Source organism: Glycine max, chromosome 4 (assembly GCF_000004515.6).
Source record: "Glycine max cultivar Williams 82 chromosome 4, Glycine_max_v4.0, whole genome shotgun sequence".
NCBI classification, from domain to species: Eukaryota; Viridiplantae; Streptophyta; class Magnoliopsida; order Fabales; family Fabaceae; genus Glycine; species Glycine max.
In genome coordinates, this window is record NC_016091.4 from 13,312,189 (window position 1) to 13,384,277 (window position 72,089).

At 35.5% G+C, this 72,089-nt stretch overlaps 2 protein-coding genes, 1 long non-coding RNA gene and 1 pseudogene across 5 annotated transcripts; 2 read left to right on the plus strand and 2 right to left on the minus strand.

Annotated features, from left to right (window-relative positions):
* Window positions 1-12,842: 12,842 nt before the first annotated feature.
* On the minus strand, window positions 12,843-17,245 carry LOC100804004 (uncharacterized). The gene is made up of 4 exons (XM_003523829.1): window positions 16,953-17,245; window positions 13,741-13,924; window positions 13,073-13,234; window positions 12,843-12,950 (listed from the first exon to the last, which is right to left on the minus strand). The coding sequence occupies exons 1-4, from the start codon at window positions 17,243-17,245 to the stop codon at window positions 12,843-12,845; spliced, it is 747 nt and encodes a 248-aa protein (XP_003523877.1).
* Window positions 17,246-19,652: 2,407 nt separating this feature from the next.
* Window positions 19,653-20,306, plus strand: LOC100804527 (probable NAD(P)H dehydrogenase (quinone) FQR1-like 1; annotated as a pseudogene).
* A 4,731-nt stretch (window positions 20,307-25,037) lies between these two features.
* On the plus strand, window positions 25,038-29,229 carry LOC102660559 (uncharacterized). 3 transcript variants are annotated; one of them, XR_001387894.2, is made up of 5 exons: window positions 25,042-25,672; window positions 26,435-27,009; window positions 27,086-27,306; window positions 27,387-27,521; window positions 28,009-29,229. It is a non-coding gene; the product is annotated as an uncharacterized lncRNA (long non-coding RNA). The 3 variants fall into 3 exon arrangements; XR_005890985.1 differs by having other exon boundaries at window positions 26,635-27,009; XR_001387895.3 differs by lacking the exons at window positions 26,435-27,009; window positions 27,086-27,306; window positions 27,387-27,521 and having other exon boundaries at window positions 25,038-25,672.
* Window positions 29,230-31,872: 2,643 nt separating this feature from the next.
* Window positions 31,873-32,627, minus strand: LOC100527443 (plant invertase/pectin methylesterase inhibitor superfamily protein). Its single transcript, NM_001249234.3, has one exon. The coding sequence runs from the start codon at window positions 32,589-32,591 to the stop codon at window positions 31,905-31,907; it is 687 nt and encodes a 228-aa protein (NP_001236163.1). The 5' UTR covers window positions 32,592-32,627; the 3' UTR covers window positions 31,873-31,904.
* Window positions 32,628-72,089: the final 39,462 nt, after the last annotated feature.

The following is a 72,089-nucleotide window of genomic DNA, read 5'->3' on the forward strand; positions in this document are numbered from 1 at the left end:
CACAAACAAATGAAACCAAAACACCAATTGTATTAGAAGCACTCTCAACCATATTATCTTTATGATTAAATCAATCATATCTCAAGGTACTCCAACAAGTTGGTTGTCCAATCAGCTAGTGAGCAATGCTTCATCTTTCTTTTATTAGATAACAACCAAGCCTTTACCTTAATTTGGTCCCATAACACTTCTTCATCAAATTGAGCTTCATTGAAAATAAAATTATTCCTTAGTAGCCAAATGCTCCAAACAATAGACATCCATAAAACCTGACATCTAGTATTGACATCCTTCCTCATAAAATGGAGATCATGTTGAAGAAGATGAACTTTTGCATCATCATAATTCACTATTTGGATGCCTATCAAGACATTTATAACATCTGAGCCAAATTGATGTAGCTAGAGTGCAAAAAAACATCAAGTGATCATTCAAGTATTCTCCTCCCCATATTTGCAAAAAACACAAGAGAAGCCTGAGTCAAGCAAGTTTACATTCCTTTTCCTTAAGTTAGACTTAGTAGGATGTTTGTCTTTCATCACTCTCTAAGGTTTTAAATATTGATCATTGTTGCATTGTGGTTTCACTGTGTTTGTTGATATTACAACAAATCATGGACAAATGTGATCGATACAGTCTCAATTGTGATCGTGTTGTGGTCACAAAGAGTTAAAAATCTTGATGTTGTGTCCCAAATCACGATTGCAAACCCTTTTAAAAACCTTGGCACTCTTTAAGCTAAAAAATCTCACGTTTGACAGCACTGGAGTTTGCAACAGCTTACAAAAAAACCTCATCCTTTTTCTCCTCCCCCTTTGTATATCGATCAAGCTTTAGTAAGCACTCCTAATCGAGAAAATCCCAATAGCACAAATAGTCCAGATTAGAAAGTCCTTGTCATTTTTTTTAGAGAAATCGAATTAATATAAACTAGAAAGTGTCAATGATTGGTCTCTCCCATTGAAATCACTCCTTCCTCCAAGCCAACTCCCACGTCCATCTTCACTCTTCTCAATTACCCAAACCAACCATCTTATGAAGATTTGGTAAGCACTCTTAATGATTAATGCATAATCAAGATAAAGTATCAGGCCATGCGGGAGGAGTTGAAGAAGAGATAATTGGTCAAGTACTTCCCTAATTCTACCTACTTGAAAGCTAAGAGGGAGATCATAGGCTTCCTGTAAGGTAATGGGAACCATTTGCTAAAAAGGTGCATCTAGATGACCTACAGTAATAGTATATGCATATATTTGTTAGTGGTTTATGGCTTGACATTCGTTTGTTGCTTGATGCTAGCTTCTGCAAGTGGTACCATGATTTTGAGGACTACCAAGGAGTAAGGAAGTCATGTATCATAACAAAGGACCTATATCTCTAAGAGAGGTTTTGAAACATGATAATAATGATGTGATAAAGGGCACAATGGGTGTGCAAGATTGAAATATTTTGTAGGACATAATAAGCTTACATGGCCTTTATATATTGAATTTTTTTAACATACCCTCGCGCTTTTGAGGGTTTTGAAACGCATCAAACGTGGTTCAATGTCATTCGTTTTTTATTACATATCATCTATTAGTGGGTAAATTTCTATAATCGTTAAGTGGTCCCTGTTGGTTGAATAAAAAAATCCGTATAATAACTAAAAAATAGTTTTCAAATTAAAAATAGCAATTGCACTTTTAATGACCTTTCTTGTAGTTCATAGAGATCACTTTCCTTTTCGAACCCTTAATCTTTGTCTAATGCATCTTCTATTTTTAATCCATAATCCAGTTGGTGCATTTTGATTAAAAAATTTCTCAAAGACGAATGTTGATTCAGTTAAGCGATTCCCTTGGTGGAGAAAGGTGACATTTGTATGCATAGTTTGCATATGGTTTTGCTATCTCTGACTTTTTGCTTTCATTATTGCATAAGGTTTTTTGTCTGACAGGTATATTTCATTTTCCCATGCCTCTATGGTGTTCCTTATTTTGATATTGGTTTTTATTTTACATGTGTGTTGATGTAGTGGTTCATTGTATTGTTAATTTTTGCAATAAATGGTTTTGTGAAGGGAATTTTACTTTGTTTAATTTTGAACAATTATCATAGCGTGGTCCATAGGAGGAAAATTGATCAAAGATAGTAAATATTGTTTTTTTTATAGAGCCGTGTTCAAAATTGATTAGTTGTAGTAAATATTGTTTGATTGAAGAAAGAAGTGTTCAATATGTTTGTGAAGCTAAGGCAAACTTTTATAAGGGTCCCAAGGATTTATACTGACGAAATCCCCTTTGTTGTCTTACTATTGAAAGTGTGCAAATCATTTCTTAGGAATGCATTAAAGAAGAAAGGACTTTTGAGTTAATGCTTTATAGCATTGTACAAAATCGTTGCATAATAAGGGGATGGATGCCGGACAAGTTACATTGTTGAAGTTTTATAATAGAAAACTATTTATGGATGTCATGTTGTATATAATATGTTTTAGGACACCAACTATGTTTTTGGATAAGAAAAAAACTATTTATGTGTAATGCAGATGGATATCTTTATTGATGATTCAATGGCTACACTACTACAAAAGCTGTTATTTATGACGCGCCATCTATGACGGTTATCGAGAACCGATTTAGAATATGACACGGTGGCAATTTTGTAAATATAAGAACAAAAATTTGTTTTTACTTTGTACATTCTAAGGTGGTTATAAATAATCGTCTTATAATGGGTGTCAGTGGCAATATTGTAATTAGTATAAATTAAGACAACGCCAGTTCTTACCCTGTGACCGTCTTTGATAGCATAATAACTCTTTTTTAGTTTTTCAAATTAAAACCCTAATGCCAGAAACGAAGTGGACGCGTCCTGTGCCGTGAAGAGGAAGTCGAAGAGGTAGCCACTCCATACCCTTCGTCCTCGCCTTCTTCCTCTTCCTCGCGTGGATCTCACTCAGCCTCCAGCGTGCGTCCTACTCCTACGTGCCCCCTCACTCCTCCCACACAGACATCAGGGCCAACCTCGTCAGGTTCGGCGTTTCCGAGGTCGCAAAGGACAAGCGTGGTTGGATCTTTGATCCTATAGCTCTGGCCCTCGCTTCCGGCATCTCAGGTACCATTATTGTTGGATGCAATTGGAATACGACTTCTTTTTTCATTTGGAAGTGTTTACAACGTGTTTGTTTGTGGTTCGTCTCTCTCATTCAAATTCTTTTTCTCTGTAGTTCGAATTTCTCACTCAGATTCTTTTTTTCTCTGGTTTGCCTCTCTTTCCTATTGTTTGATTAGGGTTTGATTTAGGTCTAATTCACAATGTTCCTCTTGTTATAGAAAATGTAAGCGATTGAGTTTTTGAATTTGTTGGCTTATGTGCAGGGCCAGCCTTGAACACCTGTGTGTTAGACTTTTGTTCTGTGTTAGATTTCACCCCTCTATGTGTTGAGTTAATTTGGGGGTTTTTATAGATTTCTGCAACAATGATTATTCATGCTCATCATGATCTAAAATAATATTTGCTCGAATGGAATTGTGAATATTTGTGTCTTCTCCCCTGTGTTGATGCATTTTACATGGCTTTATAAATTATAAACAATATCATTTATTTTTTGTTAGATATCTGAATCTGATACACATCACAATATTGTGAACTTTATGACTTGATTAAATTTTATGAATAAACTCGTTACAAATTTGTAGAAAAAATTATTTTTGCATAACCAGAGTTGTTGATGCTTAAGTTCAACACTTGTAAGCAGGGCCTTTGCCACCAACAAGCTTTTGCTGTTTAAGTTTTTCCCCTAATATCCAAGCACTTTTGCTTTACTTGCTTGCTTTGCTCTTTAATTTGTTTTCTATTTTCAGTTTCATGCTCCATGTAGGTGAATTGTTCTGTTTTATTTTATGTGGAGTTTTTTTCTATTTACTTGGTGCATGGTTTTTTAGTTATGTCAACACTTGCATTGCTTTTCAGTTTCATGCAACCATGGCATGATTTACATTGCAAAATTGAAGGCCGTGCTGCATATGATATACTCACTAGTTTTGAGCAGCGCTGGAGAAAAGCCACCAAATGGTCTGAGATGGGTCGGAAACTCAAGAGAGTATCTAACTGGAACGATGATTCTTTGATCAAGATAGAACGCATTTCTTGGATTCTTAGTCCTTCGGAATTAACTCCAGTTGATGATCCTAAACTATGGGTTTCAAAGGAAGACGATCCTGAAAATTGGCATGTTCAAGTTACTAGTTCACTATCTTTAAAGTGTGTCTTCTGTTTGCTTCTTTTTCTTTCAACAGAGAATTTGTTTATTTATACTTTGTATATGTTTTTCGCAGGTTTTTCGATCCATAGATTATGGTTCTTTGAAAGGATTCCCTAAGGATGTAGTTGTTGCCAAGACTCAGGTAACTTATCCAACATTGAGTTGCTCTATAGTTGGATAAATGTCATAGAGGCAGAACCTTTGGATTTCCCTGTCTCACTAATTTTGTATTAAAAGGATTTGTATTGCTTGAGTAATTTGCATCAGCTTACACTTGTTTAAATACATGTGCTAGAGAAACAGAAACCTAAAGAATTGAAGATAAGATGTGAAATTACAATCATAACAAATAAAAATCTTATTTTAATTCAAATGATCTAACTTATTTAAAGTAGATGGTCTGTCACTGAGTTGTTACTGATCTCCACCTATTATATATCTCCATTTTCTTTCCTTTTCAGTTGGCACCTAGTGGTTTACTTATGCAAAATTGAATATATTTGGCAGCGAGCAACAATTTGTCTACAACGGCTTGTCATGAAGGGAAGCCTTATATTGAAGATAATGAAGTGATGAAAGGGAGAGATGGAGACGGGTGGGAGGAAGAGAAAAAAAGAAGAGACAGGTAGGAATGTAAGTGGTGAAAATGCTACTTCTGCCTGCATACTATTTTCATTACATGATTTTATTGATAATTAATTTCCTTATATTATAGGTATATTTTCGTAGGACTTAAATTGATATATTTCATTAAGCTAAAACAACTACACTAAATGCTTCTGATCAAAGTGAAATAACCTTACACCCATTTGATAATTAGTCATATTTTTTCTATTCATTAAACTTAAATTGTCACTTAAAAAAGATTAAGTTTAGTTTCCAAGCATGGATTGCAACTGGATACTATGTGTGTGTACAAGTTGAGGGTCTCTCATGATAATAATTGTGTTTTTCTACTGTGTTTGTTTTTATGTAGAACAAGAAAAAGAAAAAACATGTTGTTATATGACTATGAACGTGGAAAATCTGTGTAAGTGAGTGAGTGACAGTGAGAGTGAGGGCTTGAAGATGATGAGTTGTGTGCATTAGGAGGCAAGTGAAAGTGAAAAAGGCAGAAAAGGGAATCATAGCTATGTTATTGCTATGCTATCTCTATTGTCTGAAAAGTTGCAATCTTTTCCTTGTCCTTATGTTGTGACAGTGATTTATTTCTGACAAACAAAAATTCAAAAGCTCTTTCTTTCTTTCTTTTCCTCGCATGTCCAGTGTTTCATCAACCAAAGCAATACATCCAAAACTCAAAATAATAATATTGCTTAAAATTGTATATTAATTTAATTTTTAATTATAAAATATGGTTTTGAAATTTTAATCCATAATAACTATTTTAAAAACTAAGATTATAGTAAAAAAAAACTAGGTATTAAGTAAAACTTCTATTGGGTGTAAATGTTAATCTTTTGAATTATGTATATATATATATATATATATATATATATATATATATATGTTATAAAATTTTGGTAAAACATATACTTCCGGAGTTGCAGTTTCGATTATATTATATTTATTAAGAAAAATAATTAATTTCATTAATAAGATAAAATTAGTTAAGATTTATTTATATTTGAGAAAAAAATATTTTTTGCTTAAAATCACATAAACTTCTTAAATAAGCACTTATATAAAAAAAATGTTTTTTTTAATTTAAAGAAATTTACCGATAATTTAGTCTTTCAAATTCTCAATTTGGTTACTGTGTATAAAAGAAAACTTATTAAATTGATATCTATATGTGCAAAACTTATTAAATTTGGTCTTTCTCATGCATTCACCATTAATTACCATATATATTTAAATTTAGTCTCTACATATGAAACATATTTTTAATTTAATCTTTATACTTATAACATATTCTTAATTTAGTTTTTATATCGAGAGTCAATATTTTATTGGATCATACTTTGCTTGGCCAGGTTACAAAGAAGCAGGCACTACTAAAAAAAAGGCTTTCTACATCGCTTAATTAACATTGGTTATTGCAAAAACCGATGTTAACGAAAGCGCGGTGACATTTTTGTAAATAATTGGAGTTGCTTAACATGGGTTTTATAAAAACCGATGTTAACTACTTAATGTTAACATCGGTTATTTAAATAACCGATGTTAACATGATGTTAAGATGAATATGTTAACATCGGTTTTGTCGAAACCGATGTTAACTTCATAATGTTAACATCGGTTTTGACAAAACCGATGTTAAGGAGTTGAAGTGAACATCGGTTTTTTGAGAAACCGATGTTACCTTGTTGATGTTAACATCGGTTTTTAGAAAACCGATGTTAACATATTCATCTTAACATCGGTTATCCTTAAAAAACCAATGTTGTTATGTTAATAAGTTAAAACGTGTTGAAATTTCACAACTCGCGCGCTCGAAAACCCTGTTGCACTTTCTCTTCTCTTTCTCCTCCCACCTCAAATCTGCTGAAAATCGCTCAGTCGACACCCACATTGCCCCACATTGATTTCAATACTGTCGGAAACCGCTCGCTGGAACCCACAGAACCCCCTATCGAAGAAAAGTCGAAGAAAAGCCTACACTGTTGTTGGAACTGTGGGTCAAAGAAAACCCTACACTGCTCTTGGAATAGTCGTGGGTGCTCAAAGGTCAAAGCTTTCTACGCTGCCAGTTAACAAGGTATGAGCTCTACGTTAGTTTGTTGCTCTTCTTAGTAAGTTCTTAATCAGTGTGGTGGGATTGTCCGAAGGTTCTTATCAAATTATTGGGTCATTTTGTCCACTTGGCTAACCATATAAAAGTATCAATAAGAATTGTAATGTGGGGTTTCATTTTGTTGTGGCAGTTGATTGTGCTTTACGTCGTTTTCAAGCTTGACGAGAGTTACACGCTGAGCAAAGTTTCCATCCATGCCGGTGATGGTTTTCACAACTTGAAGGTAAATTTTTATTTTATTGGTTTGGGTTTGATTGGGATGATTATGGTTAATTATTTGGTGTTGACTTTGGGAACATTTTTAGGAGATTAAGACCGTGGAACTCATGAAGCCAACTGGGTGGGTTTATCTATCCTTGTCTGGAGCCGATCCTAGGTAAGTACAATGTTCTTTCTGTTTTGCAATCTGAGAATTTGTTTATTGACTGTTCTGCTATCGTATGATTTTGGTCTCTTTTGCTTAATTATGCTGTGTCTGTAGCTGATTGTGGATTGTGTTTGTTTTTAATGGGAGAAACTACAGTAACAATAGTTTATTGTAGGGAATGTCAAGAAACAAATCCTGCTACTTTATGAATTTTCGTTTCATGATATGAAGTATGACTGTAAGAGAGCTATGTGGGAGAATGTGAGAAATGTTGTGTGGAAATAACATATTCTCTTCACTCTAACTTGTTGAACTTGGAACTTACTGCGGCTGTGAGATATTATGCGTTGGGTTGGTTTAAGTTTGTATCTAGTTTTTCTTGTTTGGAGGCCTGGATTTTTGTTTTCAACCAAATTTTGTCTGCATGTTTTGGTAGATTTCTAGCATAGACTGAAAATGAATTAGTATACTTTTCTTCATTTTTTTTCTATAAAAATATAGTGATGTTCATATTAATTGAATGATTTGCTTTCATTGGAAAAGATTGTGATATCTTTTTCTTCCAGTGTCTAAAATTAAGTGGTTATAGGTATTATAGAATACCCCTATCATCCCTAATACTTTTTGTAATTTGTAACAACACAATGCTTGAAAAAACTTTTTGGTTTTCTATTGGCATGAAACTATTACTAGACTTTAGAGTGGAAGGTGTGATTGCTCTTATTTGTCCCTTCTTTAGGGTCACTTATTCTAGCAAAGTGTGGAATGTCTGCCTACAACCCATTGTTCTTAAAGGCCTGCAATGTCATCATTGTTCTTCTCTATAAGCTTGTTTTCACATCAATGTGTCTTTCATATGGCTCTGAATAGGAATAGCACTAATCTCTTCCATGAAAGCCACTGCTACTCCATCCTCATAGTCAAATAGGTGCCTCCTCCACTTCAGATCCCAGCTCCAAGTATTCTGAGAAAAGTGACTCATCCTGGAAATAAGATCATTCTGCTGCTTGCTAAGAAAAAGCTGATTATATTTCTGCTGAAGGTTGCAGTCCTCCCCCAGCCAATTATCTTTCCAAAACCTAATTTTGTCCCCACATCCAACCTTCCATCCCATATCTGATACTCATAATTTCTCAGTGATTTTTGCTATCACATTATATTACTTATAATATTTATACGTTTTGTCGTTTGTCTCTCTTACCATGTGTTTTAATAAGTATTTCGGGTGTGAGTATTATTTTCCCATTCTATATCTAGTCAAAATTCTGGGCAAGAAAATAAATAATAACCAAAGTAAAAGGGAAGCATATGAGTTTTGATTAAGATGGACTTGGCAAACAATTAGACATAGACATAGATCCCCGCCTACTAAGATTCACAGTGAGGGATTTTGCCTTGCTAGTATACAACTTCTTTACATTGGCACTTTGGTCTTGCATTAACCTAGCCAAACTTCTCTTAGCATTGGATTTGAAAGGACAATTGGAGGCCAAGAACCCATCCACCAAGTGCAAGTAAGCCTCCAAGACATGACAACACGCCATGTCAGCATCGGGCTTAACAAAAATGAAAAAAATTAAATGCCCGTAGAACACGGATTTAGTCATGTGTATTTTGCTTAATTTGGTTAAGTACTAATTTATTCTACCAAAATATGAAAAGTCAGATAATTCTAAATTAATCAAGGGAACAATAATAATGAATAAATATTTTCCAACCTTAGAGACAACATCGGACACCCCCACTTTTGCGCTGTACGTGTCTCCCTCTCATACGCTTTCAACCTTTATAGACTTCCACGAAATGTTTCACTTTTCTCCATTCCCCTCTCATCACCATAATCAATGGCTATCATTGCTTCTCAGCTTTTCCCTGGCCCCACTACTGTTTTTCTCTCCTATTTAATTCTTGTATAGTTAGTTCAGGTAACAGTAACACGAATGTCTATGTCACACCCAATCTCTATACACCACTTACTTGATTTTTTCAATTGCAAACTTAATAGATTTTTTCAATTTGAACTATAGAATCTAGATTTCTAGACTCTAGTAGGATTGCTGGAGAAATAAGAAATTAATATGCTTCCTACTGCAGTAAGTTTCTTCCCAAATTTCTTTATATAGTCTATTTTTTTATATAAAATAAACAAGTAAATGAAAGAAAGAGTTATAGTAATTTTTCAAAAATTTATTTTGGTATTAATTTTTATAATTTTTTCTTAATTTTATATATCTATCATCATTCATTTCAATTATATTTGTTGTTCATGCGTAGCCTATGTATAAGACTGTTGTGTAGCCTATTTACAGACAAAAAACCTGTGGGGCAAGGTATTGTATTTGTTGTTTAGAATTCTGGATTGATCAGACTGATACACAGCCTGATTCCTATATCTAGTAGCCTATGTATAACTTGAATGTATGTTTAGTACCTCTGGTACTTTTATCTAATAAAATCTACCTTTGTTGTCCAAAAAAAAAAACCTCCAAGATGTTGTATTGCTTCATTCTTTTTACTAGGTGATGTAGTTATTAATGTGACCTTAGCAATACATAATTAAAGCTTGATTTGAACCTGACTTATTATTGAGTTATGTCTACTACAATTGTATAAATCACTTTACGCTTGTCCAAAAGTACTTACAAATGTATGTCCTTGTCTGTTTTTAGGTGGTACTGTTAATGAGAAACCTGTGCATGATTTTAACTAGCTGAGATTTTTAGCATCATGTAAGTATTGATGGTCTGACCTTTAGATTGCTATAAATATGTAGCATGTCATGCTGAGTAATTGTCTGCCTTGTATAAGCACCATTAGAGTTCATTTTTGGTAAAGTGTTATCTTGGTTTTTGGTCTGTAAATATGTAGTATGTCATGCTGAGTAATTGCCTGACCTTTATTTTTTTAAATTTGCTCAACACTAAATTATGATGCCATACTATTTTCAGATTCCATTAGGAGCGATTTTAGCCATTGTTGATCCTGTGATCATTGCTGTTTCAAACTGGATGTCCACCATCATTTTAGGAACTTTTAGGAATAACTGGGAAGCGGTACGTTTATTTCAAACAAATTCGATTTTTTTATAATTTGTATTACATTATTAACTTATTATGATTTATTTCTTCATGCAGTATTTTAACGATCCTAGACCATTGGAGCCAGAGAGATTAAAGGCGTTGCGGATCCAGTGAGTACAGTATTATCTCCGAGTTAGAGATCAGACCTAGGATTTACGGACATTAACTTTAGCTTAGTTTACTTTGGTTTAACATTTTTGACATTTCCTATGTAATTTGAAGATTGAATTCATTTGTTGATTGTTCTTTATGATAAATGAATTATTCGATGTTTATTATGATTAAAATTGTTTGAAAACAAAATAAAATATTTATTTGCTGTGAATTGGGTCTGAAATTGCATTTTACAGGTACAATTTTGGGTTTATTGTAAAAACAAAAAGTTTATATATAAAAAAAACTTGAAAACAACATCGGTTATTAACAAAAACCGATGTTAATATAGTAAACAACATCGATTATTTATGAAAAATGATGTCCAGATGCACCTTAACATCGGTTATAATAGAAAACCGATGTTAACGTTTGTATACTAACATCGGTTATTTGTAAATAACCGATGTTAACGTTTGTATATTAACATCGGTTATTTGTAAATAACCGATGTTATATACAAAGAACTACACCAAATAAGTGTATGCATCATCAATGTTGACATTAGTTACATTAACATCGGTTTTTCTAGAAAACCGATGTCAATATACAATATTAACATCGGTTTTACTACAAAACCGATGTCAACGTTCATCATGCATACACTTTTTTTGTTGTAGTTCATTGTGTTTAACATCGGGTATTTAGAAAACCGATGTTATCGTATTTATGTTAACATCGGTTTTCCAAAACCGATGTTAACAATGATACATTCAACATCGACACTTTCAACATCGATTTTAGAACCGATGTAGAATGCCCTAAATAACCGATGTTGAAAGTGTAATTTCTAATAGTGAGGTTTTGGCCAAATATCTTTTTCCTTTGTTTAATTACCAGAAACAAAATAAGTACCTTAATTTACTGCTCCATAGAGAACCAAACCATCTTTAAGAAATTCACATGCAATTTTTAATCATTATTATTAAGAGTAGTTTTATTCCAGCATCATCTTATTGAGTTGTTCAATTTTCTCTCTTGCTATTTAGATATAAAAAAGTTAAACTATTATTATTAAAAGCACTTTTTTTCCAGCATCCTCTTTTTGAATTGTTTAATTTTCTCTCTTGCAATCTGGATATAGAAAAGTTAAATCATTGATTTGACACTTATAATTATCTCTATTGTAAGTTTTTAGTCCTATGTAAATTTTTATCTTCACATGTACATAATTATTATAGAAATTTTTTTTGCAAATAAGGGTGTTAATCATAAAAAAAAAAATTAGGTTGAGCCAATTGAATAATCTGATTGGGTTGCAGGCAGAAGTGATTTTTCTTGGGCAGCTAAGACACCCCAATTTGGTTAAGTTGACTGGATATTGTTGTGAAGATGAAGAACAACTACTTGTGTATGAATTCATGCCACGAGGAAGTTTGGAGAATCACCTCTTCAGAAGTATGCATCAAAATCCTTGTTTATTTTTATCTTTGAAACATATGCTCCAAAGCCTCATTTTGCAACTATTTGTTGTCTACTTATCTCTTTTTAACTTACTCAATTAACCCTGAATGTAATTGCAAGGCTAACATAACTGTCATGGGGAACAAGATTAAAAATGGCAACAGGTGTTGCCAAAGGCCTTTCCTTCTTGCATGGAGTTGAGAAACCAGTCATTTATAGAGACTTTAAGACTTTCAATGTTTTGCTTGATTCAATACGTAATTAACTACCAACCATTCTCTTGTTATTGGTTAAAATGGTAGAATAACACAAGAAACTAAATCCAAAGAGCTTTTATGCATCATGTGCTTTTGTCTAAAATAGGAGTTCATGACTAAATTGTCAGATTTTGGACTTGCAAAAGTGGGGCCAGAGGGATCAAGCACACATGTTTCGACTAGAGTCATGGGAACTTATGGATATGCAGCCCCAGAATACATCTCAACATGTAAGATTAATAAATCAGTGATTTGCACCTATTTCCTGGCATATGTTTTATTACTTCTATAGTGAGAACCAAGTGAAAAAGTTTTGAAAAATCTTAATGAGAAAAAGTTGTACAACTTTAATTAGTCAAATAAAAATTTAAGAATTAAAATCCAAATTTTGAAAAATTTAAGGACTAAAAAATTAGTTATTTCTTTTTAATATTACATAATACTTTAAGTAATAAAATTATAAAAATTCTGGATCTATAAAATTATAAACTAATAGATAGAGAATAAATATTTTCCGTGTCTAATTTTTCTCACAAAAATTTCTTCTAGTGGATCAAAGAATTTGAGAATAACAATAAAATTTAGTCAGAATTTATCATGTGAATGAAGTGCTTGAGTCATAGCAGATAAAAGGAAATCCACTGTATCTGCACTGGATTGAGTTAATGATTTTCTTTGTTACTTCGTTAATGGCAATTAAGGTCTGTATCATAAAATTCCAAAAATAAAAAAGTTAGTGCTTCCCATATGATTAATCATTATATAAATTTAATTGATATAAAACTTTGAATAATAATTAATTAGTGAATATATAATTACACATACCGGGTTATTTGCACAAACACCACCATCAATGAGGTTGAATTCGTGCACCTTCCCATTTGAATCTTGGTTGTTAAAATTGTGGGCAGGGAGATGAGTAGGTGCAACAGACGTGCTAATGCATATGTCTGAGAGCTTAGCATCCAAGGAAGGGGAATTCTTAATCTGCATGAATTTCAAATCTTTTTAGGATATGTTTCTTTTTTTTATCAATAGGTGAAAACCGAACATACTATAACAAAATTTACACTCACACACACATCTTTCAATCAATTAAGCTAGATCTTAGGCTATATATGTTTTACTAGTGACTTGTTTTTTTAAAATTAATTTCGTGACAAACCTTCCTGTTAGAATTTTTCTCACCTTTTTATTTATGTTAATTCTCTAATGAGTTAATTATTTTTAAGAAAAGCAAGATATATAACTAGTTTTTTTGACATATATACAATTCTAATTCAGTAACTGAAAATAAAATATATAAATAGAAATTAAAGACTAACAATTTTATCTTATTAGTCAATAATACTATTTGAGACATTGTTTAGTGTCAAAATTTCAACCCCTAAAAGTCGAGTAAAACCATAATTAAACAAATATATATGCCTCAACTTCCAAGTCTCCAACACTATACCCCGAAAGGGGGAAGAAAATTCATTGAAAAAGTTAACCTGATAAGATGAGAAAATGATAGGTTGCAAAGACTTGATGTCGAAGGTGGAAATGAAAACATTGGTGAGTGTCTCATGCAACCGAATGTCTCCAAGTTTCTCTCTGACGACACCATCCAGGTATTTCCCGTCATATTTGGGTCCTCCCAGAGATTTTAAATATATAATGTAATTATTCTTGCATCTGGACCATCCAATTCCTGCATCATATCATGCCTCGGAATAGATCAATATATAATGTAATTATTCTTTCAATACTATGTATATTTATCATGTTGACATATATTATGGTTCCACATGAATGACATACTTAATATAGGATTAGTATTATGACATGCATGACTTTGTTAATTAAAAAGAAATATAACCCATTAGTGATGATAAATTAGAAGATGAATAATAATATTTGTGTAGCTAGCTATTTAATTAGGCATAGGAGAATTAGATGATAAACCTGAAGCTGAGATTCAAGAAAAAAAATCAGAATACTACATCGGTTCTTCAATTACCCGTATTAGTATATTGTGAAAATCTACGACGGTTGTTATTAGACCGATGTAAAATGTCGTTTGAAACTAAGACAGTTATTGAAAACCGTCTTAATATGCTTGACTTTCTAAGACGGTTATTTGGATAGCCGTCTTAGTATGCCTAATAAAAGAGTGACATTCTAAGATGGTTATCCAAATAACCGTCTTAGATTTTAAATATTTTCTAAGACGGACGGTTATAGATTAACTGTCGTAGAAAATTCAGTTTACAATGACGGTTTTTTCGAAACTGACGTAATATTTTTTTGGTATTTTATCACGCTTATTTTCACAACAGTTCAAAATCTTCGTAAAAGGGTCGATTTAACACTTGTAAAATGTCCTTTTTCCAGTAGTGCTAATTTGGGTGATGGAATAGAAATTAGTAATGGTATTGATATTAATTCTGATGACAATACTAGTGAAGATGATACTAATGCAGGGGATGAAAATGTTAAGGAAGAGAAAGATGACTCAAAATATGAGTATAAAATAGTAGATGATTTAGCAGCTAATAAAAATAAAAAAATCTTTTGTTTGGCAGTGAGGAAGAGGCTTTCATATTCTACAAGAAAAATGCTAGAAGTCATGGTTTTATTGTAAGGAAAGATTATGTAAATTGACAGTAATGTTAACAAACATAAGTTTGTTTGCAATAGAGAGGTAAAGAAATAAAAAAACACTTCATGATGGTGGATAGAAAAGGAGACCATAGACCGATGACTCGCACCAAGTGCCCAGGTAGGCTTCATGTACTCCTAGATTACAAGATATTTATGTGGAGAGTTTCCATATTTGACGAGACTCATAACCATGAGCTTACACCTGTTAATCACGTACATCGTATGGTCAGGTATCATGTGATGTCTAATTTAGACAAAGCTCAAGTGGATAGTTTGCATTCATTTGGTGTAAGGATCTACTGCATAATGGGATATTTGTTAGGTCAAAGGGGTAGTTATGATAGTATTGGCTTTTTAAGAAGTGATTTGTACAACCATCTACATCAAAAGAAACGTCTAATAATCAAAGAGGGTGATGTGTGTGTTGCGCTTAGTTATTTTGAAGGCAAGGATGTTATTGATCCAATGTTCTATTCCAAAATTGAGACTTCAACGGATGAAAAATTGAATCATCTATTTTTAGCTGATGGATGTAGCAGATCAAATTTCCAATGTTTTGGTGACATCTTTGCCTTTGATGCGACTTACAAAAAGAATAGATGCAATAAGCCATTGGTGATTTTCTTGGGATGTAATCACCGTTCTCATATCAATATTTTTGGTTGTTCTTTGTTGACAGATGAGACTACTGGGACATAAAATCAGTTTTTTCCTGGTAGCTTTCTTGGAGGCAATGCACCATAAAAAACAAAATCAGTTGTGGCTGATGGTGATGGAGCAATGAGGGAGGTGATAAACCAAGTGTTTCCAGATGCGACACATCATCTTTGGGCATGACACTTGTATAAAAGTGCAGGTGATAATGTGAAGAAAGCCAAATTTTTTGACAAACTTCAACACAACACTATATGCTAACTTTACCCAAGATGAATTTGAGGAGTTTTGGAAAAATATTGTTGCAAAACATGGTCTTCAAGACAACATATGGGTTAGAAAAACATGAAAATAAGTGTTTGTGGGCAATTGCATACTTTGGTCGGGTTCACACAACCTAAGCAAGATCTGAAGTTTCCATTCACATGTTTGTTGTCAAACCAAACCGTGAAGCTTAAACCAAAAGTGTACTTTGGTCAGGTTCCGAATGCAAATATCAATCCATAGGGTTAGGTCAGACTGAATTTTTTAGCCCAAACCCGACCAATGTGACCCGTTGCACACTCCTACTTCTGACTCATGCCCAACAACTGTGTTGAATAAGAGGTATTACAATTATTAGATTATAATAATTAACGACCTTAAACATATATGGTTAGAATATTCACAAACTTTGACACAATGTAATCCTTTTTCGTAGATCATTAAATTATTGGTTTCAAAGCTGACTTTTCATAAAAGTCAAATTCGAAATACATGTCAGCTTGGTTCTTACCAACAACCTTTGCAGTAATGATCTTTCTAGTAATGTTTTTTTTTTAAAAAAAACATGAAAGTATGATATGGAAAAATTAGTGTCTCATTTGGTATTGCAGGAATTTGCATTAGATCGAGAAGCCACGGTGGATCATGTTATTCGATTGTATCAAAGGAAATGCATGATCAATGTTGATCTATTGCAAAAGGGTATGTGTGATATAATTAAATCTCATGGCTATAATGAATTTAATTAAAAATTAAAACAAGTAACTCATGTGACACTTTTTTCCTGGGCTGGTTAAAATTTTGATTAACCCTTACATTAAAAAATGCCTTTGCAGCTCTGCAACACCAACATATTGGTGTCACAATTTTGTTTTATGATACAACCAATATTCATGGGCATAATGCTTATCAAATCTTGAACTTTATAGAGAAAATACTATTCAAAGTAGTAATAAAAACTACAAAATCAATTTTACAATTATAATTCTCCCTATGCCATTGAAGTTGACAAGTTCTGAAATTAGTTATCAAAATCTTGGTTTTTAATTGTTCCTAACGCTATATTTCTAATCAAATCTTGATTTTCAATTCTCCTTGACACTATAATTCTCGTCAATGCTTTGGTTGGGGAGAGCCTTACGCTCCAACATCATTGCCACCGATAAAGGTTTTGACAATCGCGAGAGAAGGGTGACCCTGACACGATGAATGGTAGTGGTAGAATGACTGGTGAAAGGATCGTGGTGGTGTGGATAGCACAACATCGGCCATGAAACACCTTGGTGGCACGATGATTGTTGGGTCTGACGAAGGGGTGGATAGTGATGGGATGAAGTGCAGTGGCGTTTCATGAGTCGTCCGAGAGAGGGAGGCAACATCACGTGGTTTCCATGGTGGTACATAATTTGGATAGGTCACAATCGTGGAAGACATAGAAGAACTTGGTGCTTCAATAATTTGGCTATGGTTATTTGATGGCTTTCGAGTTGTGGTTGGTTGGTGGCACGAATGAGATTGTTGTGGCTAGGGTGACAGGAAGAGTAATGAGAAAAGATTAGGAAATTCTATCATGTGATCACTTTTTTAATATTTTTTATTTTAAATCAAGATATCATAAACCATTATATTTAATTAAATCAATGAATAAGATTTGGTGTAAGTCCAAGCACAAGCGCGTGCTCATATAATTACCATTTTTTTAATTGAATTAATTTTTTTATAATTTATATTTCACTATTTTTATATATAATACATATATTTATTCCAATCAACCATGGTAAGAAGCACTGTTATCTCGTTATTGTGGACATACTCGACAAAGCCATCATTATTTTGGACTTACAACCTAATCTTTCAGAATGGGAAACAAATAAATTCAATTTCAAAAAAGTTGTAGTTAAATTAATTTTTTTTGTTCCTTTATTATAAAATTTAGCTGCATGTACCAATTTGTTTGTTTCTTAGGCCCTATCTATTGAGAAAATTTTGCAAAGTCAGGTTTTTTTACCATATGAACTGTATTGTGAAACCTGTCATTTCTTATTACAAGTTGGTGGAACCTGTTGGAATCAGGAAACAAATTGCTGGATCATAAGGATAATATAATTAAATATACTTTGTAAATATGACAATTGTTTATCTCATAATATAGTTGCTTATAAACAAATAAATTGACACGTCAGGAACGATTGTGGAATATAGGTAGCAATGTGGATGTGTGAAACTATATGGAATGACAACTATGACAATGCTACATTCATGTAAGCCTTTAGTACTTGAGTTGATATCAACAAACACTACTAATTTTATATATTCGATTGATCACTAATTTCATTTATTATGATATATATGCAATGGCAGGTAATTCCAAAGTTGACGATGCATGTAGCAATTGATTTAGTTCATGATTCTTACTTAAAAATGATGTAATTCACAAAGCTTTCACTAATTGGGAGGAAGTTGAATCAAAGGGGAAGAATCTGGTTAAAATCTAATTATGTTGGGATTTTAATATTAATGTAAGATCGTGATTTGGTATTACTTTTTATTATTTATTTACTTTAAGTTGCATGCCAATTAATTCAAAATGGTTTTTTTGAAAGATAGTAATTTTATAATATTTAACGTCACATATTTATTTATTTAAAAAAACCTGGTTAATGAGTAATAAACTTTTATAACAAAAAAGGACTACATGAATACAAGGTAATAGGATTTTTTTTGGATTCGGCACAAGTTAGATACAAATAATCATGAATCATGCTTAGCAAGTTTGCAATGATATTATTACATAACGAACTCTATTTTTATTTTTTAAAATTTGGTAATAGTTATCAACAGATTATTTGGCAATGGCTATGTGAGTAGTTAAGTAATGAATTATAAGGATGAATGACAACAAGGCATGCAAATTTTCAATTTAGAAATTAGGTCCTTAATTTAATGTTTAATTTTTTAAGGATGAATGGATTGAAGGATGAATGGATTCACGTATGTTTCTTATTATTAATTTAGTTGTTAATGTAATTAGACGTCACTAGTTTTGACCTCGTGCTATGTCATTTACTAAATTCATATTTACATATGTGCAGTGGTTTTCTGATCGATCAATGGTAACAAAAGAGACCATGACCACACTCTGGCATAAATGGGTGGCATATTTTCTCCAAATGAAGAAATGAGAACTTAGAAAAATTTAGATAACTCAGGAGCAATTTTCGTTGAAGGCAGAATTTCTTTTTTAACTAGAAGGCCCATTCTTCCTTTTTCATATGTATTTTATGATTAAACTTCAATTTAGATGATGGAACCAATTTCCAATCCAGCCCTTCATTGTGGGCGTGTGCCTTGAACAATACATTGTTTCAGTTAATATTTGAGTTGTATATTGAAATTAATTTTCAAGCAGGAAAGTGGTTGTTTGTAATTAACCTGCATTTCAATTCAGTAAACGAACAACTAACCAATGGGTATACAAATGTTGTTGTAGTCTACTTGTGGTTTTTACAAATACAACACATATTGTCACCATAATCCTCTATTGATGCATCAGTGGTAGGTACAACAATCCTTCATGAATCAGTGAATCACGCCTTGTTTTGGGTTATGATGATTTTGATTGACCTCAGGTGATATGATTGACCCAAAATTTAACTTTTACTCATGAGTTCTTTTGTTTGTGCTTTTTGTAGCACAAGAGTGTCTCAACCCTTTTCTAGTTTGGGCTCATTATTAATTTAGTACCTCCTGACCTATGATAACGTCCTTCGGAAGTTGTACTTAATAGTCTATCATAATGTTGTGGTGTGAATCTTATTAAAATTTACTTTGCTTTTTTACTGTTTATTACTATACTATGTACGAACATGTTGAGAAGCTAGCTGACGAGATTAAAAAAGGAGTTGTTTTTGTTGAAGGAGTAGAAGCAAAGCTATGGTAGGTTTGTAATGACAAGTCTTTTGAGTTATAAGCCTCTGTCTTTCACATTTTCAGATTACTTAATGTCTATGATGTTCTTATTCATACAGGTACCTGAAACAATCTGGGTATTTTCATTATGTATTTATGATGTTCTTATTCATACAGGTACCTAGCCTAAAACACTGCCTCAAGAGGTCCTTGGGAAAATGGGAGCACCTCCAAAGACTGATGTACCAATTATGACACCCAATGAGCTACCTAAGGCTGATGGCTTATTGCTTGGTTTCCCCACAAGATTTGGACTAATGGCTGCTCAATTCAAAGTTTTCATGGATGCAACTGGAGGTCTATGGTGCACACAGACACTAGCTGGAAAGTCTGCAGGAATCTTTTACAGCATTGGCTCTGAAGGAGGTGGACAACAGACCACTCCGTGAGTTACCAAATCACACTTGGTTTTGCGTATTCTGGTGATCAGAATTTGTTTTTGATTTTAAATTTCTGCAGGTTGACATCTATTACTCAGCTTGTTCACCATGGGATGATTTTTGTGCCCATTGGTTACTCAGGTTGATTTTAAATTTCTTTAGAGTGACCTTCTGTTTTCTTTTGTACTTCAAGTTCAACACATTCACCTTTGAATATTGGTACTTACATTAAACAGGTGGTTAGGGTTCTAAGAGCAAATCCATAATTGTTATGGTAGTTACTGTAATGGTCTTGGCTAGCCTAGTTCATCCATCCTTCGGTCTCCTTATACTTCTCTTCTCTCATTTTCTCTATTGTCACAATGCATTATGCATGTATATCTATTCTACATTTATTAACATCTGATCAAATGATATATTCCTTATACTTTCAAATGTCTATCAATCTATCTTACCTACAACTGACAGATGTAAGCTAATTTAACATTCATTCAGTACAAGTTTTAACAAATCCCCTGTTCCATTTTACAGTTATGAAAACAATCCTGGCTTGATACAACCAAAAAACACTCCATATCCAGTTTCTCCAACACCACCACTAGCTTCTTCAGGTTTGTTGATGCCTGTTTATCTTTCAAAATGGTTTAAAATTGGGTAGGATAATAAGTTGAGGTGACAAGGTGATATCGGGGTCTTTACCTAATGGAATTTCATCCATACATAACCTTCAAGAGATCTTATTACAAGGTAACCAGTTTTCAGGTCCATTATCCACTGATATTGGATTATGGCTGCATCTGAATAGGTTGGATTTCAGTGATAATCAGTTCAGTGGAGAACTGCCTAAGTCACTAGGGATGCTCAATTCTTTGAGCTATTTCAAGGCATCAAATAATCTGTGTATCCTTAATTAAGTTGTGTCTCTTATTTTAATGAGTTTAAAATAATGAGACATTATCATGCATGTATCCTTCTATGAACCATTTTCATATGCTTAGGATTTTTATGTGCTTATGATGTTTTCAACTTAATTATGTGCTCTTATGATTAAATTTGACTAAATGTATATTTACACCATTTTTAGGATCATGTTCATTACTGAAGGACAATTGTGCACGTACTATTCCTTGAACAGGCATCGACAAGACTTGGATAGAAAATATAGTCCTTTGTATTGCATAAATTGCTATTTAAAAAAAAAAACAATCCACGACGATTCTTTTGACACGACCGTCGTAAAACCTGCACATTTCTACGACAGTCACCACGACGACACCGTAGTAGAATTCAGCCTCTCTTACGACGGTCATGGGACAAGACCGTCGTAGAATTTACAACTAACTGCGACGGTCACTTACAAAAGACCGTAGTAGTATTAAGCCCATTCTACGACAGTCTTTCTGACACAACCGTCGTAGAATATAGCAAAGACAACGACGGTCTCTGGGAGCAGACCGTCGTAGAATTCGACCATGCTCTAAGACGGGCACCTACACAGGCCCGTCGTAGAGTACGATTAAGTCTACAACGGTGTTGTCCCCATGACCGTCGTAGTCTTTCGTACATTCTAAGACAGACCTGTCCGGCAGCCCGTCTTAGAATTGGAGAATATCTACGACGGTTTTGGTTAACCGTCATTGAAATCGTCAAAATTTTTTATGTCGTCTAAGACGACGACGGTCATTAACCGACGTAGAATATTGTTTTTAACCGACGTTGAATTCTACTTTTGTAGTAGTGATTATTCATATTCATTTATTATTATTAGAAGATAAATAAAGGATAATGGTGCTAAGAATGCACAACTCTATTGGGTCACCTAGTAATATTTTTTACAATGCATCTGCGTCCATGATTTTTTGGTTAATGATGGATTGCACGGCTTCTTCGACACTGTGATCTGGAAAATGGAGTCACCTACATACCAGAACATGATGGAATGATCAACATTCAATTTGTACTCACTACGCAAGTCCGACCATCCAACTGTAATGAGAGGTCTGTCAATATTCTTGTTGTATTCCATGGTGTGTCGATAAGCATTTATTTCGATCAATGTCGATAACCATTCATATCCACTATCATGCACCTGATTGAGTATTCGTGAGAAATAGTATCATTTGTTTCTCTATGTGAAAGACTCTGTCTTCCAAGCGTATATCGATCAAAAACAGAGAGATGATACGGTGATAATAGTGAGATGAAATGACCAACATATTTTTCATTCCAATACCAGCTTTATGACGTCCATTCAAACGTCGCAACATCCATCTCTCATGCACGAATCAGCTCATATTTTGAGTTATTTGTCAATGGGCTTCTTTATCGTTAACAACTAACTATGTTGGGCTAAATATGGACTATTTTTACCAAATTACAATTAAAAAAAGGCTCTTGCTATTTAGACCTCCCTTGTTACTAAGTATACCCCTGTTATTCCCTTTCCACCTCGATTGCCCATACTCCTTTTCTTAGAAAAGTACATTCCTTTTGCTTTCTGAAAATATATTTCCATAATTACATATACCTATTTCAGAAATGCATTTTTGAAACTATAATTCATAGTTTTTGAGATATACTTCTCGAATAGGTATGTATTTTTTAAATAAAATATCACTTTAGAATTAAGATGGTTGACGAGAAATTAAAAAAAAAGATGATAAACGTTTATGTTATGTTCATGTTTGTTAGTCTTATCTTCTTCTTCTTATTATTAGTGTTCTTTAAATCCTATCTAAAATTTTATTTTCATCATATCTTTATTATTCTTTAAACCCTAATTTTAAATTATCTTTACCATATATTCATTATATAATACTATATTTTCATCATTATTATATAATATTTTACATTTTCTTTCATATGACAATGTGTTTCAAGGTATGTTAATCACTAACTTTATATTATGTAACACTGAATTATTGATGTAGACTTGGATTAGAAAATAAATAAACACACTTAAAGGAAAGAACATGTTTTGGTACATATTACCAAATAACCATATCATTTTGACATATGTATACTTTCATGCTACGAAGAACTTTTGACCAATTAGTTCTTTAATATTTACAAGTTTGTATAGAGGGCATGTGTTGAAATTTTTTTGATATTTTTAGTTTCTTTTATACTTCTTATTTTTGTTTTTGGATTATTTGTCTTTGAAATCTGAAAGAGACTGTACACATGAAAAAACAAATTATTCGTCTCTCTATTTGAAATTATTTCTTTTAATTTTTAATTTCTTTTATACTTCTTAATAAAATAAAAATAAAAACAAAAATAAGAAGTATAAAAGAAATTAAAAAAATTAAAAAATTATAATCAAGTTGTCTGGATTAACTTGTAAATATTAAAGAACTAGTTGATCAAAAGTTTTTCATAGCAAGACACTACACATGTCGCAATGATATTGGTCATTTGACATGTACCAAAACATGTTCTCCATAATAAGTAGAGAAGGAAAAACCAAAAAATAAAGGCTAAATAATTCACAAATTAATATCTTTTTTGTAATTATTTATTTAATAACTTTTTAAATTATTTTAATAACGATAAACATATAATTTTCCATAAAAAATAAATTTTATTAGCATATTTAATAAATATTGCAAATAAAAATAAATTGTATATTTTTAATATTTTTAAAAATTATTTCTAAGTTTATTTAACACATACCTTGAAAAAAATATCTTTGATAATTTTTTAATTAAAATATTTAACAAAATTACCATCAGGTTTGATGCACTGAAAGGATTAATCCCTCAGAAGATGACAAATCAAAGTTTAAATTTTGGTGAAAAATGATGTTCACATTTTTCATTAAATTTAGAGGTTTACATTTTCTTTATTTAAATAAATTTATATAAAAAATTTATAACATTTTTGGATAATTTTTAATTTAAAATATTTTTTTATCATCATATAAATTAATTCCCTCTTACTCATTTTATTGTGTTAAATTATTTTATAGTAAAACATTTTACTTTTAATGGTTATTCCATAATCCAATTTGAGTTTTACATTTTATTTATCTAGATATATTTATAAAAATTATATTTTCATATATATATATATATATATATATATATATATATATATATATATATATTTGGATAAGATAGTCCAAAGCTAACTTTAAAAGATGTACTCCTTATCCTCACCATTCAATTTCTTGAAATCTAATGTCTAAGATTAGCTAATCATTACAATGGTTAGATTTTAAAGAAAATGAATGATGAGGATTAGAGTAACTCTTTTAAAGTTACTTTTGAAGTAATTTGATCCTATATTTTTTAATTTAAATGAGTTTTATTACTCTATACCATCTAATCACTTAAATATATTTTTTAAATTAACAAATGAATGCTTTTATATAAATTTTATCTTTTTAAATTAAATTTTTTTATTTATTCCCTTTACAAGTGATGGATAACATTTTTTTTAAGAGATATATATAGCTAACAAAAGGTTTTCCATGTTTAATTATTATTTTCTAATTCTGTATTATTGCTTGTCATTTGCAAAATTGCTAATAAAGGTTTTACACTTCTATTAGTATAAAAATGTGCTGCTGCTAGATAAAGAAGTGGGGTGCTACATCTTAGATGGTGAAAGTCTCCTATAGCCTAAAGTATTTCTAGCTTACTAATCCAAGTGGCATACATGTGCATACGGAATGCCCTATGAATATAGTAAGGATTAGCTTCCAAGGCTAAATATTTTTGGTTGTTAAATATTGTTGAAATAATACGGACAAATGGGGAATGGTGAAAATAACTGTCGTTGGGGGGTGAAATAGATCATAATCATAAAACACTGAAAGGAAAGGACCCCATGCCAGTTCTCTGACTGCCTGGCTGTTGAAGAATGAGCCGATAACTTATAGCTTAAGGAGCTTCATAACTTATAGCCGATATAGCTCTCACTATGCAAGCATTCCAATAGTTTAATTGGAGTTGACTATGCTTCTACCAAAAATGTAGGACTCCATTATCTAACTACTTTAGCTTAGAAGTTTTCTTCGTTGATTCAATGTCAGACACAAGAATGTGATCATAGTTGACTTTATCTTAAGGTTACAATTTTTATTAAATCTTTTGCTGATAAAAACAAGCAATTTCTTTTAAACGGTCCATTATTAGATTACCGACATATATCTAGTCTTTTAAATTTTATGCTCGCGCGAGATGCCGAGTCCTTGGCGCTCGACATGAAGGTAGTGTTTGGATCCAACGCAAGTGAGGTGTGGAAAGTGATACTTGCATGGAAATAAGCAGAAAGTCACACTTTCTTTTGGTACTGGCGAAAGTCGTTTAGAAAGTTGTCAACAAATCGCGGGTCCCACATGAAAGCATTTCTCTCCAAAACTGACGAGAAAAGCCGAAAAGGGGTGAAATTGTAGATGAAAATTCCATTTCAGAAATTGCCCCTAACCTCGTGGGATGCATGGGAGAAAAGGGTTTTCAACGTTCTATGACACCGGTTTCCATCCACAGCATCTCTTGCTTTCGAGGTAAGCGGATCTGTCAAATTTTTCATGTAGGATGTATATTTTCATGGTTTAGGAACTAGATCTGCTGATTTTGAACATGGATCTGCGTAGTGGCGGATCTTCGTTGTGGCGGGGGGAGCCATGATTCCCCCCAATTTTTTTAATTTTCTTTAAATCAATGTATGTACGTATTTTTCTAACATATGGCTCCCTCATGGTAATTAGAATTATACATGAATGTCAAGATGACTGGCACTGATACGAATTAGTATAGGATAATATCATGAGATGAAGAAGTAACTGCAAAAGTGACGCAACTTTTGTAGTCCGTGTTTAGAAACTTTTGTAATATAAGTGGCTGAGCTTTTAGTATATAAATTGTTTCTTAAGAAATACAAGACAAAAATTCCGGAAGTTGGGAAAGAAATTTTATGGAGAAGTTATTCACACGGAACACTCATAGTCAATTAGTTTTGAAAGTTCACAAATTAAAGTTTCAACAATTGTGAAGAAAGGAGAGATAGATGAGTGTTTGTGAAGAGAAAAGAAAAGCAAGAGGCTAACATTAAGTTATCATCGTGAAAAAGAAACCGAAAGAAAAGAGTGCAACTGGTGCACTATAATTATTATGAAATAAATTGTCTACTATTTAATTATTGAAAATTTAATAAAAAAATGAGAATATATTAGACTACTATTATATATATATATATATGAAGAGCATTTGTATCTAAACCCAAACGGATAGTATATCAAAATTTGACAAACATGTCTTCTTTACAGATGTCAAACCTAGACAATGATGATTGAACTAGAGGATCAAGAAATGATTTTTACTTAAGTGAACATAGATAGCCGAATCATAACTCATGTTCAACGACAATTGCAAACAAGAATGCAATTGGCCGCTATGATTTTGCTATGTGGTGTCGGCCATGCATTGCATTTGTTGAATTTATATTGGGCTAATCAGGTAATTTTAGGCCTAAAAAAAGAGCGAAGGTGTGCTGAGTTAATGTCGTTTCTGGTTCATACGGAGGATTGTCGTGATTTCATTCGAATGGGTCCACAGGAATCCATTCAATTATGTCACAAATTAAGAGGCACCAGAATAGTTAAGGATAACATGCGGTCCACTGTGGAGGAGCAAGTTGCTAAGTTTTGCATATTGTTGGTCACAATGTCAATAATCAAAGTATGTAGTGCACTTTCATCATAGTGGTGACACCATTAATAGTCACTTTCACAACGTGATACATGGTATAATTGCATCACACAAGGAGTTGCTAGTCCAACCATCAGGTAGGGACATCCCAAGTAACATAGCAAGCCATTCAAGATTTCATCCATTTTTCAAGGTACAACTCGTTAAGTTAGTGGATTATGTTAATTTTTGTTAGTTATAGGTGACTTAGTAACCACTTTTTTACATAGATTGTCTCGGAGCCATAGATTGTACCCATGGCCGAGTTAAGGTCCCACATGCAGAAGCCCCTCGGTTTTGTGGAAGAAAAGACTTTCCAACTCAATATATTTGCTGCTTGTGATTTTGACATGAAATTCACATGTATTGGCTGGATGGGAAGGAACAACATCTGATTCTAGGATATTAAAGGACACATTAACTAGGGAGGACCCACTAGTAATACCTGAAGGTTAGTAAAAATGACATTGTGGTTTCACAACATTTGGGTTTACTCATGTCACTAACAATAGCATCTTATTATTTTTGTAGGATGCGGGATTTATGCATAAACTTCAGATCCTTACACCTTATCGTGGTGTCCGTTACCCCTTGAAAGAGTATTCTGCTAGAGGGCAAAAAATACCTAAAGAGTTGTTCAACCGTAGACATGCATCACTTGGGAATGTAATGAGAGAACTTTTGGCATTTTAAATAAGAGATTTCGCATTATAGCTAGCGGCACTGAACCAAATTATTCATTTAAGACTATGAGAAATATTGTTGTAGCATGTTGCATACTGCATAATTTTCTGAGGGGTATCGACAATGATGAATCATTACTAGCTCAGGTTGACCGTGATTTGGAGAATGCTATTAATGATAGACACCAAACACACCCACGTGATGACAATTGCATACAAGGGGCACACAATTAAGGGAAAACATTGCAAATGATACGTGGAATCACTATCCACACTAATGTTGCATTTACTTGTGTGTCTTTGTAATACGTTGCTGTATGATGATGTATGTTTTCCAGGATATTTGATATTGTTTGTGGTGTAAGAAACTACATTAATATTTGAATGATTGTTTAATTTTTGTAATGCGTTCATCCTAAAGTTGATGCTATTATTGATCATTTGTTTCATCATGTGAAATTATTATATAGGTTGAAAATGTCAAGAAGGGGCCAAGTAGGTAATACTAGTCAACCTATTTGGTGGACAAATAAGATGGACTCTAAACTACTAAATGCAATGTGCGACGAAGCTCATAAAGGTTTCCGTATTGATGGTAGTTGGACACCACAAGGTTATACAAACAGTACACGCCTTGAATAAAGCAGGATACACGGATATAACCAAAAGCCGTGTTAAGAATAGGCTAAAAACATTGAAAGATAGATGGCGTGAAGTTCATGACCTTTTCAATGGCCTAACTGGATTTGCATGGAATCCAGTTACTAACAAATTTGAAGCAGAAGAAGAGGTGTGGGCTGAACTAATCAAGGTAAATGGATAATTATACATTTGCTAATAATTGATTAAATATTAATGATGCATGTTATATATGGCTAAGGTTCTGCCATTAAGCATTATGACATTCTTCTGTAACTTTATGGAGTAGATCGAGCATCTGTTCAGGATGCATTAAGTCCATCCAAGATACTTGGATCTATGATAAGGGAGAATCTAATGATTGATCTGAATGATGTCATGAATGATAGCACTGTGAATGATGCTGGAATGGGAAACTTTGAAGGTTCCCCACCACCTTTTGCCTCTTACAGTCCATATTATAGTCACTCCATTCCATCTGCTAACAATGATACATCCAATCCATCTGCTAGCCATGGTTAAAGCAGTCAATCTGCAGGGACATCAACATCAAGGGGAACAAAGCGCAAGGCACCCATGATAGAAGCCCTTGATGCACAGATGGAAAAACTGAGCACTAGTTTTCACTTAGTTGCTGATACAATTAATTCTAGTAACACTTTGTCTGAAAAATTAACAAATGTTGCAGAAAGGAAAGTTACCATTGTTGAACAACAAGTGGTGATTGCTCAGCGTAGCATGTTGGCCTTAGAGAAGAGAAATGACATTATGTATTAGCAAACTAACATTATGAGGCAAAGCACCACCGTGCAGTACTCTGAAGGACATATATTTGTCAGCCACTTGAATGTTGAACTTGTCTTTTTTTAGTGATGAGCTCGTTTTATGACTCAAGTAATGTGGACATATTTATTCTATGGTTCTGTATTAAACATCGATTATGTGCTTTACCAATGTGTTTTGTCTTTTTTTGGTGATGAGCTCATTTTATATGTACTGAGTATGTGGACATATTTATTGTATGGTTCTGTATTAAATATGGATTATGTGTTTTCGCAATGTGTTGTGTTGTGGTCTACCTAAAAAATCAACTTGAACTTGCTTGTAGGAGACAGGGTGTTACTTTTTCTCTAGCAGACCTTTAGTCATTTAGACACAAGGCATGAAGATTTGCAGAAATTAGTGACATTCCTCTTGATAAAATGGTTTTAATGTACATTGCCCTAAACATCTAGTGGTAGTCCTGAGTTTTGTTTTTGCAGATGTGCTTAAGAGAAATTGTGAGGTAACGGTACTTGATTACGTTTGCAATATTTACAAGATCCAATGTCCCTTCGATTCCAATATATGTCTTAACCTATTAGTCATAGTTTCTGAATCCAACTTTTACTCCCTTTTTGGTTGCCAACCTAGCACACGAAGAGTGGAATCCGTAGGTTCAATTTTGTGTGTTTATTTGTGATGTTGAAGGTCTGTTTGTTCTGCAAATGGTAGCAATAGCATATGTTGATGCCATATGTTTCTTTAACTGCTATAGCTAATTTCTTCTCATGGATGCATAGTAAAATAATATGTATTTAATTCATTTAAAGGTCACTGTCGCATCTTTGTTTTGTTCACTTACAAATATGTGAATTTGCATGCTAAAACATAATGTGTATTCCGGGTTGGGTTGTATGGTATCCTTGGCTAATTCTATTTAGAGGAGATCATGTTATCATTTTTTCTAGGTAGAATTACTTTGGCATTCTAGAAAATTTTCTGGCTATGCAGGTGGGCTGAAGTATAAGCTGAGGCTGTGAGGTAGCACTCCTACCATGGGGTTATATATATATATATATATATATATATTTGAAAACATGTGTGACAGACAAATTGGGTCATGCTGTGTGCTGTGATGATATTATTGTTTAGTGACAAATGTTACATTATTGAATATGATTATTCTAAGATGCAGGATTATGGCAAGTAGTAACCAATTTTTTTGTTGTGCCAATTTTCTTTCATGTACAATTGGTTTTAACTTAAAATATTACCTACAAATGTCAAGTGATGCAAAGTATATAAGTGTCCGCGTACCAGTAAGTAGAAAAGAAAAAAGCTTTTAGTTCTTTTAAAAAATTAACAAATGCATGGGTTATTTTGTAATTGTAAAAATGCTTAATTTTAATTTATTTATTTTATTATCTACAAAATCACTTTAGTTTAAAATATTCCTTCCTTCTTCATCTCAACCAAACAATATCACTTTCCACTCTTTTTCACTTCTCTTCATTTCCTTTTCTTTCAAAACTACCAAACACATAAAATGACTAAATTAAAATAGATAAGTGAGTTACAAACATTGACGAAGCTTCATAGGGAAATAGGGAAGCCATGGCCACCCTAACTTTTAACATACAGACACATATGTGTGTAATTGACATTAGCAATAATTTTTCTAATTTTATTATATTAAGTATTTGATTCGAAATTTAAAATTGATTTTGAGTTGGTACATCCAAATATGAACATCCAAATATATTTTAAGTTTTACTCTAACTTATTTTTAAAATATCAACATTCAAATGTAAATAAGATTACTTTAAAATTAATTTTAACAAAAAGAATTTAACTTAAATCAATTTTCCAAATGTTCACCAAACAGTCATTCAAAGAGAAACAATAATTTTAATTTATAAAAGAACATAAAGATAATAATTTATTTGTCATTTTATTATTATTATTATTATTATAACATCAGCCCTTATGGCTAACTAATTACTAGCACCTTTTTTGATACATTTACTATTTCATTAATTTTTTTTTCATAATATAAAACTACTTTTTTTTTTCTTTTTTCAAAACTATTTTTTTTATAACTCTATATCTTCATTTAGACACAGGAAAGTTTATATAATATGATTTGAACTTGCAATTTTTTCTCTTGTGAGTTTTTATGTAGATTTTGTAAGAATTGATCTCCAATTTTATTGCAGCTTTTTTCAAAATAATATTATCATAACTACTATATTTTATTTATACATTTTAATTTTAATTATCTTGGTCCCTTTAATTTTTTTCTCCAAGTTTTATATTAATGGGACAATCCTCACTTTACAAGTTAATTTTATAAGGTTGAGTGAAACTTAAATCCGAATGTTAAGATGATATCAAACATTATTCTATTGAGTATTGTTAGATATATCAAATCACTTATTACCGAATTATTATGAGATCACTCATAAATCTAATTTTACATATTTCATACTTGAGATGTTAAGCTCTTTGAAGCCTAATTTGACATCATAAGGATATATTATGAATCTCATATCAACTAATAATATGTCAAATTAATGTTTATAAATAAGAGAAAATTCTCACCTTACAAATTAATGTAATAGATTTAAGTCTAAATCCAAATTTTTACTAAGAATTTTATCAAAAGTTTACAAATTCTAGTAAATTTGGATTGTAAATAAATATAGCCATTAATTTTCAGACTATCACTTCCTTCACAATTCCTTAATTTCTTCGTACAACAACATAAGACGTGCCGCAGACTTACATGGTTCAGAGAGGGAAACGACCATATGTACATTGAGCACATAATTTTAAAGCAATAACTTAATCACAAACCATTTTAAATACAATCAACACATCAAAATTAACCCAAGTACCTACCAAAGCCAAAAGAAAACCCTTTCTAAACAAAATAAAGAAGGAAAGATAAGCCACTTATTATTAATTAGTATACATTGTTGTTGATGAAATACAAAGCATTGCTAGTCTTCCTTGCCACATCCAAGACAATTTTTCTGATCTTGTCCGTCAAAGTGGAATCCACGTTCATCTCATCAAACCCATCTGAGCACGTTTGGTCATTGGTGATAGAAGCACTCACCCATGTCTTTATGTTGCTGATCTGAAACTTTCTATCAACACCATCCAAATGTCCCATGGCATCAAGGGAATCTTTGAGTTCACCAATGGAATCCTTCACATTCCCAAAGCAATCTTGCACCACTTGTTCTGCAATTTTTGTCAAATTGTTTTTCTTTAGAATCTTTGATATGGTGGAGGATGCACTCTTGGCTGCCTTTAAGGCAAGGGAGAGTGACACATTGCATAGCTTGAGAGGATCTGCTTCAATTTTTGTAGCATAGGGGAATAGTGTTTTGTAGCATATTGATGGATACGTGGTTGAATTGCAAGAGGCTTTAATGTAGCTTTTGAAGGTTTGAGTGTAATTGGATTCGGATGGAATGGTTGTGTTTCCATAATTGGTGGCAGTGTAATCAATCTTGGTTAGGGTGGAATTGGTGGGGATTGGAGAATTCTCACAAGCTGAAATGATGTTAAATTTGGCTAGAAGGATGAATGCAACAATTGTGAAAACTTTGTAGGAAGCTAGCTTCAAAGTGTTGGCTTCCATTTCTAGATCTCAACTCTTTCTATTTCGTCTATCTTTTCATGTCCTCTTCATTTACATGATTTATAGGTGTATTCCGTGATTATTTTAAGCCACGTCCCTCACTAATAAAATTGCAACTTAAGAAAATGTGCCAGAATACATGAATTGTTCAATTAATTTAATATTTCATTTTTAATTAAGAAATTAATTTTTATATATTGTCAGTAAGAAAATTGCATCAATAACTATTAAGAAATTATAATAAATATGATTTTTAAGACAGAAAAATCAACAAACTTATTACATACAAATTTCCTCGTAAATTTCCTTTATACTGTTGATATATATACATAATTTACTAAACGTTTGATTAGAATTATAAAAAATCTGAACTGTCAAATAGCTTTCCAACTATAATTTGAATAAACATTACTCATAATTGGATGATCATGATAATAATTAATGTGATTCATTAGACAAACAACGATACTTAATAATAAAATAATAATATTTTAGTTGTGATTATTCTACTATAAATTTTTTAATTTTAGAAACAAAGGGTAACTATAATAATTAAATGAAATGAAATCCTCAATATTATACATGATAATCTCTTATACTCATAAGATATAAATTACTTTGCTGTCAATAACAAAAATAATCAACTGAATTCGCAAACACGTGTTTCTTTTTAATGGATAGGATTTTTTTTTATAACAGACGAGAAATATTTTTTTTGTTCAATAATATTTTATTCCCATCTATTAATCGATATTTTAATAAAAGAACTCAAAATGTTTTGCCGATAAAGTATAAACTAGTAAAGTGGCCAAACATTACTAATCTGTTAACTGATTAATACTATATAATCCGTAATTATTAGTTTCTAAGTAACACTTAGGAGTAGTTTCAATTTTCCCTGTGATTTTTGAGATATCAAAGTAGCTTGGGTAAAAACAATGCAATAATTTTAGAATAAAAGAAGAAAAAACATTTTCATTTGTTTTGGTATGAACAAAATGTATCTTCCACGAAGAGATAATATTATTTGAATTAAATAGAAGTATAATTGATAATAAATCTCTTACTACAAATATTTAATGCTGTTTCGTACATAGATCTTGAACTTAAAAATACATTTTCATTATGCAAATATTTTGCTACATCATAACTGATTGAGTTGAAGAGATATTATACATCGCCGGCATTTGAGAGGCAAAACGGGACAGATAAGCTTCCAACATTTACTCGACACGTATCAAATACAGAGCTTCAAAAGTCTTTAATCTGATTAACCTCAATGAACGTGCAGGCATTTCACGTTGGCATGCGTGAAATGCTGCACAAACATAGGAGATTAAGGCTTGGGATCTCAAATTTCTATGTTAATAATAATTATGTCAACAAGGCAGCTATATGGAGGGTACGTGACGAGAGGATGAGCAAAGACACTTGAGATGATAAGTTGTGCCTTCTATGTCAATTGTCAACTCCTTTTTAATTCTATTGAATAATAAAAAGAAAAGTCTAAAATGATAATTACTTATAATAAATAATGTCTACGAAATTTACAAGCTGAGATTACCTCAAAAAAATAAAACAAGTTAAAATTCCACGCAAACCTTAATGGCAATATATACTTTTATGTTTTTTGATTGCTATATACATTTGAGTGTCGGTAAAATAGTATGTGTTTTTTTATATCAAGAATTTAAGCGTTCGTGATCCGTGATCGGGCTACAATTATAAATTTGATTTATTAAGAAAAAAAAAATTCTTATCTATTATGTAGCCTAATTTAACTTTGTCTGCTAAGGGTATTATAATATCATATACCAAAGTGCCGAATATGCTTTAAAAACGAAAGTCAATATGATTGCTGCAAATTAACATGCATCCCCTTTAATATAGGTCGTTTTCCCTTTATTCTTGTTTACACCGTTGTTTTTCAAAAAGAAAAAAATATATATAGAAAGTAAAACTGGAAAATAATAAACAATTAGCTAATGGCTAAATTAAAATAGGTAAAAACAATTGATCAAATTAAATTATAAGTTAGTGAAATAGTAAAAATTATTAGTTCAATAGAATATAAATTTGTAAATTTAAGTAAAACATAAATTAAAAATATTCGACGAGTTTTTTGATTTAGGAAAATCTATTATATAGAGTATTGAAATATATACAATGATCAAAATCAAGTCAAACACAAGGGTTATGTTTAGTAAAACTAGATTATAAGTTAAATGGAAGCTTATAAGCTATAAGTTATGAGCTAAAAAACTAAAAGTTAACTTAAAACTTATAAATTAGTTTGTTTAATTGAAAGTGTTTGATAAAACTAACTAATTAGTTAACCGATAAATGTTAAATGATATAAAAGAACACATTTAAATTTTATTTTTAATAATTTATTATCTTAAAAAGTATGATAATAATTTTTAAATTTTGTATTATAAAAAAAAGGTAAAATTAAAATTTTCATTTTTTGGAAAAATTAAATTAAATTAAATAAACTTTATTAGAATTATGTTGTTTAAAATCATTTTCTTAACATTTAAATATGTTATTAATAATATTATATTAAAACAAAATAAAAAAATTTCAAATTGAATAAAAGGATAAAGTAGAATTTCAAATAAAATAGTAAAGATAAAGTTGAGAAGTAAAAAAAGCTAGTTGCTTGTAAGGTAGCTTATTTTTCATAAGCTATTTCAAATGGCTTATCAAAATAAGTTACTTGAAGCAGCTTATGAAAAAAATAAGCTATTAAATATATAAATTTTGAGTAATGAATATATCATGCATATATCATAATAGTTTCAGTATGAATGACAATAGATCAGAATGCTATGTGTGGTAGCTTTCAGCTCCCCCTAAGTCTAATATACTTATGCATGAGTCGATGCAACTGTAGACACAAATATATTGAACTCTTTCAGAACACTTTATTTTATTATTTGACTGGTGTTTGCATAAAAAATTCTTTCATTTACTTCTCCCCCTTTTGTCATTAGCAAAAAGATAGTGGGTTTGAAGGTAAAAGAAGTGATAGAGGACATCATTGCCGATCCCGAGTGGGAGGTGGTGGTGGTGGAATATAAGGGTGAGTAGATGGTGGCAGAAATGTATAGGGAAAGGTTGCTTGTGGTGGAAGGTTAAGTTTTTGTGATTGTGTAGAGGGTGAAAGATTGGATGGAACACTTATTGGTGGTTGAGGTTGGACGGGTGGAAATAGTGTTTTCATAGGAGTTTGTCATGGTGAGTAGAGAAAAAGATTAGGGTTTCTATGAGGTTTTCTTGAGAAAAAGCTTGAGAATTCTTGCAAAGATATTGAAGATAGATCTGTTCCCTGATTTGAAGGAGTTTATAAGGAATGTGGGCGGTTTCTCTAGGCTTTTAAAAAGTAACTAAGAGTCTTGTTACTCAAGGATAGCTCAATAGTCAAAACACAATGTTTTGATAAGGCGTATAGTTTTCAATATATCCCTCGTCCACTCATAGTCGTCTATTCATGTATGTACGCACGTACGTACGTACGTACGTACGTACGTACGTATGTATGTATGTATGGGCATTGGACGATGTGTCCTCTGGATGCAGAGTGTATCTTGTCAGGGATTTAGACATTAATCATTCCTTTACTAAGGTCATTCCAAGTTGATCCCTTAATAGAATTAACCTTTCTTTAGTAAGGGTTTTTGTAAAAATGTAAGTAAGCTGACCATTAGTGGGTACAAACTGTAGTTCCAATGTTCCCTTCTAAACATGGTTTCTTAGAAAATGATGCTTAATTTCTATATACTTGGCTCGTGAATGCAGAGTAGGGTTTTTAGAGATACTTATTATAGCTTTATTATCACAGTAGATAGGGATGTTTTCTTCATATATATTGTAGTCTTCTAGCTGATTCTTTATCCATATCAGTTGAGTACAATAGCTTGCTGTTGATATATATATTTTGCTTCTGCAGTGAATAATGTTACTGATACTTGCTTCTTGCTGATCCAAGTGACTAGGTTTCCACCAATGAGATGGTAGCTTCCACTGGTGTTTCTTCTTTCAATTTTGTCACCAACATAGTCAGCATCACGGTAACTAATCAACCTGAATTTCTTGCCATGCTTAAAGTAAAAACCAAGATTAGGAGTTCCAATTAAATATCTAAATATTCTTTTGACAACAGTTAAGTGAACTTTCCTTGAGTCTTGTTGGAATCTGGCACATAGTCCAACAATGAACAATATGTCAGGTTTGGACGCAGTTAGATATAACAAGGATCCAATCATTGCTCTATATTGAGAGTTGTCCACTTTGTTGGATTCCTCGTCTAATCCAAGACATGTTGTTGGATGCATAGGAGTCTTTATTTCCTTCGCATCTTCCAACTTGAACTTCTTGATAAGTTCCTTGACATTTGTTTGATGGATATAGATTCCGTTGTTGGTCTATTTTATCTGCTGTCCTAAGAAGAACTTTAGCTCTCCTATCATACTTATTTCGAATTTAGCCTGCATAAGCTTAGAGAAATCCTCATAAAGAGGTTCATTAGTAACACCAAATATAATGTTGTCCACATAAATTTGAACTAATATAAATTGGGATTCATAGTTTTTGTAAAACAGAGTTGTATCCATTTTTCCTCTTTTAAAGCCATTATTTACAATAAATGAACTAAGATGTTCATACGAAGCTCTAAGAGCTTACTTGAAACCATATAATGCTTTATAGAGTTTGAAAACATGGTGTGGAAAAGTGTTACTCTCAAACATAGGGGGTTGTTCTATATAAATTTCTTCTTGTATTACTCCATTGAGGAATGTGCTTTTTACGTCCATTTGATATAGTCTCGTTTTTGTATGAGTTGCAAATGAGAGTAAAATGTGTATTGCTTCTAGACGAGCAACATGAGCAAAGGTTTTTGTATAGTCTATACCTTTCTGTTGTGAGTAACCCTTGGTAACCAATCTTGCCTTGTTTCTCACAACCTGACTTGTCTCGTCCAACTTGTTTCTGAACACCCACTACTTTCTTTCCTTGTGGTAGTTCTACAAGTTTCCAGACATCATTCTTTTGGAATTGTTCAAATGCCTCTTGTATGGCTTTTACCTAGTTCTTATCTTCCATTGCATCATCAATATGCTTGGGTTTCACTTCTGAAATGATAGTTGTGTAACCTTATTGTCTGAGAGATCCTCTTGTCTGTACTTTGGTTGAGGGATCTCCAATGATTTGACTCTCTGGATGGTTCTTCCTTAGAATTCGTCTAGTTGGTTCTCTTTCTTCTTATGGTTGTCCTATTACTTGATTGGACGCATTTGTTCCTATAGATTGTTCTATTAGTGGTCAAATGCCTTCGTCTAGTCTTATATCTGCAAAAGATTCATCAAGCTCTGATATTTCTGTATCAGGTTCTTACATGAATAACTTGTTTCACAATTGACGTTCTAGAGTTATAAACTCTATATGACTTGGATGTTTCAGATTACCCAAGTAATGTTCCATTATCACACTTAGAATCAAACTTTCCCAAGTTGTCCCTAGTGTTAAGAATGAAACATTTGTATCCAAAAGGATGGAAATATGAAATGTTGGGTTTTCGTCCTTTCCACAGTCCATAAGGAGTCCTTTTTAGAATGGGTCTTATATAAATTTTGTCCTGTAAATAACAGATAATATTTATTGCTTCAGCCTAGAAGTGTTTAGGTGTAGAGTTATCATTAAGCATGGTCCTGACCATTTCTTGCAATGATCTATTCTTTCTCTCAACAACTCCATTTTGTTAAGGTGTTCTAATAGTAGAGAAGTTACGAAGAATTCCATTCTCTTCACAAAACAGATGAAAGCTTTCATTTTCAAACTCTCCACCATGATCACTTTTGATTGAAGTAATGCATACTCCTTTTTTCATTTTGAATCCTTTTACAAAATTTAAAAAAGACCTCAAAAGACTCATTCTTGTGAGCAAGGAACATAACCCATTTCCATCTTAAGTAGTCGTCCACTATTACTGGTTCATATCTCTTTCAACTAATAGAGATTGTTCTAGTTAGACCAAACAAATCAATATGTAATAGTTCAAGTGGTTGATAACTGCTAAATAATAATGAATTAATAGTGGAAAATCGGTCTAAAATTAACTTAGAATTAATTATTTAGCAGTTATTTATGCTTCAATTTGGAAAGATTTAATTAATTTTGAATTTTGATTGCAGATGTGAAAAAGGAAGGTACAACAAGCAAAAAGGGGCAAAAATAAAGAAAAAAAGAAGAAAATCAGAAGCAGCCCAAGTCCAGCAAGGCGCTAAGCGCAGGACACGCGCTGAGCGCGACGTGACGCTGAGCGCGAGGCTTTGCGCTCAGGGAGACTACGAAGGCCCAAGCCCAAGTTTGCACCTATAAATAAGAGGGTCAGCCTAGGAAAAACACACCACCACAGAACCCCCTCTCCTAGGGGTTTCATTTACTCCCTTTCTTTCTTTCACCCCTCCTCTCATTGTAAAGCCCTCAATGGCCATGAGTATATGGAGCATTTCAAGAGTTATCAATAAAAAGAGGAATTCCCTCCAGGTTCTTTTATTTATTTACCATTCTTTCTTTTTACATCTTGTATCTCGGAACTTACTTTCTGTTAGGGTTTAGTCCACTCGGTAGAGGGTAAAGCCTAATTAGGGGTAAGGAATGAATACTTGAATCTGTTTTAAGGGTTAGGCCACTCGGGAGAGGGTAACGCTTAAGAGAACACTAAAAGGAGGAAATTATCGGGTTATCTTTTAGAGGGTTTTTCCTTCTAGTTTCTTTTATATGCTTTTCTTTCTTGCTTATTCTGCATCTCGGACTTTGTTTTCTGTTAGTCTTTAGGCCACTCGGGAGAGGGTAACGCTTAATAGAACAATAAAAGAAAGAAATCATTGGGTTAGCATGACTTAATGCCTCAATGCCCATGCTTTAGCAAACATCTAGAATGTAATCTTAATGCATCTTAGTTATTGAGTCTTCGCAAAGGGCATTTGGAAGATAGGTAATTAAGGTAGGCTTGTCATCATGAGGCATCAGGGGCAAGTAGATGGATAGATGTGGGGCAGAATTAGTTCACTGGTATTGATAACAGACAAATCCAGAATCCATATATCTAGGCTAATTAGACTTGTCAGGTTTTAGCGATTTTAATATATAGATTTTATTCCCTATTTTTCTATTGTTGGTTTTTCTTAGAAGTAGTTATTCCTTATTTTACTGTTGGGTTTTATTAGGAGTAAGTAGTTAGGCTTAGTAGATTTAGACTTTATTTGAATTTCGTAGAAGTAGTTATCTTTATTGCAATTTAAATATTTTATCTTATATTTTTATCTTTCAATCTTTTATCCTTTTCTTTTATCTTCTAATTTTATCTTTAAATATCTTATCTTTTCTTTTATCTTCTAATTTTATCTTTAAATATCTTATCTTTTCTTTACCTTATCTTCTATCTTTCTTTATCTTTTATTTTAAATTCTTATCTCTTGGTTTTAAATTGGGTTTGCATTAATCTAAGTACAAACAAAGTCCCTGTGGATTCGACACTCGGACTTCCGAGAACTTTCCTACTTGTGACGATTTGGTACACTTGCCAACGAGTTAACAGTGGTCTTGAGGTGGAAACAAATTTTTTGCTTGAAAATAAGGTTTAATCTATTTCCCCTTCTGACATGTTTCACAAAGTATATAATCTTTGTATGACATTCTTGGTAAACCTCTCAGAAGGTCACGTCTTTGCAGTCATGTGATTTACCTCAAGCTTGCATGTCCAAGTTTCTCGTGTCATACCTAGTGATTTTCTTTTGATGGATAATAAACATGTTACATTTTGATTTGATAGTTCACTAAGATTAATCTTACAAAGATTACCTTTCCTCTTAGGAGTGATAAGTTGTGTTCCATTTTTGTGTTGGACGACACACCCTTCTTTGCTAAAGGAAACTTCAAGTCCATTGCCACATAATTGACTTATGCTAAGCAGATTATGTTTAAGTCCTTTAACAAGCAATACATTATCAATGGAAGGATTGAAACCATGGATGGGAGTCAGGCATTAAAACATAGACTTTTCTCTTGTCATGTGACATAAGTAACCACTTTACATGTATCATGATTAGTTTATTCTTTTTGTGGTTGAATATATCTGCAATAAGAATTATTTTCTCTTTAGGTACCTAAATTTTCTTGGGTCCTTTCTTGTTAGTTCTGAAAGCATTGGACAATCTAGCCTTTGGTAGATGTCTATACTTAGATGTCATGTGTCCAACCTTTCCACATAAAAAACACACTATGGTTTCCTCATCATGATCATACTTCTTTCCTTTATATCCATTTCCAGATTTGTCAATTGGGCATTTGGATAGAGTTTCTTAGTGCTTCGAAAAAATTTGGATAGAGTTTCTCTTAGAAATTCAATCTCTTGATGAAGTGTAATAACACCTTGAGGTTGTTTTTGGAGAACCTTATACTGTTCAAGTTTATCATTTGATAATTTCAGGTTTTTCTCATATCCTTCACATTTAACCCATAAGTTATGTTTACTTGCCTCTAAGTTTTCATAATTCTTATGAACTTGTGAACATTTTTTCAATAGATTACACCTTTCCTCATTTAGGCAACCATGAAGTTTATTGAGTCTGACATACTCATTTTGTAAGCCTTCTAGTTGATTTTTCTACTTTTGAAGGTCTTCCAATAGACTAGACCTTTCTGTACACATTTCCTCATTTTCTAGGTGAAGCTTTGTTTTTTTTTTTTTTTTTAAATTTAGACTTTCAAAGTCATCACATGATTTAGTGGAAATTTTTGAATAATAATCTATTTGTTCTTAATGTTTTCCTTGAAGTTGTTTGTAATCTTTTGAATGACTTTTGAAGTCCTTTCTCAAATTTTGATAAGCTTTGGACAAAATGGATGAGTTGGAGAGAAGCTCATGATATGATAATTGAAGAGTTTCAAGGTTGTTTTATTTACCTCCTCTTCTGATTCAGAGTTTGATCATTCTGATGTAGTGTTTGCCATCAGATAGAGGTTGGCTTCTTCTTCCTCTTTTGTTTCTTCATCAGATGATGTGTCGTCTAGTTCTTGCCATGTGCTTATTAGTACTTTCTTGTCCTTTGACTTGAAGTACCTTTTTTGGGAGTTGACTTATCAAGATCTAGACATTCTGACTTGAAGTGTCCTGGTTTCTTGCACTCGTAGCATATGTTGGATCTTTTATCTTTGTCCTTTCTTTCTCTATGTGGTTTCTTGGATCCTTTCCAGTCTAATCCACCCCTTTTCTTCCACATCTTCCTTGAGATGAAGGCATTGATCATCTTTGTCTGAGCTTCCATTATTGGACTCATCATCATAAGATGTATCAATGTTGATAGCTTTGGATGAGCATCTGAATGTAGGTCTAGATGATGATTCTTTGCTCATTGAAAATGCTTTTGCTTTTTGTGTTGTTAGAGCCAAGGATTTCCCCTTTTTGAATCCTTTATCTTGTTAAAGTTACTACTCATGAACCTTTAAGGTTCCAATCAGTTCTTCAATGGACATGGAGTGCAAGTTCTTCACAGTTCTCAAAGTTGTTATCTGCGGTCTCCACTTTCTGGACAAACTTCTTAGAATTTTGTCAATATTATCATAGTTATCAAAATTTGTGTTAAGACAATGTAATTCATTTAAAATAGTTTGGAAACTTCCAAACATGGCTTGTATATCTTCACCATCTTCCATAGCGAAGAGTTCATACTTACGTGTCAACAAGCTAAGCTTGTTGCATTTTACCTGTGACGATCCATCATATATCAAAGCTAATGTGTCCCACATTTGTTTTGAACATTTGTAGTTGTGGAACTTTGTATGTTCTTCCTCAGAGAAGGTGCACAACAGAGCGTTTCGAGTTTTAGAGTGCATTAGAAACCTTTGTCTTTGAGAATTTGTCTGAGGTTCTGGGAATCTTATTCAGTTGATCATCTAATAGAATATAGTTGTCGTGTTCTATGACATGCCAGAGGTCAATATGAATGGACTTGAAATAAGCTATCATACGTTCCTTCTAGTAGTCGTATTTGACGCCTTTGAATAATGGTGATTTGTTTGTGGAGTAACCTTCCATATCTATTTGACTTTAGGATCTTTCCTCTATATTTGTGAAAATACTCAACCCGCGAGGTCGGCCATTGATACCAACTGAAATACAATAAATCACACTAGAAGGGGGGGGGGGGGGGTTGTTGGACAAGTGACCTCAATAACTTAAGAGGGGAGGTGAATTAAGTCTTACAAAATTTCCCACTAACAAATTTTGACCCCTTTTTAAATGATATATGATAAGCTCAAAATGCATAAAAAGAAGAAGCAATCAATTTAACAATGTTGTTTTAAATACGTAAGAAAAAGTAAACTGCAGTAAAATAACTAAGATAAAGGAAGAGAGAAATGCAAACTCAATTTATACTGGTTCGACCACTTCTTGTGCCTACGTCGAATCTTCAAGCAACCCACTTGAGATTTTCCACTATCTCTGTAAATCCTTTACAGACTTTGAACACACCTTGGGATCCCTCACCCTTGTGTTCAAGATTCTCACAATCCAAGAGACAAACAATATCTTGATTACAACTGAGTTTATGAGATGAACAGAAAGATTCCTCTCCTTTAGAGTAGATGATACAAATTGAAGATCCTCAAAGAATTCTCAATAGATTTGCAAGTGTTTGGCTAATAGTTGTTGAGAGAGCATTTGACAATTAAGTTATATTTTTAAAATCTCTCTCTCTTTCTTTTTGAAGTCAGACACACATATATAGGCCCATCGTGCCTTTTCAAAATGGTTTGAAGAGATGTGTCTTTTCAAAAAACTTTTCTAAAGTTTTCTCACTGGTAATCAATTATAGGTTTCTGGTAATCGATTACACAGTTATATTTTGAAGGGTTGTTAGTCATCTTATACGACTAACTTTTGTATAGAAAACATTTTGCAAAACTTGTATAGTTCCCCCAATTTATGGTTATTTCGTAGTAGTTTGTAAATAAATCTTGTTTTATTGTTAAAGTTGTCTCTAGAATAGTTCCATTAGATTTAACGATGAAATTTGTGCAATTTCAGGTTAAAAAGAGGCTAAGTCATGAAGTGCTAAAAGTGACAGTTGAGCTCAGCTCATTAGTGGGGTTAAGCGTGCATCCATAGCTAAGCGCAGCTTCAGCGCACCAGAAGAATCTGGTAGAGTGTCAATATCAAGGTCGTGCGCTAAGCGCAAGATCAGTGCGCTAAGCTCAAATCCACTTACTCGCGCTAAGTGCGAGGGTGGCGCTAAGCGCAACATCGCGGGATCAGAGCCTATTTAAAGCTGTTTTATGCAGAATTAGGGAAACAATCCAGAGAGTCACCATCACAGCAAGAGGAGCAACTTTTGCAAAGATACCTAGGTTTTGTAATTAGAGAGAGATTAGTGAGTTACAGAGTGATTGTGAGATGTTGAGAAGAGGAGGAGGGATCCCCCTTCTTGTGTAAGGAGCAGTTATTCTCTACTCTTAATCTAATTATTGTTAGGGTCTTTCTATAATGGCTGGCTAAACACCCTTGTTGGGGATTTCTAAAGAACAACTAATGTAATTACTTTAATATCTAATTGATTGTGTTTCTTGTGTTCAATGCTTCTTTTAGTGCTTAAATTCTGTATGCTTTTGGTCTGATCAACCATTTGTGTGCATGGTTAGGTGACTTTAGCATTGGGAAATGTACTGTTGCCTTAGAACTTGAATGAAGCAGGATTGAAACTTAGTCTTAAATGAGGGATCTGCGGATTAAGTTTTGGTTTTAAATATGCTGTTAGAATAATGTTGTTTGGTCTAAGTCTAGTCCAATAAGAGGGATATGAGGACAAAGCTTAGGCTAAATTAGTCTAAACTTTTGTAAGCTATTTAAGCTGTGTCTAGTCCAACATGAGGGATCTGAGGACGAAACTTAGTTTAAATTAGTCTAAACCTAGGAGGGCTGTCTAAATTAAGCCTAGTCCAACAAGAGGGATCTGAGGATGAAGCTTGGATTGATTTAGTCTAACTATGGATCGAGGTTTAGTAATTTAGGCTACAACATAGAACACAAAAGCATGATTGATTAGAGAAACATCTTTATATACATCAACTGGTTTGTTAGAAAGACCCAACACCTTTACCTACTGCTGTCAATCTTACTTGCATTTTTACTGTTTTTAGCCTAGACTTAGTTTAATTATGTTCTAAATCATCAATTATCAATGTTTCTTTCAACAATGCCTTATTTCTAAATTTAACCTTGTCTAATACTAGTTCCCTGAGTTTGATACTCGGATTCATCCATTTTAATTTTAAATACTTGACAACTCGGTGCGCTTTCCGGCAAACCGGATTTCCGTTGAACATATTTGTATAAGGAAAAAATTGGACCAAAAAGTAACTGCAGGGGAAATCCAACAAAGTATTTATGGCGCCGTTGTCGGGGAACTAGATTTAAGAAGAGTTTAGTTCAGTTTTACGACATTGCTTTATATTTTTCACTTTGATTCATTGATTCTTTTGTTCATATTTTAGTTACTGTACATTCATTGTTCTTTTGAACTGGATAATTGATGTTCTATTTTCTTGTATGCAAAGAAGATCTACTGCAGGTGATTTGATCCCCATTGATTTGGAGATTAATGCCACTTGTAGAAGGGGTAATTTAGAGAGAATAAGAATTTTTTTGCAGGATTTAGAAGCAGTAGCAACTCCAAAAGAAGAACCTCGATCTTCCGAGGCATCTTCTAGTTTTCCTATTATAGGGCATTCTCATATAGAACTTGTTGAAGACCCAATCATGGCTGAAGAGCCAAGAAGAGTAACCCTGGAGGATTATTCAAGTTCTAGTGTGCCATAAATTTTCACTAGTATTGCACAGCCAGGAGTTCAAGCTCAGACAATTACATATCCTTCTTCTTTGATGTAGCTAATTCAAAATAATTTGTTTCATGGTCTACCCAATGAAGACCCTTATGCTCACTTGGCCACCTATATAGAGATATGCAATACTATCAGGCTGGCGGGTGTGCCTGCGGATGCAATCAGGTTGATTCTGTTCTCATTTTCTTAGCTGGAGAAGCTAAGAGATGGCTTCATTCTTTTAAAGGAAGCAGTCTGAAGTCATGGGATGAAGTGGTAGAAAAGTTCTTAAAGAAGTACTTCCCTGAATCGAAGACTGCAGAAGGCAAAGCTGCCATCTCTTCCTTCCACCAGTTTCCAGATGAATCATTGAGTGAGGCACTTGAAAGATTCAGAGGTTTATTGCGGAAGACTCCCACTCACGGTTTTTTAGAACCAATACAGCTCAACATATTCATAGATGGGTTGAGACCATAATCGACGCAGCTCTTGGATGCTTCAGCTGGGGGTAAGATCAAAATGAAGACCCCCAACGAAGCAATGGACTTAATTGAAAGCATGGCTGCTAGTGAAATTGCCATTCTGAGAGATCGAGCCCACATTCCTACCAAGAAGAGCTTATTGGAGCTAACCTCACAGGATGCTCTATTGGCACAAAATAAGTTGCTATCCAAGCAACTAGAGGCATTAACAGAAACACTCAGTAAGTTGCCAGCTCAGCTTTATTCTGCACAAACTTCATATTCTTCTATTTTGCAGGTTGTAGGATGTACAATTTGTGGTGGGGCTCATGAATCTGGATGTTGTATCCTAAATGAAGAGAAAATTGCACATGAAGTTAATTATATGGGGAATCAGCCCTGAGGCAAAATACAAGTGGATTTCCAGGATTTCAGAATAACTAGCAGTATCAACAGCAGAGACAGTGGCAAAATCACCTTGGTAACCAATTCAATAGAGACCAGGGTGGTTCATCTACAAGGCCACAACAGCAGATGCCAAGTCTCTATGACCGAACCACAAAGCTGGAAGAGACTCTAGCTTAATTCATGCAAGTGTCAATGTCTAACCAAAAGAGCACCAAGTCTGCAATTAAGAATCTGGAAGTCCAGGTGGGCCAACTTGCAAAGCAGTTAGCTGAAAGACCATCCAACAGCTTCACAGGAAACACAGAGAAAAATCCTAAGGAAGAGTGCAAAGCTGTGATGACTAGAAGCAGAATGGCGATTCAAGTAAAGGAAAGTAGAGCTTGTAGAAGCAAAGCTTCATGATGAATCAAGATTGATTCAAAGATGTTTTGATGATAACAAAGGTGATGACAAAAAGCTCAAAGGTCAATCAAAGAATGAGTTCAAGATGTTCAAGATAGAATCAAGAACACGTCAAGATTCAAGAGAAAAGTTGATTTCAAGAATCAAGAATCAAGATTCAAGGATCAAGCTTCTAAGAATCAAGATCAAGATTCAAGACTCAAGATTCAAGAATCAAGAGAAGGCTTAATCAAGATAAGTATGAAAAGGTTTTCTCAAAAATTGAATAGCACATGGTTTTTCTCAAAACATGTTTACCAAAGAGTTTTTACTCTCTGGTAATCGATTACTAGATTGTTGTAATCAATTACCAGTAGCAAAATGAATTTGAAAAAGTTTTCAAATGAATTTACAATGTTCCAATTGATTTCAAAAAAGCTGTAATTGATTACAATGTTTTGGTAATCGATTACCAGTGCCTTTGAACGTTGAAATTCAAATTCAAATGTGAAGAGTCACATCCTTTCACATAAAAGCTTTGTGTAATTGATTACACTGATTTGGTAGTCGATTACCAGTGATTGTTTCTGAATAAATCAAAAGATGTAACTCTTCAAATGGTTTTTGACTTTTTCAAATTGGTTTTAAGTATTTCTAAAAGTCATAACTCTTCTAAATGGCCCTCTTGACCAGACATGAAGAGTCTATAAAAGCAAGGCTTTGTTTTGCATTTTAAAATGAATCCAATCAATCTAATACAATCCTTTACAAGCCTTGAATCTCTTTGAACTTCTTCTTCTTCTTTGTGCCAAAAGCTTTCCAAAGTTTTCTGGTTTTCTAAACCTTGAAAACTTGTGCTATTCATGCTTTTCATCTCTTCTCCCTTTGCCAAAAAGAATTCGTCAAGGACTAACCGCCCGAATTATTTTTGTGTCTCTCTTCTCTCTTTTCCAAAAGAACGAAGGACTAACCGCCTAAATTCTTTTGTGTCTCCCTTCTCCCTTGTCAAAGAATTCAAAATGACACAGTCTGAGAATTCTTTTGATTCTTCCCTTTCCCACATACAAAATTTTTCAAAGGACTAACCGCCTGAGAATACTTTTGTATCCCCGTTCACAAAGTATCAAAGGTTTAACTGCCTGAGATCTTTGTCTTAACACATTGGAGGGTACATCCTTTGTGGTACAAGTAGAGGGTATATCTACTTGGGTTGTTGACTGAGAACAAGAGAGGGTACATCTCTTGTGGATCAGTTCTAGTGGAGGGTACATCCACTAGGTTCAAAGAGAACAAGGGAGGGTACATCCCATGTGGATCTTTGCTTGTAAAAGGATTTTTACAAGGTTGGAAAAGAAATCTCAAGGATCGCAAGTCGCTTGGGAACTGGATGTAGGCACGGGTTGTTACCGAACCAGTATAAAACTCTTGTGTGTTTGTCTCCTTCTTCCCTACTCTTTTAATTTCCGCTGTGCATTTTAATTTCCGCTTTTACTTTTGGTTAAGTTTCTCTTCTACTCTGAAATTCTGATACCAATGCCAGATGTCGTACAGGATGTCACGACATCACGCTTCAGAACATGCAGATTATCTCTGAGTGTATGAACAGATTAAACAAGTAAATAACACAAGAGAATTGTTAACCCAGTTCGGTGCAACCTCACCTACATCTGGGGGCTACCAAGCCAGGGAGGAAATCCACTAAAATAGTGTTAGTTCAAGGTCTAACAGCCACTGTTTACAACCTTCTCACCTAACCACTACCCGTGCAACCTCCACCTAAGAGCCACTCTTAGATATGAGAACCCCTCTCACTCCCTCTCAAACACTCTCCCGTGTTTACAATTAAATCAAGGACACTCCAGAGATTGCTCTCTGAACAAAAGAGATCAACTCTACACACTAGAGATCAACTCTACACACTCAGGTCCAACACTTGATGTTAGGGTACCATCAAGGTGGCTCACAAAACACTCAAGTCCCAAAACTCACAAAACAACTCTTCAATCCCGGACTTGGTTCAAAACTCGTGCAGCCTCCATGTTTTTATAGCAGTGTGTGTGTCTGGGCTGCAACAGCTTGTGCTGGATGAGATCTATCATTCTTCCTGAAAATCTGCACTTAAAGAACTAAAAGATAACGTTTGATCTTTTAGTTTTTATCTTTAATCTTTAATCCCTGAACGAACTCTTCTAGTTTGTAATTCGAACTTTAATTATCTTTTAATTCGTTCCTAAAGATAGATCATCTAATCTCTTGCTAACTGCACAATAATCTGTTAAAGATATAACAGATTTATATGTCCAGTATTTTCGGGCAAGATGTCCTGGACATCGTATCCGACATCGTGGATCCTGCAACTTCAATGCTTTTAGCAACTCCAGTATTTTCGGGCAGGATGTCCTGGACATTGTATCCGACATCGTGGATCCTGCAGCTTCAATGCTTTTAGCAATTCCAGTATTTTCAGGCAGGATGTCCTGGACATTGTATCCGACATCGTGAATCCTGCAGCTTCAATTCTTCATTTGACACTTTATCTTGCCTTGTGCATTGTGCAGCTCGATCTTATTCTTTGACATAACGTTGGACATCATGTGCAGCAACTCCAGCTTTCCTTCATTGTCTAAGTGCTTATGTTTTAACAAAATCTTAGCCAATCTTTTAAAGCTTAGTAAAGCTAGGCACTAACAATCTCCCCCTTTGGCAAATTTTGTCTAAAACATACTTAGACACTTCCTGAGCAGGTACGAGCAGTTATGCAAGTGGGATCAGCAACTTTCATTATCAGAGTAATCAAGCACAGCGGAAATTCTGCAAGTTGCAAGTCGTTTCCAGGATGTCACGACATCTCACATGACATCAGCTTTCTGCTTCTGCTCCCCCTGTCTCCATGCTCTTACTGCAGCATCTTCTATCAGCTACTATTAGCTTACATCAGGCATCATCAGCAGCAGCATACCAGTCTCCCCCTCAAAATCATGAATCATGCATACATCGTATCCTACTTCTCTAAATCATAAGTCATGCATAATACTACTACTGCATACACAAAATCATGCATATAATACTATTACTCCCCCTTTTTAGACAGAATTTGACAAAAATAGAATGCATGAACTTAAGGTGCAAATATTACAGACCAATAGTAATTAATTGTTCAAAGGGACATGCCCCTTTAGCTAGTAAAAGTAAAAAGCAAAAAATAAAGGTCTGATGATCATGGGGTGGCTTCAGAATCATCTGATTCTGTATCCTCTGCTGCATCTTCCTCTTCCTCTGCTGCAGCATCTTCTTCCTCAGCTGCTTCTTCTTCTTCCTCAGCTGCTTCTCCATCATCAATGCCACTTTCTGAGAGCCTTCTGATCAGCCGTTCCAGCTCCATCTTCTTCTCTGTGGTGGCTTTGATGGTTGCTTCCAGCACCTTGCATGTGTCCTTGAGTTCAGCAATCAGATCATCCTTGGACACAGCACCTGAGGCAGCAGCTTTCCCTGATGTCGAGACAATGTCTGGGACATGTGTCCCCTCAAACAGTTTGTAATGCAGGGATAGAGGAGATTCTCTCTTCATCACAGAGTCAGTGTAGTTCAAGATATTGGGATGTTGACTCAACATAATGCCACACAATACAGTTGGGAAGGCAATGGGTAATTTGACAGCAAAGGATTCTGAATGCTTAACAGTTTGATCAAATATATAGTTTCCAAAATTAAATTTGGACTTGGTTCCAACAGCATACAGAAATTTACCCAAACCTGTGGCAACAGTGGAAGTATGATTGGTGGGTACCCAGTTTGCAGCTCCAATCCTGTGCAGGATTGCATATTTCACACTTAGCTTCCCTGCAGACAGCTTCCCTTTCTTTGGCCAATGCTGGATTTGTTTGGCAGTGATTTCCTTGGCAATTTGATGCTCAGAAACAGTAATGTCCACTACTCCATCTGTTGGTCTGCCCAGGTATTTGTTGATCACAGCAGGGGAGAATCTAACACATTTTCCTCTGACAAACACTCTTTGATACTCATCACTCTTTCTGTTTGTTATGTCAGAGGGAATGTTGACAATGAATTCCCTGACTAGACTCTCATAGCAATCTCCCAACTTGGTGACAGTCTTCAGCAGTCCAGCAGCCGTGATGAGGTCCATGATCTCCTTGCAATCCAAGGCAGCTCTTCCCAGTTCTCTTTCCAAGGCAAGTCTGCGTTGATACACGAATTTCCACCTTTCAGCATTGCCAATGGAGTGGAATGAGATGTTGTCCAATGGTGCATCAGGGACATTACCAGGCACCTTCTTCCCTGATGTCTTGGTCCTCTTGATGTCGGGAACATCTAGTTCGACATCATCATCAGAGTCAGATGAGGAAATTTCTTTCCTCTTCTTGGAAGGGATTGCAACTTTGCTCCGTCTGGATGTGGTAGGAGTGATCGGAGTGCTCTTCTTCTGTGCCATAGTCTTGATTCGTCCTGACCTCTTAATGGGGGTTTTTCCTTTTCGGCTTTGTAATCGTTCTGCAATGCCAGGTGCCAATTTGTTGGCAATGGGTTCCTCATCAGATTCTACCTCTTCTAGGTCAATGAGGTCACCTGGAGCAGGTTCTGGTGCCCGTGGTGCAGGAGTCTCCTCTGCGGCTTGATCATCTTCCTCTGTTGATCTCTCTTTGCTGGAGGAAGAGAGGACTTCAGCATTTGGGGCGGAAGATGTTGGAACATCTTTCTCAACATCAGGCACAGAAGCATTTGGGGTGGAAGATGTTGGAACATCTTCATCAGCATCAGGAACAGAGGCATTTTTCAGAATGTTACTCACAATACTGCGGATCTTCTTATCCATCTCTGTGTCTACTTCCCTAGGACTTGTTGCAAGGCTAGGGTTTTCAGAAATCTTCACACCCTGTTGTCGTTTGGGAACCAGTTTTTCAGGAACAGGGGCTTGACCAGGAATCATCTGTATGGGTTGGATATGGAATTCAGGTTGTTCCTGGATTGATGGCGCTTTGGTGGATGATGGGGATGATGGTACAGAGGGTGAACCAGGAGCTGAAGTTTCTTTTGGTGAGGTAGCCATGGAAAAGCAGAGCGTTTGGAATGGTTTCGCAAATTTCTGAGAGCTGTTGGGGAATGCTGAAAACGAGATTACCACGAAAATATAAGTTTGAATGAGGAATGTAGAGGGACGTGTGAAGCAACGGTCGAATTTGTTTTGGCTTAGTAGTGAACGTGCCATCAATGTTAAGTGAGACGTTTGAGCACGTTCAGATAGCAGTAGCTGCTATAATTCCTCTAGCAGACAAATGCCCAGCTTGCCCCTCAGTTTTTCAAACTGATTTGCATCCAATGCCTTTGTGAAAATATCTGCTATTTGTTCCTCAGTGTCAACATGCTCCAGTGTGATAACTTTATCATCAACAAGCTCTCTGATATAGTGATGTCTAATGTCAATGTGCTTGGTTCTGCTGTGTTGCACAGGATTTTTAGAAATATTAATAGCACTCAGGTTGTCACAGTATAATGTCATGACATCTTGTTCGACATTGTACTCCTTGAGCATCTGCTTCATCCAAACTAGTTGTGAACAGCTGCTTCCTGCTGCAATATACTCGGCTTCTGCAGTAGATAGGGACACACAGTTCTGCTTCTTGCTGAACCATGAAATAAGATTGTTGCCCCGATAGAAGCATCCACCAGAAGTGCTTTTTCTGTCATCTGCACTTCCAGCCCAATCAGCATCACAATACCCAACCAGCATTGAATCTGAACAATGACAGTACATAATCCCATAGTCACTGGTGCCATTTACATATTTCAGAATTCTCTTTACTTGAGTCAAGTGACTTATCTTAGGATTGGCTTGATATCTTGCACAAACACCTACTGCATAGGTGATGTCAGGTCTGCTAGCTGTTAAATATAGTAAGCTCCCAATCATGCTTCTGTACAGACTTTGATCAACACTGGTGCCAGCTTCATCTTTTGACAGCTTCAAGTGAGTAGGTGCAGGTGTTCTTTTATGGCTGGCATTCTCCATCCCAAACTTCTTGACAATGTTCTTTGCATACTTGCTTTGTGAGAGGAATATGGAGTCTTCCATCTGCTTCACTTGAAGTCCCAGAAAATAAGTCAGCTCTCCAACAAGACTCATCTCAAATTCAGATTGCATCTGTTGGACAAAATGTCGAAGCATCTCATTCGACATCCCTCCAAACACAATGTCATCAACATATATCTGTGCTATCATCAAGTTATCAGCATCTTGTTTGACAAAGAGAGTCTTGTCAATTCCTCCCTTCCTATACCCTTGCTGAGTAAGGAACTCTGTTAGCCTTTCATACCAAGCTCTTGGAGCTTGCTTCAATCCATAGAGAGCCTTCTTGAGCCTGTATACATGATCTGGATGAGCTGGATCTACAAATCCCTTTGGCTGCTCCACATAGGCTTCTTCATTCAGGTATCCATTCAGAAATGCGCTCTTCACATCCATTTGGTACAGCTTGAATTTGAGGATGCAAGCTACACCAAGTAACAATCTGATGGACTCAAGTCTAGCAACTGGGGCGAATGTTTCATCAAAGTCTACACCTTCAATCTGAGTGTAGCCTTGAGCAACAAGTCTGGCCTTGTTTCTGGTTATAACACCTTCTTCATCGGTTTTGTTCTTGAAGATCCACTTGGTGCCAATCACATTAGTTCCCTCGGGTCTCGGAACTAGCTCCCAGACTTCATTCCTTTTGAATTGCTCCAATTCTTCTTGCATAACATTGATCCAGAACTCATCAGCCAGTGCCTCTTTCACATTCTTGGGCTCAATTTTGGAGACAAAACATGAGTTGGAGACAATCTCAATCTCCCTTGATCTTGTAGTGACTCCTCTGTTTGGATCTCCTATAATCAGCTCCTTGGGGTGCATCTTCTGGATTCTAATGGAGGGTCCCTTGTCGGGTTGGTTGATGTTTGATTCATCTGTAGCAGAATCAGAGTTTTCTGCATTCTCTGCACTTTTAGCTGTATCTGCTACATTGTCTCCCGATGTTCTGACATCTTCTTCGACATCCTTCTTTCTTGCTGGAGTTAGATCATCAACAACCACATTGATGGATTCCATCACAGTTCTGGTTCTGGAGTTGAATACTCTATATGCTCTGCTGTTTGTAGAGTATCCCAGGAATATTCCTGCATCACTCTTGGGATCCATCTTTCTCCTTTGCTCTCTATCTGCCAAAATGTAACATGGACTTCCAAAGATGTGAAAGTGCTTGACAGTTGGCTTCCTCCCTTTCCAGATTTCATACAGTGTGGTTGAAGTCCCTCTTCTAAGTGTGACTCTGTTGTGGATATAGCATGCTGTGTTCATGGCTTCAGCCCAGAGATTATAGGGAAGTTCTTTGGCATGAAGCATGACCCTAGCAGCCTCTTGCAAAGTCCTGTTTTTCCTTTCAACTATGCCATTTTGCTGTGGTGTAATGGCTGCAGAGAACTCATGAGTGATACCTTCAGATGTGCAGTATTCAGTAAACTTGCTGTTTTCAAACTCTCTGCCATGGTCACTCCTGATTCTCTTGATCACACAGTCTTTTTCTCTTTGAAGTCTTAGACTCAACTCCTTGAATACTTCAAAGGTGTCTGATTTTTCTCTGATAAAGTTGACCCAGGTGAATCTGGAGAAATCATCCACAACAACATAGGCATACCTCTTTCCTCCAAGGCTTTCAACTTGCATAAGCCCCATCATGTCCATGTGAAGTAGTTCCAGCACCCTGGAAGTGGTCTGATGTTGAAGCTTCTGGTGGGACATCTTGACTTGCTTTCCAATCTGACATTCACCACAGATTCTGCCTTCTTCTATTTTCAGATTGGGAATGCCTCTAACAGCACCTTTGTCAATGATTTTCTTCATGCCTCTTAAGTGCAGATGTCCAAATCTTTGATGCCATATTCTGACTTCATCTTCTCTGGAGAATAGACATGTGGAGGAGTAACTGGTTTCTTGAGGTGTCCATAGGTAACAGTTGTCCTTTGATCTGCTGCCCTTCATTAGGACTTCACTCTTCTCATTTGTCACCAAGCATTCTGACTTTGTGAAGTTTACATTGAATCCTTCATCACACAGCTGACTGATGCTGATCAAGTTTGCAGTCAGTCCCTTCACCAGCAGTACTTTGTCCAGACTAGGAAGTCCATCATGGACTAGCTTTCCCATTCCAGTGATCTTTCCTTTAGAGCCATCTCCAAATGTCACATAGCTAGTGGAGCAAGGTTCAATGTTCACCAGGAATTCTTTAACTCCTGTCATGTGTCTGGAACAGCCGCTATCTAGGTACCAATCTTCCTTAGCTGATGCTCTAAGTGAAGTATGAACAACAAGACTAACAGTCTTGTGTTTTGGAACCCACATCATCTTCCTTCCACTGCTGCTATTTTGAGTTCCATGACGTGGATGACCATGTAAATGATAACAAAAGGGCTTTATGTGACCATACTTGCCACAGTAGTGACACCTCCAATTCTTTCTTTTGCTCCTTTTCTGCTGCGTTCCATGATGTCGAGACCGATGTTGTGACATCGTGGCTCCAGTGCTGTTTTTGGCAGGAACAAATTCTGTCATGGTTGTTCTGCCAGCAGACTTAGGATTAAATCCAAGTCCTCTCTGGTTTCCAACATTCTTTCCAAGCTGTAGCACCTCATCAAGCGTATCTGAGCCTTTATTCAGCATCTTTATCGATTTTGTCATGTTTTCCAGTTTAGAGTTCAGAAAACCAACTTCTCCTTTAAGCTCAGAGATCTCCTCTTCATGTGCCTTCTTTTCAGCCTCCAGATTTGCAATGACCTTCTTCAGTTGTGCTTCTTGCTGAAGAATCTTCTCACTTTTGATGCATAGTTCTCTATAGGATGTAGCAAGCTCATCAAAAGTGATTTCACTGTCTGTATCACTTGAATCTTCAGCAGATTCAAATCTCCCAGTGAGTGCATTCACATCTCTGTCAGAATCACTTTCTTGTTCACTCTTTGTATCATCAGACCGACATACAGAAAGTCCTTTCCTCTGCTTCTTGAGATGAGTGGGACATTCAGCTTTGATGTGTCCATAGCCTTCACACCCATGGCATTGAACTCCTTTGCTGTGACTGGGCTTTTCATCTGACCTTTTCTGGTATTCACTACCTTTCCTGATGTCGAAAGGGATGTTCCGGACATGTGGTTTCTGCCTCCTGTCCATTCTGTTCATCACTTTGTTGAACTGTTTTCCAAGGAGCACAACTGCGTTAGTCAGACCTTCATCAGTGTCCAGGTCATACTCATCTTCTTCTCCTTCATCATTGGACACGAAAGCCAGATTCTTGCTCTTCTTTTCAGCCCTATCCGAGAGTCCTAGCTCAAAGGTTTGAAGGGAACCAATGAGTTCATCTACTCTCATGTTGCAAATGTCTTGGGCCTCCTCTATTGCAGTGACTTTCATGTCAAATCTCTTAGGCAAGGATCTGAGGATCTTTCTCACCAGCTTTTCATCTGTCATTCTCTCTCCCAAGGCAGTGCAAGCATTGGCAATTTCAAGAATGTTCATGTGGAAGTCATGAATACATTCTTCCTCCTTCATCTTCAGATTTTCGAATTTTGTAGCCAAGAGTTGCAATCTGGACATCTTCACTTTGGAGGTTCCTTCATGAGTGGTTTTCAGGATCTCCCATGCATCTTTGGCCACTGTGCATGTGTTGATCAGTCTGAAGATATTCTTGTCAACTCCATTGAATAGAGCATTCAAAGCTTTGGAGTTTCCAAGTGCCAATTTGTCTTCTTCTTTAGTCCAGTCTTCTTCTGGCTTCAATCCATCAGTGGGCTTTCCTTCTGTGTCCAGCATCTTGGGATGTTCCCAGCCTTTGATGACAGCTTTCCAGGTTCTGCTATCCAGTGATTTGAGGAAGGCCACCATCCTTGCTTTCCAGTATTCATAGTTGGTTCCATCCAGAATTGGTGGTCTGTTCACTGGTCCTCCTTCTTTCTCCATGTTCATCAGAATTTTTCTCCCTAGGTCTCACTCAGTGATTTCGAGTGCCCGCTCTGATACCAATTGAAATTCTGATACCAATGCCAGATGTCGTACAGGATGTCACGACATCACGCTTCAGAACATGCAGATTATCTCTGAGTGTATGAACAGATTAAACAAGTAAATAACACAAGAGAATTGTTAACCCAGTTCGGTGCAACCTCACCTACATCTGGGGGCTACCAAGCCAGGGAGGAAATCCACTAAAATAGTGTTAGTTCAAGGTCTAACAGCCACTGTTTACAACCTTCTACCCTAACCACTACCCGTGCAATCTCTACCTAAGAGCCACTCTTAGATATGAGAACCCCTCTCACTCCCTCTCAAACACTCTCCCGTGTTTACAATTAAATCAAGGACACTCCAGAGATTGCTCTCTGAACAAAAGAGATCAACTCTACACACTAGAGATCAACTCTACACACTCAGGTCCAACACTTGATGTTAGGGTACCATCAAGGTGGCTCACAAAACACTCAAGTCCCAAAACTCACAAAACAACTCTTCAATCCCGGACTTGGTTCAAAACTCGTGCAGCCTCCATGTTTTTATAGCAGTGTGTGTGTCTGGGCTGCAACAGCTTGTGCTGGATGAGATCTATCATTCTTCCTGAAAATCTGCACTTAAAGAACTAAAAGATAACGTTTGATCTTTTAGTTTTTATCTTTAATCTTTAATCCCTGAACGAAATCTTCTAGTTTGTAATTCGAACTTTAATTATCTTTTAATTCGTTCCTAAAGATAGATCATCTAATCTCTTGCTAACTGCACAATAATCTGTTAAAGATATAACAGATTTATATGTCCAGTATTTTCGGGCAAGATGTCCTGGACATCGTATCCGACATCGTGGATCCTGCAACTTCAATGCTTTTAGCAACTCCAGTATTTTCGGGCAGGATGTCCTGGACATTGTATCCGACATCGTGGATCCTGCAGCTTCAATGCTTTTAGCAATTCCAGTATTTTCAGGCAGGATGTCCTGGACATTATATCCGACATCGTGAATCCTGCAGCTTCAATTCTTCATTTGACACTTTATCTTGCCTTGTGCATTGTGCAGCCCGATCTTATTCTTTGACATAACGTTGGACATCATGTGCAGCAACTCCAGCTTTCCTTCATTGTCTAAGTGCTTATGTTTTAACAAAATCTTAGCCAATCTTTTAAAGCTTAGTAAAGCTAGGCACTAACATACTCTTTATTCTCTTAACAACATAGTAAAAGCCTTAGAAGAGTAAATTTTTAATTAGTAAAGGTTTAGGAATAATTAATTCACCCCCCCTTCTTAATTATTCTGAGGCCACTTGATCCAACAGAGCTGATCAGAAGGTGGAGGGATTTAAACAATAGTTGGCTGATGAATTGGCGCTGGAACCGATTGATGATTTAGTTGAACTTGAAGAAATTGTTGAGGAAGCAGAAGGTGATGAAGAAGGAGAGATACCAATAAGAGACTGTCAAGAGAAAATAAAGAAGAAGGAAGAAAAAGAAGAAGAAATAAAAGAAAAAAAAGCTGAAAAATGAAAAACAAAAAGAGAAGGTTGTTGAGACTGAGAAGAAGAAGGGCAAGAGTGAGGCTAACATAGAAAAGAAGAAAGAGGCTTCTCCTATTGAATACAAGGAGGTACCTTATCCGTTGGTACCCTCCCGGAAAGATAAAGAGTGACATTTGGCCAGATTTCTTGATATCTTCAAGAAACTGGAAATTATGTTGTCGTTTGGAGAAGCACTTCAGCAAATGCCCCTCTATGCCAATTTTTTGAAGGATATGTTAACCAAGAAGAACTGGTACATCCATAGTGACAGAATTGTTGTGGAAGGTAACTGTAGTGCTGTTATTCAACGCATTCTTCCACCCAAGCACAAAGATCCTGGAGTTGTCATGATACCATGTTCTATAGGTGAGGTTGTTGTAGGCAAAGCTCTCATAAACTTGGGAGCCAGTATCAATTTAATGCCTCTCTCCATGTGCTGGCGACTTGGAGAGATAGAGATAATGCCCACACGCATGACCCTTCAGTTAGCTGACCGCTCCATCACAAGGCCATATGGAGTCATTGAAGATGTTTCGGTGAAGGTTAAGCACCTTATATTTACAACTGATTTCGTTGTCATAGATATAGAAGAGGATGCTAACATTCCTCTCATTCTTGGCCGCCCATTCATATCTTCTGCAACCTGCATGGTAGACATGGGGAAGAAGATGCTGCAGATGGGCATAGAAGATCAGCTTTGATTTGTTCCATGAGGACAAAGATCCACCCAACCAAAATGTCTGTCTTAAAGTGCATGTGATGGAGGAAAGGAGACCTGAGAAGAAAGTCCTTGAAGTTGGAACTTTGTTCGATCCTGGATAATAGGATGATGCGTCAAGCTAGTGACGTTAAAAGAGCGCTTACTGGGAGGCAACCCAACTTTTCTTTCCCTTTCCTATTTTTCATTCTTATCTCTTGCATGTAGTTAGGATACCTTGCTTGTGATTGTGATTAATTTCAGCTTGTTTAGTAATGAACAAGGGGTTTTAAGCTTGTGTGAAGAAAATTTATTTTTGCAATTGTCTATCCGCTAAGCTTAGACCTTGCGCTAAGCGCTCAGTCTTCACGCGCTAAGCCGAGCCTGCTCGCTCTAAGTGCATCGACCCCTGATTGGTTGGCTGAATAGTTCAGCTAAGCGCACATCGCTGCGTTAAGCCCAACATCTTCACTGTAATTGAATCTTAATCAGTGGGCTTAGCGTGGATGATGCGCTAAGCGCCACTTCTTCTTTGGAAAAATTTTATTGTAGTAGCACTAAGCGCACTATCCTGAACTAAGCCCCAAATCCATTTTGGAATTTGAGCTTTCAAGCTGGGCTTAGCGGGGCAGGATGTGCTAAGCGCCAATCTCTTACTGTTTTTGATTTCTTGGAAGTGCGCTTAGCGCGCTGTTGTGCTTAGCCTGAACTACTCTCTGTAAGTTGAAGCTTGATGGTACGCTAAGCCTCACATCTCAGGCTAAGCTCATATTGCAAAAAATTTTGTGTTGCAGAAAGTGCGCAGCTTGCTGCGCTAAGCCCTAAATGCTCACTGGACTTTACAACTTTAAGTTGGGCTTAGTGCGAGGTTAGGCTAAGCGCTTGGGTTTTTAAACTCAAACGCCACGTGGGCACACTATGCGCAGCTGTTCACTAAGTGCGCCATACAAATTTCAGTTTTTAAAAAATCAAAGGCAGAGGCACTTTGGGTGCTACCTTTACACCCAAGCCTCTACACCCTCTTAACTCTGAGATAGTGTGCTTCCCTTTTGAGTGCTTATTCTAACTTGCCTCATTTCCTTGCTTCATTCTGCATTCCAACCACAATCCAAGTAAGTGAGTACTTTTCCATTTCCATTTTTTGTTCTTCAAATCATAGGATAGATGATTTCTTGCTTTCTTAGTTAGTAATGTTGTTAGGTTAAGGTTACTAGCTTTAGGGTTAGTCATTTTAGGATTTTAGGTAACTTAGAATCCCTTTAGGGGCAATGTGGCTGAAAGGGGTGAAGACCCCTGTGGTTTTGTTTGGAAATCGCGATGAACGCACAAAGCGCGCCTGCTGCACTTAGCCTGTTCATGGCAACTGTTAAAATTTTGGATTTCCAGATGAACGTGATAAGAGGACCATGTCACGCTAAGCACGTTCATCCCTATTGATGGATGAAAGTGATGAGCCCGCTAAGCGCGTCTGTGCGCTAAGCAAGACTAGTGTTCAGACATTAAGATTTTTGAGAATTTTTGTTCAGCGCTAAGCCTGACATGTCAGGCTAAGCGCCACTATGCTTCTGTAGTTTTCCTTTGAATAAGGCTAAGCACAACTGCTGTGCTAAGCCCTTGTTATGTGTTGAGGAGGTTGAGCTAAGTGCCCTGCTGTGCTAAGCTCAACTCTCTCACTATCATTTAAGTTTTTGTAGTTAGGCTAAGTGCGCCCTGTGCACTAAGCCTAAGTGTCATTCTGATGAGGCTGAGCTAAGAGCGCCATGCTGTGCTAAGCTTCAACTTTCTTCTATTTTGAAAATGGTAGACCTAGGCTAAGCTCAGCTCGCTGCACTAAGCTTAATTTGCAGAAAAATCTTTTCTGTGTCATCAGGCTAAGCGCGAGTCTGTTGTGCTTAGCCCCTGAGTAAAATTTTATAAGGCATGCTAGGCTCAGCCTGTTGCACTAAGCGGCCAGATAAAATTTTAGTTTTATTTTTATGTTTTTGTGAAAATAACCTGTGTTAATCTCTTGTGTTTTGTCTTATATTTTGCAGATGGCATCTAAGAAAAGGAAGGCTCCTTCTGCACCTTCCCAAGTTTGATTTGATCGGTCTAGGTTCAAATCTCAAGAAGTTTGGGAGAGGTATACCGATATTGTGGTGCCTAGGAAACTACTACTAGAGAGGAATGTGATAGTTTATTACACTGAGTTCGATGAGTTCAAGGAGGAACTCGAGAGAAGACACTGGGATAAGGAGTTGACTGATTTTACTGACAGCAACATAGATGTCGCCATTGTGAAAGAATTTTACGCGAACCTCTATGACCCCGAGGATAAATCACCTAAGCTGGTGAGGGTGAGAGGTCATCTAGTGAAATTTGATGAAGATACTCTGAATACCTTTCTAAAGACCCCAATGATTATGGAAGAGGGGAAAAATTTGTGCGCTTATTCCAGGTTTGCACTCCTGAGGCCTGATCCTCAGGAGTTGGCGGCTAAGCTTTGTATCCCAGGGAAGGGATTCGAGCTAAATGCTGATGATCAGCCGTTGAAGATATTAAGGAAGAACATGACCACTTTAGCTCAGACATGGAGTGTTCTTTCCTTCTCTAACCTGATTCCTACCTCCCACACATCTGATATCACATTGGACAGAGCCAAGTTAATTTATGGCATCATTATGAAGATGGATATGAATGTGGGGTACCTCATCTCCCACTAGATCTCTCTTACTGCACAACATGATACATCCAGACTTGGATTCCCTGCCTTGATCACAACTCTATGCAAGGCCAGAGGAGTCCAATCAGATTCTAGATCCTTGGAGAGCTTAAGCCCTGCCATTAACTTGGCATATATTAAGAAGAACTATTGGAATTTAGATAATCCAACAGTGGCATTTAGAGGGCCAAGGAAGGCCAGGAGTAAGAGATCAGAGGTCCCCACTACTTCAGCACCACCAGAGACAACAACTCTTTCTTCCACAACTCCAACACTCCTATTTCGATTCCATCACAGACCCTAGTCATTCCTGCTCCATCTACTCAGATACCACTTCCTGCTCCATTTCCATTCCAGCTTCCAGCTCCTTTATCTGCAGGACCATCAGACTTTGTATTTACACCACATATGCTTCATTCCATGCTCCAGAGCTTACGCAGGGGGCAGGCCATTATCATGCAGAGCCTTCAGGGCTTGGGCCTGCCATCTGAGCATGGATGAGTTTGACGTACAGGTGGCCTAGCCAGGAGCCCAACCTTCTCCTTTTGGAGGGGGTGGGGCCTTCGCAGCCCAGGAGTCTAAGCTAGAGGAGCCAGCAGCAGCAGCAGAAGGGGAGGATGAGCTCACTCCTCCTAAGCCCTTTTATTTTGATGTAGGTGTACAAATGGCTCAGGAGGAGGAGACTGCCACAGACCAAATTCCAGAGCCATCTCTAGTACCAATACCTGATGATTCCATGCCATCCGCACCAACATCTGAGCTAGAGCAGCCTATCCCTCAGGATTCACCAGCTACTCAGGTGTTGGATCTCAATAAGCATGCACAGGAGCAAACACAGGAGTAGGATATTTAAATTTGTGCGTTTTGAACATTTTAGTTTATTTTCAGTTATTTTATGATTTATGTTTAGTCATTTAAATTTCAGTGTTTATATTTCAGTTATTTAAATTTCAGTACTTTGAGTTGATTGCTTGTACAGAAAGCTTGTTTGAACAGTGAACTGGTTGAATTTGATATGCAGTGGATTGTTTTGTATGAAATGAGTGTTTGTGAATGATTTGAATGAGCAACTGTATGATTTGAGTGGATTGGAATGATTAGATAATTGTTTTGATCAAACTTGCAGCCATTAGAAGAGAATGAGCATGTGATTGGAATTATGATCGTGGTCGTACCCGAATCAAATAAACATTAAAAATGCAGTATCTAGGAAGTGATCCTAGGTCGTCTCCCAACGAGCAATGGTCAACCAAATGTTCATAACAGATAGTAGGAAAATAGTAACGAATTGGGGGGGGGGGGTTGTTTGCTTTTGTAAATTAAACAGCGAAATTGGGGGAGGGGGGTTGTTTGCTTTTGTAAATTAAACAACGAATAAATGTGAATTAGAAAATATCAGAATTAAAACACGTTGCTTCCCCTTGATTCACAAGCAAGTCTCTTATCCTAGGTTACGAGAGTTTATCCTTTATCAGTTCAACCACTTAATCCAACCCTAAATTAAATTACTAAGCGAAATTTAACATAAGGCATTCATTATGTGATTAAGCAACATATACACCAATTAATCATGAACGATCATTAAGCATGAACGTAAATTAAGCGCAGAGACAATTAATCAAGCACTAAGCATGCATGAATTAATAGCAACAAATACAGAGTAATTGGTGAAGAGGAAAAACTGATCAGAATTTAATAGTAATAATAGAACCTCAAAGAGAGCTGTGCTTGATCCTCAAGAGAAAATAACGCTGGAGACTTAGCCTTCCATTAATCAATAGAAAACGAAATTGTAGTAGAAACGAAGAAAACTAGAATTGTTCTCCAAAATGAAAAAGAAACTAAAACGAATTGAGAGTAGCACTCTAAAACTAAAACGAAAAAGAGAGAGAGGAGAGGAGAGAGAGAAGAGAGAAGATAGCCTAAACTAGAACCTTGGTGCCGTTATATAGTTTTCAGCCCCAAAGCTTACAAATCTGTTTTAAATCCAAGCCCATAAATAAAATAAAATCTAGATAAGATAAGATAAGATCTAGATGGAGTAATATCTAGATGAGATCAAATCTAAATAATATCTAGATAAGATAAAATTTGGTAGTATAAAATAGTTTGCTCTCTTCAAGCCCAAGCCCAATTCTGGATTCAAGCCCAATTGCTTATAATTCTCCTGAAATTAAATTAAAAACACAAAATTAATCCAGTAGGCCCAAATGATAAAACTGCATAATTAATTTGACAATTAAGGCTAATCAGTAATTAAAATGGTGACAAAAAGGGTTAAGAAATATGAGAAAATGATGACACATCAAACTATGACTGAAAATGTTAGTTAGTTTGTCATATTGATTGTGAAGGAATGCATTGACCGTATCCCGGTGAGAGTGTGATCCTTAAATTTTGAGAGAAACGACTATCATTTAGTACTGATTTTTGCATGAATCTCTGAAGTATGGTCTGAATGCATGAAATTGAGGATGATGAAGGCCATGTTTGATTGTGATAGCCACTAAGCCAAAAACCTGACCTCGTGCTTGAATGAATTATCCCTTGCACCCAATTTGAGCTGAATGAATTATTGTTTGATTGAACCCTGAGCCTATACAGTGTTATCTCCTGCTACCTTGGCTTAGGTTTTAGAAGAGCATCACCCACAGGAAGCATGGTTCAAAGCAAATTTTTCCCAAATTTGGAGGAGTAATTATCAAGGTAGATTTGTTCCAAATTTGGGGAGGCACTGGGTAAGAATTGAAATGGTCAAAGTAAATAGCATACACACACTATTTCTGTATATACACATAATGTCTCTGTATATATTCTGTTAAAAAAAATTGTAAGTACAAATGAAATTAATAAGTGTGTATGTTGCAAAATAATGAAATGAAGTTGAGTGCCTAAATAAAAGGCAAGTATTGGGGTGGGAATGAATGAAAAAAAAGAGGTGAAGGTAATGCTCTCCTAGAACTTAAGCTTTTGAATCCTAGAAAAACCATGATTTTGTTGGCAGCCTAACCCTATTACAAGCCTAGAAAGTCCTTCGGATTCATTTTAGGTGTTCATTGTTGTATGATATGAGATGAAATGCAAATGTTGGGACTTGTGTTAGTTGTTTATGATGGAATGAGCCTAAACACTTGAGCTTGAGTGAAACAATGATTGTGCGGTTTTGGTTGATGATCCTTCCTTGATTTCTGCTATCCTTACTAGCTTATTTCAGTTGTGGCTCTAATGTGTATGTTCCTATCTTTGAAAAGCTGCATGTTTATGAAAAGAAATTGATTGAAGCAGTCCATGATATTTAATTCATATGGTTGAATTTCTCTGTGAAGCAAACACCATTTTGAGTGATCACTGTAGTTTGTCACTTGAGGACAAGTGAACTGTTCTTTCTTTGCTTGAGGACAAGCAAAACTGTAAATTTGGGGGAGTTTGTTAGTCGTCTTATATGACTAACTTTTGTATGGAAAACATTTTCCAAAACTTGTATAGTTCCCCCAATTTATGGTTATTTCGTTGTAGTTTGTAAATAAATCTTGTTTTATTGTTAAAGCTGTCTGTAGAATATTTCCATTGGATTTAATGATGAAATCTGTGCAATTTTAGGTTAAAAAGAGGCTAAGTCATGAAGAGCTAAAAGTGACAGTTGAGCTCAACTCATCAGTGGGGTTAAGCACACATCTGTAGCTAAGCGCAGCTTCAGCGCGCTTAGCGTGACAGAAGAATCTGGCAGAGCATCAATATTAAGGTCATGTGCTAAGCGCGAGATCAGTGCACTAAGCGCAACAATTGTCTTTAGCCAGGCTCAGCGCACAACTGGCGCTAAGCTCAAATCCACTTACTCGCGCTAAGCGCAAGGGTGGCACTAAGTGCAACGTCGCGGGTTTAGAGCCTATTTAAAGCTATTTTTTTTGCAGAATTAGGGAAACAATCCAGAGAGTCACCATCACACATAGAAGTTAGAGCACACCACAATGCCTATTTTGGGAAAAGAGCTATGGAGGCAACAAGAAGAGCAGCTTTTGCAGAGATACCAAGGTTTTGTAATTATAGAGAGATTAGTGAGTTACAGAGTTATTGTGAGATGCTGAGAAGAGGAGGAGGGATCCCCCTTCTTGTGTAAGGAGCAGTTATTCTCTACTCTTAATCTAATTATTGTTAGGGTTTTTCTGTAATGGCTGGCTAAACACCCTTGTTGGGGATTTCTAAAGAATAGCTGATGTAATTACTTTAATATCTAATTGATTGTGTTTCTTGTGTTCAATGCTTCTTTCAGTGCTTAAATTCTGTATGCTCTTGGTCTGATCAACCATTTGTGTGCATGGTTAGGTGACATTAGCATTGGGAAATGTACTGTTGCCTTAGAACTTGAATGAAGCAGGATTGAAACTTTGTCTTAAATGAGGGATCTGCGGATTAAGTTTTGGTTTTAAATATGTTGTTACAATAATGTTGTTTGGTCTAAGTCTAGTCCAACAAGAGGGATCTGAGGACAAAGCTTAGGCTAAATTAGTCTAAACTTTTGTATGCTATTTAAGCTGTGTCTAGTCCAACATGAGCAGAGAGAAGAAAAACATTAAGCAATTTATAATGAATTAATAGAGTAGAGCATGCCATACCATTCAAAGTATCATTTCTTGGCCTAATAAATTTAGTCTCATCAAAAGCAAATATGAGAATCAAATGATACCAAAAAACCTTTATCACATAATTTATAAATACTTAATAAACTATGCTTAAGACCATCAATAAGTAAAACATTTTTTTATGGAGGTCGAGGGATTCGTACCTATTTTTCCAACTCCAACAATTTTACCTTTGTTGTTGTCTCCACAGTTGACATGTTCACTATTTTTGGGAGAAATATGAATAAAGTTTGATGCATCTCCTGCCATGTGTTTGGAGCAACCATTATCAATGTATCAACTTTGCTTGAAGGATTCCATCATTCATATAATCATATTTTGATTTTGGTACCCAAATTTTCTTGGGTCCTTGAATGTTGGTTTTGACTAAAGATCCTTTTGGAACCCATACCATTTTTCCAATGCTACTACCATTCTTTCTAATATAACATGTTGATGCATTATTACCTTTCTTACCACAGTAAAAACATGTTAAGAAAGGAGAACTAGTCTTTTGAGTGGAGGCAAAGAAAATTTTATACATCTTTTGTTGATTTTCATGATTATATCCTAATCTAGCCTTATCAAAAACACATCTTTGTTTGCCTAATATAATATCTAAATTATTTTTACCAAGAGTAAATTTGGAAAGATCAATTTTTAAATCTACATTTTCTTCTTTGAATTTATCACAACATTCACATGAATGAGATGCTTTAATGTTTTCTTGTATTAAGCATTTTGTAGAAGATAAGTTTTTATCTACTGATTTTAAAATTTTAACTTCAGATTTAAGATTTTCTAACTCTACATTTAATTTCAAAATTTCCTTTTCTAAACTTTAAATAGTTTTCTTAGAATATGAAACTAATTTGGCAAGTTTGATAGATTCTTTATGCAAGTCATTGAATGCATCTTGGAGTTCATCAAAAGAAATAGATAAGTCATAGTTAGAAGATATTACCTCTTCTCCACTTTCATAGTCTTTGGCCACGAGGCCCAGATTTATGATTTCATTTTCTAAATCACTTGATGAATCCATGTCATTATCTTCCCAAGTAATGTAAGCTTTCTTTTCTTTCTTATCTTCGAAATTTTTCTAGTCGAAATTTTCCATTCTTCTTTTAAAGACAGGACAATCAAATCTCAAGTGCCCAAGTTGATCGCATTCATAAAATTTTGGAACTAAGGAGGAATCTTCTCCTTTCTTTTTGAATTGAAGTTTGATCTCCTTTTATTTCCTTTGTTTCTAAGAAATTTATTGAATCTCTTCACAAAAAGTCTAAAATCATCATCTTCTTCTATTTCATTGAAGTCCTCTTTGTCACTTTCTTTTTGAATAGAAGATGAGGCTTCAAGTGCAATTCCTTTCTTTTTCTTGTCATTTTCTTCATGTTAGTTTAGTCTCATAAGTTCCATTTCATATTCCTGAAGCTTTCCAAAAAGAGTTGCAACAGTCATGTTAGCGAGATCTCTCGATTCTGCAATTGCAATTACCTTTGGTTGCCATTGCCTGCTTAAACATCTCAACACTTTGTTAATGAGATGTTCATTAGGAAATATTTTTCCCAATGATGCAAGATTATTAACTATATGTGTAAATCTCTTTTGCATATCTTCTATGATCTTATTTTGGTTCATTCTAAACAGTTCATATTCATGTGTGGAAGTGTTTATTCTAGACCTCTTAACATCAATTGTGCCTTCATGGGTTACTTGTAATGTATCCCACATTTATTTTGTATTTTTACAATCTGAGACTCTAAAATATTCATCCATGTCTAATGCAGAAGTAATTATATTTTTGGCCTTTAAATTATATTAAACCCTTCTTTTTTCATCTTCATCCCATTGTTCTCTAGGTTTTTCTATAGTTGTATTTCCCACTACCATTGTAGGAATGAAGGGACCAATTTCAATGGCTTCCCATATATTTAAATCTATGACTTCTATAAAGATTTGCATTCGGGTTTTCCAATAGTGATAACCCTCACCATTGAAAATAAGAGGCCTATTAGTAGAATTTCCCTGAGGAAATGGAAAGTTAGATGATGCCATAATTATTCTTGAAGTTTTTAAACTTTAGACAAGAATCCTGCTTTGATACCACTTGTTGGACAAGTGACCTAAATAACTTAAGAGGGCAGGGGGGGGGGGGGGAGGGGGGCTGAATTAAGTCTTACAAAATTTCTCACTAACAAATTTTGACCCCTATCATACCCTAATTTCGTCCGGGGATGATCGTTTGCCAACATTTGGATTCTTGTTGGCCGAATTGAGCTGCTTAACACTAATTGTCATGCAATCCATAGGGTTTTGTGACGTTTCGGAAGGAAATGTGCAAAATGTTCAAAAGAGGGGCAAAATGGTCACTTTGGGGACATTTTCCAGCCCCTGGGCCCACTAGAAAGCTTAGGGATGAAGCAACCAGCTCGCTTGGGCGAGCTGCTGTGCAACCTCCACCCCTCATTTCCTATAAATAGGCGTGAAGGGGGCTGAAGGAAGGGTCCAACACCTGAAATCAACAAGATTTGAGTGAAGTTAGTGAGAAGAAGGAGAAAGAAGAAGAAAAATCAAGACCACAACGCTTCCGTAACGTTTCCATGATCGATTCCGTGATCGTTCTTCATCGTTCGTCGTTCGTCGACCGGTTAGTTTTCTATTTTGAAGCTTTGAATTCATTCTATGCACCCTTAGGGGTCCATCCTTGCTTTGCATGTCTTCATCTTCATTCTTCTACCATCGATGATCTTTTTCTTTGTGTTAAATGAGTTTTAACCGATCGTTTAAGCCGTAATCTCACTTAATCAATGTTAAAATGAATTTCAACCGATCGTTTGTGTTGTAATCTCGTTTAATTACCGTTAAAATGAATTTTAACTGATCGTTTGTGTTGTAACCTCGGTTAATCGTCAAAAAAATAAGTTCCAACCGATCATTTAGTTTGAAAGTTCTATTTTAACGAGTTGGAAAATAACCAAGTGAAACCAAAGTTAAAATCAACTCATAATAAAGCTTTTGTCCACAAGAAAATCACTTGAATCCGTTCAAAGGTCCAACGCCTTAACGGTCTTTTTACTTTTATTGGTTAAAATGAATCATTTAAAAGTCCAAAATCAACATTCCGCATAACTTTGTTGCTTTCAAAAGAACTACATAGGTCTGAGTTCCAAACCGCAATTGAGGATATGTAGGAGCAAGAGCCCCGCTCTTGTCGACCCCAAAAAGATAAAAACATAAAAAAGAGAAAATAAAATAAAGATTGAAGTCATGATTTTGCACATTTGATTAAAGGCTGTCGTCCCTTGAGGCGGACACATAGGGTGCTAAAACCTTCCCCACACGTAGGCAACTCTCGAACCTTTTATTCTTAAAATTCATAGACCCTCTTTTGGATTTTTCTAATGTTTTCCTCAAATAAATGTTGGTGGCGACTCCACATGTTTTCCTTCCTTGGAAGACGCATCCACGAACCTCGCGTTGCCCTTCCGCCAAAGGGTAGGTTGCGACAGTTGGCGATTGTTTTTAGAGAGTTAGGCCATTTAATCTGTGTGCATTCTTTATGATGACTCACTCTTTTGTTGGTTTCCCTTTCCTTCTCTTATGTTCTTGTATGGATATAACTCCTTTAATGCTTTTGTATTTTGCGTAGTTGTTTATTTAAATGTATGCATTGATAAATATTAGTTCATTTGATGCACACATGATACCTACACTTTTTGCACACACTATGAGTTGTTAAGGGCCCTATACCCGGGTCCATGGGAATATAGGAGTAGAGGTGAATCTGTGGTCATGTTAAGTCTCTGACTTGCTTGATGACAGTGAAACCTCGTCTAGAGTTTTTCTCTTTGATGATACATTGTCGCTGATAGTCCCTACCGCCACAATGTTTGATATCAAAGGGGATGATATCTCTAGAAACCATTGAAAGCTACATGCAACCACATTGGGGATTATCACTAAATAGCAAGCTTTTAGTTCCCCCCATTAGGTCCCTAAAATAGGGGCACAGAGAAAGCACGCTACATGTTGTTTCCTTAATATTGCCATGCATATCTTTGTACAGTCATGTTTTTGTGCGTCTTTGTTGTGTCATTATGTCATTATTTTATGGCATTCCCCTACTTGCTCATCTAGTATGTTTCTTTTCATCCTTATCCGTCTAGTATGTTTTTTGTTTTGTGCTATCAACCACGTGTTCTCACGCATGTATATCTGTATTGCGTCGTCACTTATGCGCTACATTTGTCTCATCATTTTGTCACGGGAAGTCAAAAGGTTCGCATCACCTTCTTAAATGCATACAAGGGGCACTATGGTAATGACTGTAAATGAACCATGATGCTCAATGCTTTGTAGGTAAGAAGAGGTGATCTTTTGAGCTGTCGTGTCTATAAAATGCATTTGTGTCATGCACAACATAAGCATTCCTTCATACATTCATCATATTTCCTCCATGATGGGGTGTCGAAGTATTGATCGAACAAAATTTTTCATTCTAGCAAAACATGGGATCAAATCAAGCACCCTTGCTTAAGAAAAGGTTCTATCACGTCAAAATTAAAAGCCTAGAGGTTGCTAGTTTGCAAGAATTGGGGCAATTGATGGATCAACTCCAACGTCAAGCTTTCCGCAAGACATATGGAAAGATCTGGGACCTGGCTATGATAGAAGTCTTTGTTGAAGCCATTGCGTCCTTCACTCAATATTACGATCAACCACTAAAATGCTTCACGTTTGGGGACTTTCAGTTAGTACTAACCATAGAAGAGTTTGAAGAGATCATGGGATGTCCGCTAGGAGGAAGAAGGCCATATCTTTTTTTTGGGTTCTATCCCTCCATGGTGAGAATAGCCAAGGTGGTCGAAATCTCGGCTCAAGAATTGGACCGAGTAAAACAAAATAGAAATGGGGTGGTCGGAATACCGAGGAAGCACTTGGAGGAGAAAGCGAAGGCTTTGGCAGGTCAAGGCGAATGGGTTTCATTCATTGATGTCTTGGCGCTATTGGTATTTGGAGTCGTCCTTTTTCCAAATGTGGATGGGCTAGTGAATTTAGCAGTGATCGACGCATTCCTTGCTTATCACCATAGCAAAGAAAGCCCGGTCGTTGCTATTTTGGCCGATGCTTATGACACATTTGACCAAAGATGCAAGAAAAGTGGCACAAGGATTGTCTGTTGTACACCCGTTCTTTATGGGTGGCTGGCCTGGCACCTCTTTTGTCATGAAAGTAGACCCATTTATCCCCTGCAAGGTCACCACATGTGCACCGAGAAAGGGAAGACAAATTGGGAGCAACTCATGGCTAGTATGGTAGGGGCATCCATTAATTGGTTCCCCCGATGGAAGGAAGGAAGAGTCGGGGTTTTGTCCTCATGTGAAGGGTTCTCAAACGTCCCTTTGATGGGAACAAGGGGTTGTATCAATTATAATTCCATCCTTGCCATAAGACAACTTGGCTACCCCATGAGAGGAGCACCGTCGGAAGAAAGTATCACGCCCTTCATTGCATGGGGTTTCAGTGACCCCAATGCAAGAATATTTCAAAGGGTCCAAAAGGCATGGAGCATGATGCAAAGAAAGGATAAGGAGCTTAGGGGAAGTAGTAATGGGATCATCGACATCTATCACAAGTGGCTGAAGGCTCGGACGCAAGAGCTAGATTGGCTCCCGAAGCTAAAGACCTCAAGAGAGGAAAAGGTTGAAACCTCAGAGGAGAGTGAGGAGGTGCAAGCCTTATAGGTGGAACTTGAAAAGGCGCAAG

Bases quoted from the DNA above. Each gene is read 5' to 3' on its own strand.
- LOC100527443 (NM_001249234.3), bottom strand. From the start codon at position 32,591: ATGGAAGCCAACACTTTGAAGCTAGCTTCCTACAAAGTTTTCACAATT.
- LOC100804004 (XM_003523829.1), bottom strand. From the start codon at position 17,245: ATGTCTTCCACGATTGTGACCTATCCAAATTATGTACCACCATGGAAA. The intron at 13,925-16,952 runs GTAAGGCTCTCC...TGGATGGTCCAG, and splicing joins GGTGGCAATGATGTTGGAGC to ATGCAAGAATAATTACATTA. The intron at 12,951-13,072 runs GTATGTGTAATT...TTTATGATACAG, and splicing joins GTGTTTGTGCAAATAACCCG to ACCTTAATTGCCATTAACGA.